The 60,948-nt window shown below is 45.3% G+C and overlaps 2 protein-coding genes and 1 long non-coding RNA gene across 6 annotated transcripts; 2 read left to right on the top strand and 1 right to left on the bottom strand.

The window, feature by feature from the left end:
• Positions 1-9,922: 9,922 nt before the first annotated feature.
• On the bottom strand, positions 9,923-13,489 carry LOC131820475 (uncharacterized). The gene is made up of 3 exons (XR_009349654.1): positions 13,361-13,489; positions 12,210-12,416; positions 9,923-10,515 (listed from the first exon to the last, which is right to left on the bottom strand). It is a non-coding gene; the product is annotated as an uncharacterized LOC131820475 (long non-coding RNA).
• On the top strand, positions 12,593-29,814 carry ADRB3 (adrenoceptor beta 3). 3 transcript variants are annotated; one of them, XR_009349652.1, is made up of 3 exons: positions 12,593-13,953; positions 20,926-21,703; positions 29,724-29,814. XR_009349652.1 is itself a non-coding variant. In XM_059156115.1 (2 exons), the coding sequence occupies exons 1-2, from the start codon at positions 12,754-12,756 to the stop codon at positions 14,702-14,704; spliced, it is 1,230 nt and encodes a 409-aa protein (XP_059012098.1). In that variant the 5' UTR covers positions 12,593-12,753; the 3' UTR covers positions 14,705-15,271. The 3 variants fall into 3 exon arrangements, 1 of the variants encoding a protein (XP_059012098.1); XR_009349653.1 differs by lacking the exon at positions 29,724-29,814 and adding an exon at positions 24,498-25,038; XM_059156115.1 differs by lacking the exons at positions 20,926-21,703; positions 29,724-29,814 and adding an exon at positions 14,675-15,271.
• A 1,943-nt stretch (positions 29,815-31,757) lies between these two features.
• Positions 31,758-36,222, top strand: GOT1L1 (glutamic-oxaloacetic transaminase 1 like 1). Of its 2 annotated transcripts, XM_059156114.1 has the most exons (9): positions 31,765-31,888; positions 32,819-33,000; positions 33,308-33,419; positions 33,666-33,775; positions 33,995-34,087; positions 34,181-34,331; positions 35,006-35,171; positions 35,645-35,787; positions 36,016-36,222. In XM_059156114.1, the coding sequence occupies exons 1-9, from the start codon at positions 31,774-31,776 to the stop codon at positions 36,162-36,164; spliced, it is 1,221 nt and encodes a 406-aa protein (XP_059012097.1). In that variant the 5' UTR covers positions 31,765-31,773; the 3' UTR covers positions 36,165-36,222. The 2 variants fall into 2 exon arrangements, with proteins under 2 accessions (XP_059012096.1, XP_059012097.1); XM_059156113.1 differs by having other exon boundaries at positions 31,758-33,000; positions 33,308-33,775; positions 33,995-34,331.
• Positions 36,223-60,948: the final 24,726 nt, after the last annotated feature.

The raw sequence follows: 60,948 nt of genomic DNA on the forward strand, positions 1-60,948 counted from the left end.
TTTGAAATCAAGAAGTATGAAGCCTCCACTTTGTTCTTTTCAAGTTTGTTTCGCCTCTTTGTAGTTTCTTGAGATGTCATATTAATTTTATTTATTTTATTTTAAATTTTATTTTTATTTAATTTTTTGAGGGGGAGGGGCAGAGAGAGAGGGAAAGAATCTCAAGCAGGATCCATGCTCAGTGCTGAGCCTGACATGGGGCTCAATCTCATGACCCTGAGATCATGACCTGCACCGAAATCAAGAGTTGGATGCTTAACTGACTGAGCCACCCAGTCACCCTTAATATGAAAAAAGCATCATTGGCATTTTTTCCATTGGGTTTTGTTTTTGATTTTGTTTTTTAGTACTCTACACACCCAGTGTGGGGCTCAGACTCAGAACCCCAAGATCAAAATTCACATGCTCTTCCACTGAGCCAGCCACACACCTCTCGATTGGGATTTTGGTATGGATTGCCTTGAATCTGTAGATTGCTTCGGACAGTATTGTCATCTTAGCAACAGTGAGTCTTCCAATCCAGGAGCATTGGATTTTTTCCATTTTTTTAAGGCTTTCCTGATTTCTTTCAGCAATTTTTATAACTTTCAGTGTACAAGTTTTTTGCTTCCTTGGTTAATTTTATTCCAAAATATTTAATTCTTTCTGATGCTATTGTAAATGAAATTATTTTCTCCATTTCATTTTTGGATTGTTCAGGGGTAGTGTATAGAAATACAATGAATTTTTGCATGCTGATTTAGTATTCTACAACTTTGCTGAATTCATATATTAGCACTAACAATTTTTTTTGTGTGGATACTTTAGTGTTTTCTACATGTAAGATCATGTTATTTGTGAATGGAGATAGTTTACCTTTTCACTTAGAATGCCTTTTATTTCTTTTTCTTGCCTAATCGCTCTGGCTAGAACTTCTAGCAATATGTTGAATAGAAATGGTAAAGTGGGCATTCTTATCTTGTTCCTGATCTTAGGGGAAAAGCTTTCAGTCTTTTATCATGTTGAGGAAATTCCTTTCTATCTTTAGTTTATTGAGAGTTCTTATTTTCTAAAAGATTTTTTTTTTTTAATTTGAGATAGAGAGAGAGAGAGAGAGTAGGAATTGGGGGAGGGGCAGAGGGAGAGGGAGAAGTAGGCTCCCCACAGAGCAAGGAGCCTGATGTGGGATTTGATCCCAGGACCCTGAGATGATGACCCGAGCCAAAGGCTGACCCTTAACCAACTGAGCCACCTAGGTGCCCCTGAGGGTTGTTACTATGAAAAAGTTATGGATTTTGTCAACATCAATCTTTTTCTGCATCAGTTGAGATGGCCATGTGTTTTTTTTCCTTCATTCTATTAATGTCATATAGAACATTGATTTCAAATGTTGCATTTCTGTAATAAATCTTACCTATTTATGGTATATCGTCCTCTTAATATGTTGCTAAACTTGGTTTGCTAGTATTTTGTTGAGGAATTTTGCATCTATATTCACAAGGGACATTATTCTCTAGTTTTCTTTTCTTGTAATCTTTATTTAGCTTTGGTATCAGGATAATGCTGGCCTCATAGGATGAGTTAGGAAGTGTTCCCTTCTCTACAAATCTTTGGAAGAATTTGAGAAGCATTAGGATTAATTCTGTTTTAAACCTTTGGTAGAATTCACTAGTGAAGCTGTAAGATTTTGGTTTTTTTCTTTGCTGGGAAGGTTTTTTTTTTTCCCCCCTTTCATTAAGTTTTTACTTAGAGGTAGAGCATTTGACTGCATTAAGTTTTTACTTAAATATCAGGTAGTTGATATGCAGTGTAATATTAGTTTCAGGTGTAGAATTTTTTTTTCAGGTGTAGAATTTAGTGATTCATAACTTCTATAGAAGACCCAGTGCTCATTACAACAAGTGCCCTTCTTAATTCCCGTCACTTATTTAACCCATCCTTCCACCCTGTTGGGAGGTTTTGGTTACTGATTCAGGCTCCTTGTTATAGATCTATCTGAATTTTCTATTTCTTCTTAAGTCAGTTTTGGTAGAGATTTACGTCTCTAGGAATTTGCCCATTTCATCTATATTCCACTTCGTTGGTATATAGTTCATATAATCCTTTATAATCCTTTTTATTTTTGTAAAGTTGGTAGTAATGTCCCTTCTTCCATTTCTGATTTTAGTAACTTAAGTCTTTTCTCTCTCCCTCTCCCTCTCTCTCTCTTTTTTCCCCTTAGTCAAGGTGCCATGCACTTCTATCACATTACATTGGGAGGCATGTAAAATCTGGCTGTCTCTCTTTTGGCAATTAAAATTGATTATTGGGTTTGGGTATTGTCAGTCCAATTGGTCATTATAAAACTCTCCTTCAGCTCTCACCTAATGGTTTTGTCAGCTTTTGACAATCATTACCTACATCCATATTTCATAAGAGAATGCTGAAGTTTCAAAGGAGAACATATTTTAATGAACTCAAATATGCCAAGACAGAATGAAAGATATATTTTCAAAGTCCATTTTTCTGGTTCTGAAACTCAGTGTGGTAGAAAGGAAACACATCCAAGAGTGAAGAACCTGGAGACCAGCCACATGCTGTAAGATCTTAGATAAATCAATTGCCTCTTAAGCTTCAATCTGAAAAAGTAGGGCATTGACCGAAATGACCCGTCAAAGCACCTTACAACTTTGACTCTCCAGAGGTCTATTATTTTAATTTTACATGTAATCATGATTATGACTAGTTAGTCTAGTGTTCAGAATGCTGAACCCTTAGTTCCTCCATCTTATTTTACCCAGACTTTTGTTTTAAGTAGTCTCTGTGCCCAACATGGCACTTGAACTCACCACCCTGAGATCAAGAGATCATGCTCTACCAACTGAGCCAACCAGATGTCCCCCCAAGAATGTTTCTTGATTCACAGTTTCGTTGAAGATTATGGTTCAGGGCACCTGGGTGACTCAGATGATTGGGCATCTGTCTTCGGCTCAGGTCATGATCTCTAGGTCCCGGGATCAGGTCCCACATTGGGCCCCCTGGCTGTCTCAGCGGGGAGTCTGCTTCTCCCTCTCCCTCTCTCTCTCCCCTTGCTTGTGTGCTCTCTCTCTCAAATGAATAAACAAAATCTTAAAAAACAATAAGATTATGGTTCATTCTGCTGCACTTCCATGGTTATGCTTATCATGTGAGACATCACTTCAGAAAAGTGCTCAAAGACAAGAGACCATCCCACCCATTTTATCAAAGTGCTCATTCCCCCAAACACTGCCCACACTTGGGCCATGCAGAAAGAAATTTCTCCCCTTGTTCCTAAGATTGTCAAATATCTTCACATGTTCTACCTAACCCTTGGGCAAACTCTTGTCAGGAAAGCATTTTGTAAAATCATTCATCCCAAAGTATAACTGACCCAGGGACTTTCCCCTTCAGAGTCTTTTCATTTTAATATAAGCTTCAGTAAAAAGTATACGCTTATAATGATGGAATTTTAAGAAGATTTTTTTTCCTTGAAGGAAGGCAACTTTCTATCTTCCTGAAATCATGTTATATCATCCTTAAAACAGGAGGATTGACAATGGTTCTAACAACAATTATTTTCTTTTTTTTAATCAAAAAATTATTTATTTATTTAAATAATCTCCATACCCATCATGAAGCTGGAACGCATGACCTCAAGATCAAGAGGCACACATTCTTCTGAGTCAGACAAGCTCTTCATCCAACAACATTTTTTGACCCATTGTTCTTCCTGGTATGCTACAGTATCTTGGAAGCTGAACCCAGGAAAGATGCCCCTTGGGAACTTCTCCAGAGGGGATTCCTCACCATCCTCTTAGGCTAGAAAGCTACCCTTGGAGGAGGTGATAGTGGATGAAGGGGGCAAGTCAGTCAGGGAAAGAGTGTTCAAGAAAAACTGGTGGGATATCTAGCCTTGGGAATGAGGAAATTTTTCAATAGGAAGGTATTACCTTTTGCCAAGTTCGAAATGAGAGCGGAGAACCAAAATTCAATGAGTGTCATATCTGTAAGTTTGAATGTAAGTAGGAATGAATGGATAAGGGTAAGGCATCCAGGATTGAGGCTAAGAACAGTGAATAAATGTCAGTGGGCCCTTTTCCAATGTGCCTGGTGTATTAACCAAGGCAGGCAAGGCAGCTTAAAGAAACCACACCAATCCAGAATGTTTGCTTATGCCAGTCCTACCATCCGGGATGCCATTTTTCCTTTTCCATGCCTTTCTCTGTCTCAATAAGCTGCTGAACACTCAACTCCAATTCCCATCTTTGTGAAGTTTTTTCCTGACCACCCCCATCTGGAAGCAATTTCTTCTTCCTCAGAATCTGGCTATCACTGATGTCCACTTCCACCCTTCTGTCCTCATCACGTGGCTGTTACTCTCTTGTGTGTAAGTCTCACCTTCCAGAGTGGAATCTGTTTGAAGGGCACTCCCATGTCTGATAGCTCTTGGCATCTCCCAGCACCTAGCCTGGTGCCCAGCAAATGGCTGTGGGCCGTAAGGGCTGACGGACGGATAATCAATGCATTCTTTCTAAGACATCTTCTTCCAAAAAAAGGACTTGCCTGTGGAATTTCCCTGGGACCAATGACAGTGAAATGGGGGGAGCTGGCTAGCCAGTGACTGGTTCCCTCTGAGCAAGCAGGACTGGGGCTGGGTTTAATTTAGCCTGCGCTGCCTTTCATGCTTTAAAAGGACTTTCCCACGACGGACTCGGGACCTGGAGTTCGTGCTGTTAGCACCACTGCGGAGAGATGAGTGGAGAGAGATGCAGCCAAGGGTGCTGGCCTCTGACCTGGTTCCGCTTCTGCGCTCGGCTGGAGCTTCTTGTAGCTGTGTGGTTTGTGGCTTCATTCCCAGCCCGCCAGATGGAGGGTGCCTATGTGCACACTCTGGGCTTTGGTGTGGGGGTGCGGGTTTGCATCTGTGGGTGGTGGACTTCAGCCGGGCGCACTTGGGTCTGCATATGGCTGTGACGACTCTCTTTGGTGTATATCTGAGTATTTGCGTTTCTGTAGATTGCGTGTACGGATCTCTGAGTGTGCATGCCTCTGAAGGTGGGGTGTGCTTATGGGCACGTGCGTGTGTGTGTGTGCCTGTGACACCTGTAGTGAACTGAAGGTAAGCAGCTCTCCAACTGGTTTGCAAGAATAATGGCTCCTTTTTGTCCTCAGACCCTAACCGTGGTGCCACAGGAAACAGATTCCAATTGGTCCATTGGCTCCTCCTCCTCCTTCCTTGAGAGGGGAATGAAGGAATGGAGGGGGCCCGCCATGTCCCTAGCAAGGATCTTTTCCTTCCTAATGCCATTTCTTCTTGGTACTCTGTGGTTCTGAGAGGGCCCTGGGACCTACAGGAGCCCTGGGCTTTGAGTGTCCCTGGCATCATTTGGGATATTTTAATGGGGTACAGATGCCAAAAAGGAAGAACCTTTTAAAAAATCCAGGGCTGTCTTCCACTGCCCCCACCTCCCAGGAGAGAGCAGACATTCTTACCACTGTTTACATTTTTTTCCTCCTTGCCTCTCTGTTAGCCACCCCTTCCAGGACCTTCTCACTTTGGGCATGGAGAAAAACTGTACCCCTATAAACAAAGCCCTCCTTCCTGGTCTGGAGGAGCACAGCCCCACCCTGATGGGAGCAGCTCCGAATCCCACCCTTCCTTTACCCATTCTTCTTCTACACACTTCTTCGCCACTGCATTAACTCCTTCATCTCCTTGGGCGGCCGGGGGGTGGGGGGGGGTGGGGGGGTGGTGTCAGGGGCAATTCAAATTCCAGGAAGCAGAGGAGGTCAATGTTAATGATCTTGCTTCTGGTCTCCAGCCCTCTCTGCACCTCCACTCCCCAACCCTAAACCCCAAACTATTCTCCAGCAGAGAACATGGAACAAGCCGCCAGCCAAGGCCAGAGGCTGGAGATCCAGGACAACTGGCTTTGCTTCCCAGCTTCATTGTGCCATTTCCTTTGCAACCCCAAATAATTTCCTCACTTGGTCCGTATATTGCAGTTTGTAAAAGATACCTGATCACCTGGCCTCCTTTCACTAATATCCCAGCTACCTCTTGGCTAGTATCTTGCAGAAGCCCAGGACTCCTGGGGACAAGCTCAGGCATGTGAGAGTTGACAAGTGTGACCTGGGCTTGAGTGCAGAGGGTTAAATTCTAGCTATCTCACCAGCGGTGGGAAAGGGCCTGTCTGCTCCTGGGCAGCTGGGTAAAATGTACAGCAGGTTCCCTTCTAAGATGTCACCTTGGTATCCCCAAGAGAGGCCCTCCTTTCTTTCTTTTTCTTTTTTCTCTCATGGGATAAAGCCACCCTATCCAAGGCCTATGCCCCAAGCTGCCTACCACAGCACTAGAGGAATAAAGTGAAACCCCATGTCCTTCTTTGGGGCTTGGAGCTTTCTGCCTGAGTAGAAAGGGTCCTAGTCACCTGACTCTCCCTGGGGACTGACTGGCACAAGAGAAAGTATGCAGAGCTGCGACTGAGAGGCCGAGAGACCCAGGCTGCCACACCTCTACCCAAGAGGTACAGCCTGATGAATCAGGATGAATGGAGAGCCTGAGGATGTCTCCTCCTCCTCCTCCTGTTGCCCATTTATCATAAGAGGGGAAGACAGTCCCCTCCTGCCTAGAAGCAAAATGTCTTGCCTTCTCCTGGGATTTAAAAAAGAAAAAAAAAGTGGCCTTTCCCCACCCATGACTTCTTCAAAAACAGGAAACCCTTTCCTCTTTCCCCTGCCACAGCCTTTCGCCTGGCATCTGGATCTTAGCTACCCCCAGACTTAATTTTCCCCTGATGGGTTCGTGCGGCTTGGCTTCCTTACTCTTTCTAGCCCGCATGACTCCTTGTTCCAGGCTCAGCTGGACGGGTCAGATCTTGTGAGGCATTGGTTTCTTTGTCGGAGGAGAAACCACCCTGGTTGTTTTTCTCCCTTTCCTTCCCGGGCACCAGCCACCCTCGCCTCAGGACCTGCTTCCTCGGGGAAAGGATGGGCTGATGTGAGCGAAGCAGCTGGATCACATTCAGTTTGAGTACCAGGCTCTTGAGCCAGACCAGCTCCAGCCTTGTCTGAGCTTTCCTTCCCAGGGAAGAGTAAGGAGGGAGATCACAGATCCAAGAGGTGTGGTGGATCTGGCCTCCTCCAAGCGGAATCTTTCTCTGGATCAAAGAAAGGAGGTGCGGGGCGCCTGGGTGGCTCAGTGGGTTAAGCCGCTGCCTTCGGCTCAGGTCATGATCCCAGGGTCCTGGGATCGAGTCCCGCATCGGGCTCTCTGCTCAGCAGAGAGCCTGCTTCCTCCTCTCTCTCTCTGCCTGTCTCTGCCTACTTGTGATCTCTCTCTCTCTCTGTCAAATAAATAAATAAATAAATCTTAAAAAAAAAAAAAAAAGAAAAAAAAAGAAAGGAGGTGCAAAGAGATCAGCCAAAGCAGTATGCCTGGAAGGCCAGGAGAGAAACTTATCTGTGGGTTGGTGGGTACCCCTCTCATGCTCTCTCCCTCCCACAATGGATTGATTTCTCCCCTACCTCTCTGGAAGATGGTGCCTTACTGAACTCCAAAGAAGTCTTGTCTGGGCTGCAGGTAGGGTGTGTGACCTTTCCCAGCCCCTGGGGAGCAGCTTCTCCTGGAGTCAAGGACCTTAATGATGACTCAGTGGAGCACCTGGGTGGCTCAGTTGGTTAAGTGTCTGCCTTCAGCTCAGGTCACGATCCCAGGGTCCCCGGATCGAGACCCGCATCAGGCTCCCTGCTCAGTGGGGAGTCTGGTTCCCCTCTCCCTCTGCCTCTGTGCATGGTATCTCTTTCTCTCTCTCTCAAATACATAAATAAAATCTTAAAACAAAACAAAACAAAACCAAGAGACTAGAACAAGGATGTCTTTTTCTCCTTCAAGAGTGAAGGAAATATTTCCTGGTCTCTTTTTCCATTGATGGCCAGAAACAAACAGAAAAGACATTGCTAGAAAATCCTCAATGTGCACTCTCTCTCTGCCTGTATAAAGTCTGTCCCAGGGTAGCACTTAGTCACCAGAGGACCTTTTGTGTCCCAAGAATGGAGGCCCTTTCTCTGCCTCCCTTCAAGTTCCTTTCCTTGGGAAATATCAGATGTGTGTAGAATTGGCTATGCTGTGTTACAGAACACAAGGGAAGTCTTAGGTTAGGAGCTTCCTTTCGGTTCCAGAGGCAGGGCAGTGGTCTATTCCGGGGCCCAGCTAAGAGTGGGGCTGGGGAGTTGGGGGGCTGGGGGAGTACTTACGGAGAGGTGCTCTGGAAAAGGATCCAGCTCCTTGGATGCCTGTGCATCTGATAGGAATGCTTTACTGTGGGATCATGGCCAAGACTCAGTTTCCCCTCTGGGCCTTGGCCTTTTAATTCTATACAATGTTGTGTTGGATTTGATCTTTAAGACCCCTTTATCTCTGATTCTATGTCACTACCATCTTATTCCCCTGGACTAGTTGGAGGAGATAGGCAGGGTAAAGAAAGGAAAGAAATTTCCACCATGAACTCATGGTCTCTTTTAACAACTTTAAAGCAAAATGGAGAGATTACAAATCATAGACCAGAACACCTCTGACACATGAACACCTCTAACATCCGTAGTCTTGGAGGAGATATAAGCCTCAGTCGTCTGAACTCCCCACACTTTTTTATACCCTATCACAGACACACACACACACACACACCCAGCTGTGATGTGCATTAAGACTGACCACAAGCGGGGCGCCTCGGTGGCTCAGTGGGTTAAGCCGCTGCCTTCGGCTCAGGTCATGATCTCAGGGTCCTGGGATCAAGTTCCGCATCGGGCTCTCTGCTCAGCAGGGAGCCTGCTTCCCTCTCTCTCTCTCTCTGCCTGCCTCTCCATCTACTTGTGATTTCTCTCTGTCAAATAAATAAATAAAATCTTAAAAAAAAAAAAAAAAGACTGACCACAAGCTACTCAAGCAAGGGAGGGACAGCCACCCCCCTTCCTTACCCCCACAACCCCGTTATCAGAACTTCTACCCATCAGGCAGCCTCTGCCTCTTCCAGTTCTACTGACCATGTATTCTAAATCACAGACCATCACACAACTGCCCTCTTACACTACAGGATTGTTTGCATGCCTGGAACCCCCAACACATCAACAGTCCGGGGGGTCTGCATTTGGCAGCTTCAGAGGCCCCCATTCACTGTCTGCTTCCAAGGGCACAGAACAAAGGTCATCTGGGGCCCAGAGCCAGGGTAAAGCTCTCCCTGGGCAATGTGTGCTTCTGTCCAGAGCTGGATGACCTTTACAGACGAGGCAGCACTAAGTCCCCTGGGGCCAGTCATTTGGACAATCTCCCAGAGCAGCAGGTCACTTGCCTCCACTCTCCATCTGGCCATGGCCAGAGTATACATGGGTACGTTGTCTGGGGAGGGTAATTAGGCAATAAATCTTAAATTGCAAATATATGTACCTTATGCTACAGCAATTCTATCTTTAGGAATGTGTTCTACAAATGCAGTCATACACATGTGAAAGGACACGTTTCAAGTGATTCAGTGCAACATCATCTATGAGTAGAAATTGGAAATGAACTGGATATCCACTAGTGACCATTTGGTTTCATAGGGTATGGTATAACTATGCGATGAAATATTAAAAATGGGACGCTATTGTGTATTGTATGGGAGGATACCTGATATACATTAAGTGGAAATAAGCAAGGTGCAGAAGAGTGGACATAATTTACTACCATCTGTGTAGAAAGGAGAGAGTGAAAACACATATATTCGTATTGACTTGTTTACAACATATTACTGGAAGAGAAAACAAGAGACCAAGGGTGATTACTCATAAGGAAGTTGAAAACCCCTTAAGAAAGGCAACTTTCTTTCTTTCTTTTTTTTTTTTTTAAAGATTTTATTTATTTATTTGACAGAGAGAGAGATCAAAGTCAGGTAGAGAGGCAGGCAGAGAGAGGGGGAAACAGGCTCCCCACTGAGCAGAGAGCCTGATGTGGGGCTCGATCCCAGGACCCTGAGATCACGACCTGAGCTGAAGGTAGAGGCTTAACCCACTGAGCCACCCAGGTGCCCCTGAAGGCGACTTTCTAACATGCATTTTGATGGCTGAATAACATGAATGCATTACCTATTCAAAAGATTGAGTGAAAATAACACAAAAGCCCAGAAAAGAGAGAACAAAGTGGCAAAGGAGGGAGCCCTTCTCCTTGGCAGCCGCTTGGGCAGGGGGAGGCCAGACGAGAAATGGGAGCAGGAACTGGGGGGTGAGCAGAGGGAAGCACACCAGGTGCTTAAGCATTTCTCTGCTTGCTCATAAAAGCCTTCTCCAACAGGGGCCTGGAATTCCTCTGTTCATGCTCTCCTTCGGTTACTGGCCTAATCAGTCCCCCAACTCAAGCATACTCATGTGGCTTGGGAAATCTTGTCTTTTTTGAAAATGTAAACATTTTTAGACCCTTGGTCAGAATATCGAGGTCACCCGCTAAAGCAATGACATCCTTTGAAGTTGCTTGACTTCCTTGCCCACTTATCCAACTCTGATGTCCTGGAAAAAAAAAAATTGCGGAATGACATGTATTTGTTTTAGAGATTATTCTTTAAGAATCTTATGATACCCCTTTGAGATAACTGGCAACACTCTGAGGTGTTGCAAAACCCAACTGGGGACTGATTGCCCTGATGACCTGCAGGAGGCCATAGCCAAGACTCAAGGCCAAGTGGGGCCTGCATCACTTGGGCGGGACTGGGGGGTTGGGGGCTGAGGCTAGGCTCTGGACCTCTACTCATTGGGCAGCTCCATGGATCCAAAGACCTGCTTGGGGTACTGCATGGATGTGGAAGGCATTGGTGTGGAGGCCAAGGACAAACCCTGCTTGTGGGTGAGCTGCTGGGTCCCTGGGAGATAAAACTGGTTCTTTCTCCTCAGGGATAATTTTAGGTCCTCACGTCCCCTCCCAACCCCTGGCTCAGCCTCCCAGAGGGATTGCTTACACCAGTGACTATAGAGTGTTCTTTTGAAATATAGAGCTGTTCAAATGAGACATGTGAGGGTATGGCCCTGAAGGCATTTTCCATGATAATTTTTCCCCTTTTGTCCCATTGTTACAGGCGAGGAAGCAAGACAGCTCCAGGATCAGGTTCTCTGATAGAACTTAATAAAGGTATTAAGTCTTCCTGCCTCTCACCTTGAACCCAGGGGTTTTCTTTGCAGCCTCACCTCCCCACACCTTGCTTGACAGCAACTGGCTTAGAGATTGGGAGAGCTTGGCTGGCAAGAAACAGCCTGAAGTCTGGGGGAGAGAAAGAGTTTTAGGCTTGTAAGGTGAGGGAGGCTCTGATGGGGCTGTTGGAAAAACTTCAAGAGGCCTTAAAATACCAGGCCTGGGGTGCCTGGATGGCTTAGTTAATTAAGCCTCTTAGGTCATGATCCCAGGGTCCTGGGATCAAGCTCTGCATCAGGCTCCCTGTTTAGCAGAAAGCCTGCCTCTTCCTCTCCTCCCTGCTCATGCTCTCTCCCACTATCTCTGTCTCTCTCAAATAAATAAAATCTTAAAACAAAAAACAAAAGCCAAAACACAACAAACCAGGCCTATCCTTCCACACAATAGAAGATGCAACATGTGAATTCCTCAGCTGAACATCGTCTAATTTTTGAAAGTTCATAAATAAAACCTTCAAGGAAGTAGAGTGAATATTTTACTATCGGGAGGGTAGTGATGGAAGATTTGTGGGTGGCTGGGCGGTAGATAGGCTTCGTGCCTCAACCTCACACCCGTCCGTTCACTTTCAACATGTCTTTGAAGAATTTTTAAATGGAAAATTGTAAAGAATTTTGAAATTTAAAAATTTGTAAAGAATTTTAAAATAAGGGACCGTCTAGAAATTGTCTAGGTTGGAAAAGTGTGCAGAAGGGACTATGGGCAATGGGGAAGATGCAGAAATTGAAACTCTCAGCATCCGGGACTGCCTGAAGCCAAATCAAAATTTAAATGAGTAGGCAATGCTAAAGACTCCTGGAAAAATGTCGAATTTCTCCAGTAACTGCAAAGAACAAGAACAGCAAAAAGACAATAGAAAACCGGAGGGGCAGAGAGGGTAAAGGAAATAAGAGAAGAAAAAGGGGCCCAAATCTCATCGGAATTGAGGTCTTGCCCTCTTTTACTTACAATATTTTAGAGAAGGACACTCAAGTGGATGAGATGCTACCGTGGATCATTTTGCTTGCCCTGGGTGGGTTACCTTTTCTTCTAACAAGATAAGGTGGTGGCCGCACTGGTGTGGAGGGAGCGGTCTTCGTCACCCATCAGCCGGTGTCGTTGCTGGATCTTCCCGGGAAACTGGCGCAGAGTTCAGGAAATCAGGGCTGACGGGAGTGCTGCGCTGAGTGAGTGCGGTGGTATGGCAGGAGTGGGCACAACGTGGCAGAGAAGTCCAGGTGTCGGGGCTCTAGACATAGTTAAAGGAAAACTCAGGCACCCATCTGTCTTCCCTCCCCTCCCTCCAATTCCCTTCCTGACGCCCGGCACGCATCGAGACTACTGGCCGCTGCCCCTTTAAGGGCCTCCACTCCTCCCCCCACTACCCCACCCCAAGCGGTGGCATCAAGCGGGTGGGGTGGGGGGGAGGCTGAGCATTCTCGCCCGGTCAACTAGGGAAGATGGCCCAGGCCGAGGAAATCGCTCCCACGCCCTGCTGCTGTCCCCTCCCCTGAGCTGGGGGAAGGGACCCATCTAGAAGGGAGACCCCCTCTCTCTTTCCTTCCCGGCCCACGCACGCCCTGGGAATGTCTCCGTGGTCTCACCAGAACAGCTCTCTGGCCTCGTGGCCTGCTGCCCCCACCCCGACGCCCAATACTGCCAACGCGAGTGGGCTGCCAGGGGTGCCGTGGGCGGTGGCCTTGGCGGGGGCGCTGTTGGCGCTGGAGGTGCTAGTCACCGTGGGAGGCAACTTGCTGGTAATCGTGGCCATCGCCCGGACGCCGAGACTCCAGACCATGACCAACGTGTTCGTGACTTCGCTGGCCACAGCAGACCTGGTGGTGGGACTGCTAGTAGTGCCGCCGGGGGCCACCTTGGCCCTGACCGGCCACTGGCCCCTGGGAGCCACTGGTTGCGAGCTGTGGACCTCAGTGGACGTGCTGTGTGTGACAGCCAGCATCGAAACCCTGTGCGCCCTAGCCGTGGACCGTTACCTGGCAGTGACCAACCCGCTGCGCTACGGTGCTCTGGTCACCAAACGGCGCGCCCGGGCAGCAGTGGTGCTGGTGTGGGTCGTGTCCGCCTCGGTGTCGTTTGCCCCCATCATGAGCAAATGGTGGCGCGTGGGAGCCGACGCCGAGGCACAGCGTTGCCACTCCAATCCCCACTGCTGCGCTTTCGCCTCCAACATACCCTACGCGCTGCTCTCCTCCTCCGTCTCCTTCTACCTCCCGCTTCTGGTGATGCTCTTCGTCTACGCGCGCGTTTTCCTCGTGGCTACGCGCCAACTGCGCCTGCTGCGCCGGGAGCTGGGCCGCTTCCCGCCCGAGGAGTCTCCGCCGACTGCGTCGCGCTTTGTGCCCCCCGCCCCAGCTGGGCCGTACGCTTCGCCCGCAGGGGTGCCCTCTTACGGTCGGCGGCCCGCGCGCCTTCTGCCTCCCCGGGAACACCGGGCCCTGCGCACCTTGGGTCTCATCATGGGTACCTTCACTCTCTGCTGGTTGCCCTTCTTTGTGGCCAACGTGATGCGCGCTCTCGGGGGCCCCTCTCTGGTTCCCAGCCCGGCTTTCCTGGCCCTTAACTGGCTAGGCTATGCCAACTCCGCCTTCAACCCGCTCATCTACTGCCGCAGCCCCGACTTTCGCAGCGCCTTCCGCCGTCTCCTGTGCCGCTGTCGGCGTGAGGAGCACCAGGCTGCCGCCTCCCTGCCTGGCGACCCCTCGGGCGCCCCTGCTGCACTGGCCAGCCCCGCGGAGTCCAGGCAGTGCCCACCGCTCAACGGGACGGTAGGTAACCGAGGCGAGATGGCAGGCGGCTCAAGATAGGAAGCATTCTGTGTCTCCTTTTGGTCATTTCGAGTTTGGCGTTCGGTAGGATGAGGTGGGTTTGGAGAGGTCTCTACAGCGAAAGAAGGGGAGGCATGGAGTAGGGAACCAAAATGGAACCCAGGACCTCTCCCCCCCCCCCCCCCGCATCGGACCCACCCCCACCCCACCCCCGGGCTGAAGCAAAGGAGGGCAGCGGATTGTTTCTCAACCCAGGACCCAACCTGTGTGCCTCAGGAAGTGCGTCTGTCTCCTGAGCCTGCCGGGTCAGCTCTAGATTTTCTAGCTCAGTTGTTTGGCCTCCCAGATTTCTTGCCACCACTTGGGCCGGCTTTGACTTGCAGAGAAGACTAGAGGCCTTCCCAAACTCTCGGTCTCAGCTCTGGTTTCTTTGAAAAGTTTGATAGCTTTTCATAGGAGTGATAGTGAGAAACCACTTGGGTGTGAAGGATAAACGGGAGTGGGGGAACCCGTGAGTGAGTGTCGGTTCTCCCTGGAAGGAGCAGGGCTGAGTTAGGGTTGGGGGTGGGTTTTTTGTGGCTGGGTGGAGCCCAGCCCAGATGCAATTTGTGTGATTACCTACAGATGCTTTCCAGAGTCCCTGACCTTTACTCCTTTCCTCTAGTGCCCCTGTCCCCACCCTGTGACCCTCATCCCAAGATATGTTATCTCCCTTTTCCAGGGCTTCCTGGGGGAATTTCTTAGGTCCTGAGCCATGAGGAGAAAGAACTCTGTTGATCCAGAACTTTTGGAAAGCCTCTGGCCCCTGTTTAGAATGAGCCCTGTGGAGTGCCTCAGCTGGAAATCTGACTTCCAGAAACTGATGACTTGGCCTTGGGATGGGGAGGGGGGGCTTATGGGGGAGGGGAAATCCTTACCAAGCGGGTTTTTGTCAGCCTCTTGTCTCTCTGAGAGTTTTCTAAACCCATCCCTGAACTTCACCACTATCTCAGCAGCTGAAGTGTCCAGCAGCCTGAGCTCAGCTGCCCTTGGAGCTCAAGACTAGCTTTGGAGGCGCACCTGTGACCTTGCCCACTTCCATGCTGTGTGCTTAAGGCAAAGAGAGCACTTCTCCTTCCACTCCTTCTGCTGCCTGGACCTGACAGACCACACAGTGTTCTTCAGGTTCGGGGGCCTACCTAGGCTGGGAGCAGAAAGCTAGAAAAATTCCGGGTATGGGGTTTTGTCCCTGACTCCATCACTAGGGATGTCTAAGCACTAGCTTCCCCACTTTGGTGCCAGAAGGACTTCTTCAGGGTTTTGCGGGGGTGGGGGGGGGGGTTGTTGGAGGGCAAACCATTAGAATGGATCCCTTCTCTTCTTTGGAACATCAAATTAATAAATATTACCAAATGTGGTTCATCTCCTGCCTTCTTTTCTCCATTTCTTTCCCCCATAATCCCCTTACTCCCTTCTTAGAGCTGGCTTGTGGCAGACACAATAAATTAGGACTAACCCCTGTCCCATTCTTCCTAATCGGGGTGAAAGAAAAGATGAAAAGTCTGTTTGGGTGAAAGGGAGTGAGCTTGAGCCTTTGCCACTCCTATATCCCCATCTTTCCAAAATTCATGGAATCTACTTACAAGTGGGGAGCAAAGCCAAGCTGCCCACGGACTTGAGGGCAGTGCTTCTAGGAGGACACAGTTTGCTGTGCTCAGGATCAGGGCACATGGGGTGTATGTCAGCCCCCATGCTATAAGCCAGGGGTGCATTTGTAAGATCCCATTGCCATGGGGAACCAGTTTTGTCTAGTGTTGTGTGTGTGTGTGAGTGTGTGTGTGTGTGTCTGGAGGCACAGAACATTGTTTGTGTTGGGCAAATGTCTTTGGTTATAAATATATTCTGATGTTTCCCATCCTTTCTACAACCTCTCTCTTTCCTGGGCTGCAGAAATCAAAGTTATCCTTTTGAAGTAAAGCTGGAGTTACAAGTTTGAGTCAGTTGATAATTTTCCCCCCTTATTCCAATTCAAGAACTTTATCAGGCAGTTTCCTATGGAAAGAAAATTTCTGTGGAAATCACTGAATCATTTTGTGAGTTCTTATTTAAACTCCATAAGCAGAGAGCATTGTCCCAGCTGATTTACAGGATGGCTAGTAAATCATCAAATGTTTACTGTGTGACAGCGAGGGGCAATGTACCTGCTAGGGTCCGGGGCTCCAGAGTTACAAAGCTTTGATCTGCGCTGAGGATAAGCTCAGTGGATTTCCACATATGGGTGTTCCCTGTGAATTGGACCTGGCCTCTGCAGCTCCTTTTTTCCAGGAGCCCAGGTTTTATATCTTCGGATGTTTGCATACCAAAGATGACTTTCTCCTTCTCAATCCAGAACTGTGTGAGATCTCTGGGGTCTGCGGTGCTGGAGGTTTCTTGGCAAGGCTTTCATTTTTGAATACTTAGTGGAGAAGGAAGTCTTGCTTTGGCCAGGGAGTAAGTACCGGGGCTCATCTCTCCATCTCTGGATATTTTTCCAACATTACCGAGGAAAGTTGTCCAGTCAGTCCTAGGCAGGGAAGAAGGATGATTTGGGGAGTGGGGGGGAGGAGTGGGGCTCTGGTTTATAGAAATGTCCTTGAACCTTATCCAAGAGCTCATACTGCCCGTGTCTTGCTTGACACACACCCATGTGCCAGCTGTCAGGCCCTTTTAGAGTGTTTAGACTTGCACGGGGCTGTGGACTCTGTCTGCAAATTGTCACCAGGGCATCTGACAGATGGGGAGTCAGCCATTCTGGTCATCCTTCCAGCAGCTTGTGGCCAGGTGTCAGGCAGAGGGCGATTTACATCTTGGATGCTGAGCAGGCTGCTTTTGTTAGCACAGGGCCTGAGCACTTGAACTCTGGAAGACAAACAACCATGCTTCGAACCTAGAGAAGTGAAGACTTACAGACCAGTGAGAAGGAAAGAGCCCATGGAACCCCGGCTTTCCCAGAGTCTGTTAACAGGGGTGGGTGTGGGCAGAAATGACTGGGTGAAGGGGGCGGGGCTCAGTGGAGAAGGAATGAGTGACTGGGTTTTCCAGAGGTGACTTACCTTCTGCATCAGGTCATCAGGTGGAACTGCTAAGGAGCAGGCAGAATTAGGGTAAGGAGGAGGTTGAGAACAGGCTTTTCCTAGGACTCTCCCTATGGTAGATTCTTCTGGAGGACGGTGGTAGTTGCAGACTGTGGGTCTCATGGGGCTACCATCCCACACCAGCTTCATTCTTCAGCTCTTAGAGAGTAGGGGCAGCTTCTCCCCTTTCATTCTAGGGGCACAGGTGAAGGCCATGGAAATAGTGCTCCTTTAGGTTTTGATCCTGAAAGCCAATCATCTGCCCCGACCCCCCTCTTACTTCCAGGCTATAGATCTGTATCTGTGTTTGCATGTCTCTCCAGAAGTGGGGGCCTGCATGTCTCTCCAGAAGTGGGGAGGGGTACAGCTGATGCTCTCCCCCACCCCATGCAAAAAGCCCTGGATGTGGTCCACCGCAGGTCAAATTAGTTGAAACATAATAGGCTCCTCAAGTTAGATTAGCAGAAACTCCAGGATGCAATCTAATGATGACATTAAGGAAAATCAAGACGCTTTCCTCAGCGTCCTCATCTATGAAGTAAAGGGAGAAAGGGTGACTTTCTCTCCTCTCTTGCCTTTAGAGGGGGAATGAGTGTGTCTGGGATGGCTGGCTCGCCTAAATCTCCGCGAGGCAGTCGGCAGTCCAAGGAAGAGACAGCTTCGCGGCTTCCGGCTTTGCTCCCCCCGCCCCCACCGGCCCCCGCTGCGGGAATAAGCGGTGCTGGGCGCCCCCTGATGGTGATAGGAGGTACACCAGGTGTGGGTTTGGCCCTGTCGGTCTCCAGAGGGGCCGCAGAAATGCGGTTTCTTTTCTTTCTTTCTTTCTTTTTTTTTTTTTTTAAAGATTTTATTTATTTATTTGACAGAGAGAGAACACAAGTAGACAGAGAGGCAGGCAGAGAGAGAGAGAGAGGGAGGCAGGCTCCCTGCTGATCAGAGAGCCCGATGCGGGACTCGATCCCAGGACCCTGAGATCATGACCTGAGCTGAAGGCAGCGGCTTAACCCACTGAGCCACCCAGGCGCCCCAGAAATGCGGTTTCTTAAGGCCAGGGACTCTCAGAGCTGAGAGAGATCATAGAAATGATTTAGTCCAGGCCTTTGGTAAAGTAGACGAAGAAACTTATCTCTAGAGAGGTGAACTGTAAGTAGCCAAGATGACTTTAGTCAGAGAAAGGCAACACGGGTAGCACAGAGAGCACCAGATTTGAGGCTGGAGAAGCAAGGAAGGGAGAAGGAAATAGCCATGGATTGAGCACCAGTCCGCATGCCGATACTGTAAGAGGGGGTCTGCAAATGTTATGCTGAAGTGATACTAAATAGTAGAGCCTCACAGAAATCACATAGCTTCTAATTCAGTCTACCGGGCTCTAAAGTTCATCCCCCCACCCCACCCCAAACACACACACTGATAATCAGTTATGTGACACTGAGCAGGTTACTTGGCCTCTCTGACATTTTGTTTGCCTGTGAATCAAATAGAGGTTCTGTTACTGTTCTACTCAGCTCACCCAGACGGATTTTGAAGACCAGATGCGAGACCGCATACAGCGTGTGGAAATAGATAGGGTTCCTCTGGTATAAACAGTGTCATCAGAGTAGGGAGCAAGGATTCCTCTCAAGCCTCCTGGTTTTAATCTATGGGTAGTCCTGCTCCCACTGACAGCCTAGATCTTGGACTTGTCTTTGGCCTGGGTGGGTATATCCTGCCTGGTCTTTCTTCTGCAGGTTCATCCCTGCCTCAGACAGATGCCCCTGGTTTCATATCCACGTCACTGCGCATGCACACACACGGCTCTTTTTTCACATTCGGACTCTGGTCTGGCCTCTGCCTGACATGTTAGTCCTGGTTTGGCTTACCCTTCCTTTCCCACACAGCATTTGTGATGAGCTAAATCTTAAGTATGGACGGAAGTTTCGGACACAAGACACTTCCGGATGTCAGGGCTTTGTGGCACATTATAGGAAAGATTATTAGAATGAGGCCCTAATGAACCAGAAAAGAAGATGACCCCTTAGTTTGCTAGGGTTGGTGTAACAAACTCCTTTTCTCATAGTTCTAGAGGCTGGAAGTAAAAAAATCAAGGTGTTCGCAGGATCACACACTCTCTGAAGGCTCTAGAGGAGGACTCCTTCGTTGGCTCTTGTAGCTTCTCATGGTTGCAGGCAATTCTTGGCATTGCTTCTCTTGTAGCTGCATCATTATAACTTTTGTCTCCATCTTCACACGGCCATCACCCCCCTGTGTGTCTGTGTCTGCATTTTCCCTCTTCTTATAAGGACACCAGTCATTGGATTAGGGCCCGACTTAATCAGTATGAGCTCATTTTAACTTGATTATATCAGCAAAGACCCTATTTCCAAATAAGGTCATGTTCACGGGTTCTGAGGGTTAGGACTTCAATGTATCTTTAAGGGGGACGCGGTTCAACCTACAACAGAAGGTATCATGGGGAAGGAGGAATACTATCCTCCTAGCTTTTCTGTGTTCATCTTATTCCTGCTGTTTTATTATTTTTTTAAGTTTTTTTTTTTTAAGATTTTGTTTGTTTATTTGACACACAGAGAGCACAAGTAGGCAGAGAAGCAGGCAGAGAGAGAGGGGGAAACAGGCTACCTGCTGAGCAGAGAGTCCCATGCGGGCCTAGCTTATGGGGGCCTTGATCCCAAGACCCTGAGATCATGACTTAACCCACTGAGCCACTCAGGTGCCCCATTCCTGCTGTTTTAAACCCACATTTTCAAGGTTATGCTTCATCCTGTACTCAGAAGTGCAGTAGGGTTGCTATCTATTCATGGATTTCCACTTCTGGATCTTTCTTTCCTTCTCCCTGGGCCCCAGATTTGAGAAGCCACTGAGCAAGTCAGAACTGTGTTTGTTGTCTCCAATGGACAGAAGTTGCTCTCCATTCTTCCCTCCTTCCTTTAGTGATAGAACCCCTAATTTTAGCTGGGCACATGGTCTTGCTAAGACATTGCAGCTTTCTGGCAGACATAGGTGTGACTATGTGATTAAGTTCTAGCTGATTGAGGTATAGAGCTTCCAGGTCTGCCATTAAAGGGAAAGGGCATATCTTCCACATCCAATCTTCCCCTTTGCACTGGCTGGAATGTAGGTGTGATGGTAGGAACTGAAGCAGCCACCTTAGGTCATGAGATGGCAACTATGTTTTACAGGTGGCAGAAGAACCAGATAGGAGGAGGCGCCTAGGTGTTCAACAGTGTGGAGTCACCATGTCCACCATGGATTGCTTCTGTTTAAGACTCTTACATGAAAGAAAAATAAACTCCTATCTTATTTAAGTGAGAGTTATTTTAGTCTTTTTTTTTTTTTTTTTTAAACAGCAGCCAAATCAAACACACTCATCAATGAAGGGATAATAAAAGGGTATAAATGAATGGGGATCTGCTGACCTTCTGTGATAAATGACAGAAGTGGGTGACAAAGCTGCCTTGCTTTAGTACTTCTTAGGGCATCCCTGATCTCTGGAAATTGGTATCTCTATAGAGTCAGAGTTTATGTGGCACTCGACACTACCAAGTCTGTCTCTTTGATGTTGATTCGCACGGGAACAATTATCAATGAGTGTATTTATTTTCCAAGGCTGCTGCAACAAGTTGCCACTATCTTTGTGGCTTAAAACAACAGGAATTTATTCTCTCATGATTTTGGAAGCCAGAAGTCTGAAAGCGAGGTATCAACAGAACAGGCTCCTTCCGGAGGCTCTGAGGAGGAGTCTGTCCCATGCCCCTTTCCTAGCTTCTGGTGGCTCTGGAAATTTTTAGCATTCCTTGGCTTGGAGACATATCTCACTCCAATCTCTACCTCTGTCCTCACTTTCTTCCTGTGTCCATGTGTGTCTCTTTTCTGTCTCTTATAGGGACACACGTCATTGGATTTGGAGCCTATCCTAATCCAGGATAACATCATCTCAAGACCCTTAATTGTATCTGCAAAGAACATTAATCCAAATAAGACCACATTCTGAGATTTCAGGTTAACATATATTTGGGGACTACCATTTGACCCAATATAGTGAGAGACACTTGTAAATCCTTTAACTGAGAGTTCTGGTCTTGAAGATTAACATCCACTCTAGTCACCCCTCAGAAAGGGCTGTTCTCTCCAGAATCTCTTAGACTTTGTGGGAGGCAGAATTCTGAGAACTCCCAAGGACCCCTGTCCTTGTCTAATTCCCTCTGCTTAAATGTGGGTGGGACCTATAATTTGCTTCTAAGAAATAATAATATGGCAAAGGTGATGGGATATCACTCCTGTGATTAGGTTGTATTACATGGAAGAGGTGAAAGGACTTTAAAGATGTAATTAAGGTCTTTAATCAATTGATTTAGGTTAATTAAAAAGCAGATTATCCTGGGTGGGCCTGACCTAATCAGGCAAGCCCTTTAAAAGAAGGTCAGAGGTCAGAGATGGAAGACATCAGAAAGATACTCTGGCTGTCCTCGAGGAAGCTAGCCATCTGATTTCCACAAGTGCAAGGAAGTGGATCCTGCCAACAATCCCGTGAATTGGAAGAGGACACTGAGCATCAGAGGAGACTGTGGCCCTGGCTGACATCTTCACTATAGCCTGGTGAGACCCTGAACAGAAGATCCAGCTCCCCCATACACAGACTCTTGAGACATGGAAACTGTGAGGTAATAAATATATGTTGTGCTAAGCTGTTAAGTTTGTAGCAATTTATTACACAACAATAGAAAACAAATGCAGATTCACTGCACAATTCTGCCCAAGGCTGTTCTTTCTAATAGTCCTTCTCGGGTGGTGTTTTGTTTTGTTTTTTATTTACTTAAGCAGTCTCTACCTGCAACAAGGAGCTCAAACTCATGACTCTGAGATCAACAGCTGCACACTCCACTGACTGAGCCAGCCAGGTGCCCTTCTCTGGTGGTGTTTTTAAAGGTTTCCCATCAGAAACCAAAATCCAGTGGAACCACAAGCTCGGGAAAGATCCCATGACCAGATATTGTTTACTATTCTTCCAAAGGTCTTTCGGAGACTCTTGCTTGGGTGTCTGAGGAACAGGGTCCTTTAGATTTTGTGTTTGATGAAGGCCTGAGGTAACAACCAGTCATTCTCCGATTCCTTGGCCCACACATACCTTTTTAAGAAAAGGAGGAGCTAAAAGTTCAAAAGCGATTTATTTCTGAGTTGCTAGTGAGGAACCACCCTTTTTTACCACAAAAACACAGCAAACATCGTTTCCAAAATCTCTTCAGCAAGAACCAAGAAATGTTGCTTCCACTGTTGGTATTCCCAGAAGGGAGAAGGGATGGGTCACTCCTTCCCAGGGAAGAGAGAAGTGGGAACAGGAGAGCTTTGCAGCAGCTCCGTGCCACCCACAGTGTCTCTGGTTTCTCACCAGTCACTGGATCACATGAGTGAACCCTTCCTCCCAAGCCTCCCCCGGGCCCAAGTCTGAACCTAATTGATGTTGGAACATTCTCCCAGAACCACAGGGAGGGAGACGGGGGAACTAAGGGAAGACACTTAGGCAGCTGCTTTTCCAATGGAGAAATTCCTACCATTCTTGGGGAAGAAGAAACATATAGAGCTGATGGTGAATTTTACTGCTCCAGCAACCTCAAGATCCTGAACCTAGCTGAGTGATGGCTTCCTCTCATTTTTGAGAGAGGAACTAGTTTTTTTTGTTTTTTTTTAAAGATTTATTTAAGAGCAGGAGTGAGAGAGTGTGCTTGAGCAGGGGAGGGGCAGAGGGTGAGGGAGAGAGAAAATCTCAAGCAGAATCCCCACTGAGTGTGGAGCCCGATGGACAGACTGATGGACGGACAGATGGATAGGATACAAGGCTCGATCCTAGGACCCTGAGATCATGACTTGAGCCGAGATCAAGAGTCAGATGCTTAACTGACTGAGCCACCCAGATGCCCCGGGAAGAACTAGTCCTAAGAACAAACTAGTTCTTACTCCTAATCCACTCTCATGCTCATCTCCTTGGTAGTGTTGCTGGCTAGCTGGTATCAACCTGGTTGGTCTGTCATTGGACTTCTGACCTCATGAAATGAAAAACACATTTAAACTTTGCCTTTGCTGTCCTTTAACATTTTTTGCAAGTTGTTGTATTGAAAAATTCTTTAAAAAGCAAGAGATAGAAAAGTTGCACAAAAATAAGTGGAACTTATTACTGATGCATAAGATGTTGTTTAAATTAAGTGGATATTTTTCAGGATTGCCCTTGCTTGCCAGCATCTCCCTTAATGCTTGGTCTGGTGCCTGGTATTTTTAGGGGGGACATGTGGCAAGTCTACCCATTAGCCACTGCCATAGCTCAGGCCCTCATCCCTTCTTAACCAAATGAACTAAAGTAGTTTCCACTTGGCCTGCCGAGTTCTGGCTACCCTCCATAAGACCCCAGAGAGATTCTTCTAAAATATAAATCTGACAATGTTATTTATTCCATTTCTTAAAATCATTCAATGGCTTTCTAAAGCATTTGGGGTGAGATTTGGAGCCCTCCATACAGAGTGTGGCATTAAATGGATAGTGCCTACCTTCCTTACCTGATTTCTCACCACTCTCCTCCTCCATACACTATTATTCCGACCACACTTAGATTTACTAATGAACTCATTTTCTTCTTTATCTTTGTGTCTTCACACAGACTGTAGCCTCTGTCCTCCATCTAAACACAGATTGTACACTGTTTTCATCCACTCATCCATCCATCTCAGCAGTAATAGTGAGAAGAGTCTCTAGAGATATCACAAGATAAAAAGGATACAGTTTTCCAAGGAGTTGAAGGTAGGGTATAAGAGAAAAAGAAAGATGTCAGGGATGAGACCAAGATTTTTGGCCTGACCACCTGGCAGAATGGACTTGCCATTGACCAAAATGGGGGGTAGGACAAGGGAAGTGAGATATGAAACTATGAGTTAGTTTCTGGACACAATAAATTTGAAAAGTCTATTAATTATTTGTTGGAACATCAATAGGCATGTGGATTTCCAAATCTGTAGGTTAGAAGGAAAGTTGGATCTGGAAATATAAAGTTGACAGATGGATATTTAAGCTCATGGGAGTGAAATGAGCTCACCTGCATGGTGACCATAGACAGAGAAGAGAAAAATTCAGAGTGTATTAAATCAATTTAATACATTCTGAATACACAACCTTAAATTTACACAATGTTGGCTATATGTCAGTTAGATCTCAATAGAGTTGGAAAAAATAAAACAACTTCAGGCATTAAAAAAAAAAAAAAAAAAAAAAAAAGAATACTGAGGATCAAGCCCTGGAGCATTCTAACATTTAGTGGTCAGAAATAGAAGGGACCAGAAAAGGCAACTGAGGAGCAGCAGCAGAGGGGTGAAAGCAGAAGCCACAGTAAGTAGCATCCTGGATGCTGTGGGAAGAAAGTGTTTCAAGGAGTAAGAGGCCTGTTGTGTCATATGCTGCTGACATTTCAAATAGGAGGACCAAGAATGCACCATTGTCACGTTGGACCTCGATGAGAGCTGCTTTGATGGCGTGGAGGTGATGGAGTGGGCGCAAGAGAACTTGGGAAATGAAGAAGTGGAGATAGAAAATATAAAACAGTCTCTCCATAGCTGCTGTTCTGAAGAGGATCAGAGAAATGTGGTGGGTGGATGATCTCCTTGTCATCTTAATTAATCTGGGTACCTATTTCCCAGAATTCTTGTTAGATTCTGGGTTAGAGTTGACCAAAAGAGGAGAAACCTGCCAAAGATGTGAGAGGCAGAAGAGAAATGGCCCCCACTTAATACCGCAGGGACTACAGAGTGAGAACAGAAAGCACACGTGTTAGGGGAGGCTGCTTGTCTTCAGACTCTCCTCCGTGCCAGGCCCAGAGCAGGTGCTCTGCTTCCAGAGTGCGGGCTCTGCCGACTGTGGGATGCCACACCACTGGGGACTTGGCTGCACACCCGCAGATGTGGAGCTGTGCAGAAGCCCTATTTTCCCATAGACCCCTCCACGCATCACCCCTTCTGAGTCCCAATTCTGCAAATGATGTGTCTGGCTTCTCAGATTTCCCTGGAGGCTCTGATTTGTCCACCAGGGGAGTTTCAGACAGCCTGACAAAGGATTTTTCTTTCAATCTCCAAGTCCCTTCCCGGGACCTTCCTTTCCCTGGGTCCTCTTGCAATTGTGTGAGGTCTAATTCCCACAATACCCACATCGCTCATAGCAGTTCTGCTTCTCTGGTTGAACCCTGACTGACTCATGGGGTCACAGCTGGAGAGGGGAGGGGAGGTCACCAGAGCGGTGTTTGTTTTTAAGATGGGGGTTCCGCTGCCTGTTTGTACGCCCGAGAGAATGTTCTAGGGAAGAGGGGTGATTGGCGATGGAGGAGAGGAAGGACAAGTGCAGGACAGTGTAGCCAGGACCCAGGCAACAAAGGCAGAGGGTGGACTGAGATGGGGCCCAGAAGAGGGGGGCTCAAGCACCCTACTAAGAGACAAGAGAGTAGGTGGGTACTTAGGTCAGTAGATGGGCAGCTGTGATGGGCGCCCATGAAACCCTCTTCTGACAGCTTTTCCTGTCTCTGTGAAACAAGTACCCTCAGTAGTGTGGGAGGAAGTATGGGGGTGTTGGAGAAGAGAGGGAAAGGGGTGATAAAATTGTGAAAATTTATCTTTTTTGGATGCCCAGCCTGTGTACCTCTTTCCAGAAGAAAGTCTTCCTTTTCGGACTCTCGTAGGAAGGCAGCGCCCACCTGCCCTAACTGAGGGGGTCATGACCTGACCCGCTCTCCTCCCACCCCTTAGCTAGAGCTTTGGGGGCGGGGCGCGGGATCACGTGAGTGGGCTCAGCCAATCAGACGCGGACTTCCTGGTCCGTGGGCCTTCGGAGATGCGAGTTGCGATGGAAGGACCGTGGAGGGTCCGGATCCACCGCAGTAGCTGTGGCCGCGAAGACCCATGTCTGGGACCTGCAGTGGCAGCCGGCCTTCGGGTGGCCAAGCAGAGGACTGTGAAGGTGGGGTCAGTCACTGCGTCCTCTGATGTTCAGCGGTAGGATCCCCACCTGCTTCCTTTCGTGGTCTGATGGCAGCGGTGGGTCCTGCTCCCAAATCTCCAGCCTCCCTATCGCTGACGCGAGCTACCATGGATCTTTTCTATAAATTCCTCTTATACGGCGAACCAGCTAGAGCCCGTTTCTGTGGCTTGCCACCAAGTACCTTAACGGATACTGACCGGAATCAGAGACTTGAGCCAACGAACGGACATTCTTCTTTTCCGATTTCTCTTCACAGGCAGTTGACGTCATTTTGGGGTTTCCTCCGTGGCGGGCCCAGTAGCTTCTGAGAGCTTTAGGATCCTTTGCATACAGCTCTCTGACTAGAGAGTAATGGACAGCTCTTCTCTGCCAGCTCCAGCAGGACTCCAAGAGCCCAGGCTTGAGCCACGTGCCTCCTCTCCCAGGAAGCGCTGTCACTCAGGATTCGAGGACCAAAGCTGCGGAGAGGCTTGGGGCCTGCTACCAGAAAGAGTAGGAAAGGGGTTTCTGGGTGGACTTAGAGAAAAATCACTATCTTCCACCTTTTGGAAGCTCATCAGCCCATATTTTTCTCCAAACATGTAATTTTAAGAATGGTCAAAACTAACAGAATGCAGTGTTTCTGCATGCAAGTAAAAACTTGCTCTCTCCTCCCAAAAGGAACAACCCAAACTCACATCCAATATCCGGCTCTGAGTTAGGATCTCTGGGTGAGGTGAATTATCTTCATCTGAAAGCGGCTACCCATAATACTGCAGCTTATGGACTGAAGCGGAATCTAACTATTCCCTAATATATTCAGTGTTCAGTGCTGGAAGGGAAAAGGCTATGAAGGCCATCTAGAGAAGCAGGGAAGGGGAGCAACATACAGTGATCACTGGTCCAGAGCACATACCACGTTTATGTGGACAGGGACAGAAGGAGCAACCATTTGTTTGATCCATGTTCCTAGCAATGGAATGAACTCTTTGGATCAGTTATAAGGACACCCCTCTCTCCCAGCTCTTTATGATTTTTCTTTACCCTTTGTCCTCCTTGACTGAGCCTGAGGGGTCTATGGGAAAATTTCCCCATGAGGACTACTCCACTTTAGCAGCCAACTTCTGTGACCATGGTTACTAGAACCTGAAGATTGGGGTCTTGCAATTTCCTGTGGGAGGAGGGAGCCCTTTAAAAACTAGTCTGTTCAAATGTTAGTTTGAACTTCCCAAATACTCTGTGTTATAAACTCTAGACTCAAAACTTCCTTGGATATTGATATGGTGGTTTCTGTCTCTTGGTAGCCTGAGGGGCATGCTCTTTTCCATAATAAACCTCACACAATTCTATATTATTTGTTGATCCCCATTTAAAAATGCATAGGGGCTCCTAGGTGGCACAGTCAGTTAAACATTGGACTCTTGGTTTGGGCTCAGGTTGTGATCTCATGAGGTTGAGGCCCATGTCAGGCTCATGCACACACTCGCTCTCTCTCAAAATAAATAAATAAATCTTAAATAAAATGCATACACTGAGGTGGAGAGAGTTTAAACCACTTACCTAAGGGTATGTAAGTGTTAAGGGGGAAAGCTGAGATGGAAAGCCAGATCTGCCTAGCTCTTCTGTCTGCTCTACTATGAGGCTCTAGTTGACAGTCGGGGGGCAGGGTTGGCGGGTCTTATGTCTGAGTGCTGTGGCCAAGAGGGAAGGTAGATAAGAGCTGAAGGAACTATTCCAGGGACTCTCAGGGTTACAGACATGGACTGACTGCTCTGGTAGGTGAGAGTTTATGGCTTTGAAAGCTTTAGGAGAATGGGTCCTTGGCATTCACACTGGTGTCCTGTAGTTGTCAGAGTGGTCACTGGTCCCTGTGGCAATAGGGAAATGCTGGACCCAAGTGATGTCCTATGAAATAGATGTGGGCGAGGGGTTGACTGCACTGGGTGAATGTGAAAGAACGTTCCCCAAAGTCACACAGAGCACCCTGAGAATGGTCAGGAACAATTGGGGAAGATTAAGATCAGCTAGTGGTCCATACTGTGTAGGAAAAGGCAGGTTATTCTAATTCATTGAGCCATGTCTGTACCTGGGCTGCTGAGAGAAGTGAACATGGGGCCATAAACACTCCACTCCAGTTATCAGCTCCCAGACAGAGCCTCTGGCACGAGCCAGCCAACTCCTCCAGGGTGACCGCCCTCCTGCGGTCACACTCCATAGCCTTGGGGTCATCCAGAGAGCACCTTTCCTGCATCCCATGGCTGCTGAGACAGCAACGGGGACCCTAGAAGTTTAACGGATTTAGAAGTACAAGGACAACACATATAAAAATAGGCATTAAAACAGGTGGTTTTTTAAGACTTCAGAATGGATGATGCAGTGAACCCTTGCTGACCGCTTTCCTAGTCTCTCTTCCCCGCCCATTCCCGTTTTTAAGAACACTAGAGATTTCTTTTAAGGAAACCTTCTGTCCCCTCTCTCTTGTGTGGTCTGGGAGGGATCCACCACAGCCCCAGCTCTAGGCGGTTGGTTTAAACCCACTAGAGTATCCCATCCTCCCCCACGATCAGGTCAGAGATGGGCCAGTGACTCACTGCAGCCAAGAGAAGGGAAAAAGGAGACTGAGGGCTTCCGGGAAGGAAACGGCCTCGTTCGTCCAGGGACCTAAGAGAAGAGGTGCTCTCCCTTCCTCTGGATTGTAAGGATATAATGTCTGGAAAGGCTGAGGCCATTTTTAAAAACATAAACACAGTATTTGAATGGGAGATCTATGTGTTTGGTTTAACATTTCCCAAGTACAAAATGGCGTACAATGAAAAGCAGGTTAGTCTTTCTCCCTGTCCTTATCCATCAACCACCCATTTCTACTCTCCAGAGGCAGTCACAGTTACCTGCTTCTGGTATGTATCCTTCCAGAGATTTTCCATGCATATACATGCAAATGTATTTTTTATTCTCCCCACACCCTCTCCCCAAATGTTCCTCCACTTTGCTCTCTATTCTGTACCTCCCTGGTTTTTACTTAAGGTAGTATCTTGGAGATTTTTCCACAAAGGTACACAGAGGGCTACTTTTAAAAACATTTTTTTTAATTTTTAAAATTTCTTTTCAGTGTACCAGAATGAATTGTTTATGCATCACACCCAGCGCCCCATGCAATACATGCCCTCCATAATACCCACCACCAGGCTCACCCAACTTCCCATCCCCCACCCCTTCAAAACCCTCAGATTGTTTTTCAGAGTCCATAGTCTCTCATGGTTCATCTCCCCCTCCAATTTCCCTCAACTCCTTTCTCCTCTCCATCCCCCCATGTCAGAGGACTACTTTTAACAGCTGCATAAAATTCTATTATATGGATGTTCCATTATTTTTTTTAAAAGATTTTATTTATTTATTGGACACACAGAGAGATCACAAGTAGGCAGAGAGGTAGACAGAGAGAGAGAGGGAAGCAGGCTCCTCGCTGAGCAGAGAGCCTGATGTGGGGCTTGATCTCAGGACCCTGAGACCATGACCTAGGCCAAAGGCAGAGGCTTAACCCACTGAGCCACCCAGGCACCGCTATGGATGTCCCATTATTAATTCAAACATGTCTTTAGTAATTGGCATTATTTCTTTACAAATAGAACTGTTCTGTAAACTTCTTTCAAATGTGTATCATATTGTACTTGCTACATTCACTTTTGCTCCTGTGCCCAGAGTTGGCTGGAGAACCAAACTGAAGCATCTAGAAGAGCAGAGTCAAGGAAATCACAGGGAATGAAGCCGGAGCCCTGGCGACACACTGACACTTCGAACTGAACTGTGATGGAAGTCGGATATATGGTGGGCTGCCCAGTTACAGAGCAAATAAGTGATCTCTCTTGCTCAGGCTAGTTTGGGTTGGTTTTTTTTATTACTTGCAACGGAAACAGTTCTGTTTGGCACACATGTTAGAATTCTCACAACTGAAATGTGAAGTGAAAAATGTGTGATGACAATGACATGTACATTTTGATTTCAATTGTCTTAAAATATAAACATCACAGAAGAGAAACTGGAAGAGGGTAACACCAAAATGTTAAGTGTGGTTGTAGATTGTTTGTAGCACATTGATGTTCTTCATTATAGTTGTTTCTTTTTAAAAATATTTTATTTATTGGGCGCCTGGGTGGCTCAGTGGGTTGAGCCGCTGCCTTCGGCTCAGGTCGTGATCTCGGGGTCCTGGGATCAAGTCCGGCGTTGGGCTCTCTGCTCAGCAGGGAGCCTGCTTCCCCCTCTCTCTCTCTGCCTGCCTCTCCATCTACTTGTGATTTCTCTCTGTCAAATAAACAAATAAAATCTTTAAAAAATATATTTTATTTATTTATTTGACAGAGAGAGAGAATACAAGCAGGGGGGAACAGGCAGAGGGAGAGAGAGAAGCAGGCTCCCCACGGAGCAGGGAGCCTGACGCTGGGCTCAATCCCAGGACCCTGGGATCATAATCTGAGACAAAGGCAGACAACCGACTGAGCCACCCAGGCACCTCTTCATTATAGTTTCTTGAGGTTTTAAAATTTTCTACAATAATAGGGATGATTTTCATAATCATTTGTCACAAGGCAGGTTCCCTGGAGGAACAGCCTGAGATAGGAATTTGGGGTTCATGATTTGCAGAGGGAGCACACTGTAGGAGGAGAATGTAAGGAAGTAGCATTGTGAAGGGGAAACGGGCTTTTCAAAGATGTGGTTCCAAGTCAAGTCTAGCCTTGAGCTGATTTAGGGGGTGGGCGGTGGAGTGCAAATTGAGCCAAGAGATACCCCAAGACAAGAGGCCTGGCCTTTTGCATGCCTGGGTTAGAGAGTCATTGGCTGCCCCCCGTTGGTGAGGGCGTAAACTGCAGGTGGTTTTTGGGTGAGCAACTCCCTGTCAGCGGAGGGCTACTCTCCAGAGAACTGGATTTGGAAGAGGAGCCTTATCTGCCAGCAGGGCAGGTAAAGGATATCTGCGTGAGACACCAACAGTGTCTACAACAATCACTTACAAAGTTATTTTTAAGAAATAAAAGAAGAAAGCAAATCGTAAGACTGATCCTACAGAGGCCGGCTCTTCGCGCCCTTGGTTTCTGCCATCTACGCTTGCTGCTGGGCCACCCATGAAATGGTTAACCAATGTAGAAGTCTTGGCTCTAGATCTGAGAGAAAATAAGAATGGGCTACGGAATTGCAGATTATCCTGTTTCTAAACATAGAGTCTTTATTTAAAATAACTATGGAAGGAAACAGTGCTTTCTTTCTATTCCTTTTAAAATCCGGGATCCTTAGCAAAACAAGAGTAGAAGCTTTTTAAATGTATCGCTCAACTTGGATTATTGCTGGGTCTGAGGTTTTCACTTCTGCACCTGGCTTCCGGGCAGCCTGCTTTGCCCTGTCTTCCAAGGGCTGCCTTGCTACTTTGGTCTGGGCAACAGGGGGGCCAGAGAAGGCAGTGAGTTAGAGAGAGGTGCTTGGGAATTCCAGGTCCTCCCCTCTCCTCTCCCATCTCTGTGCGCTCTCTCAGGGAATGGTCCTCAACTGCCGTGGAATATTCCCATAGACTTTGGGGACCGCCACCATGGGGACTGGGAATTGTAGCATTCTGTTGCTCTGGTGACCAGTTGTCCAGAGCTTCCGCATTGGATCTGCCAGGGTCCTGGAAAGAGGCAGGTCTGGCTGGGCCAGGCTCGGAGGAAGGCTTTGGAGCAGGAGCCCAGAACAGCCTAGGCTTGGCTGTACTTGTGTTTTAGTGATGACTACCCTTTCGGTGTTCATGGATGTGCCCCTAGCCCAGAAGCTAGAAGGCAGCTTGTTAAAGACCTACAAGCAAGACAGTTGTCCTAACAAGATTTTCCTGGCCTTTAGAGGTAGATACCTTGTGGTTTGGGAGTGTTATAAGACTTAGTACTCATATCCTGATTGCCTCTAGGAGGACAGTCTGCCCCTGCTGCAGAGGAACCTGGAGATGGTCACGCCTCTGCAAGTGGAGAGCTCTGTTCTTGTTAACAGAATTGCCCTGTGAGAAAAGTACAAAAAAATGCTCTGGGTCATTCTGTGCCCTTTGCCCTTAGCTGGGGGCTTCCAGGGGTTTGGTAAGAGCTACGTCTTCTCCTCCAGCTCCATGTTTCGGGGTCTGCATGGGCACTATATTTTCTTTAGTCTCTTCCTTCTCCCCACCCCTCCCCTTTTCTGTTCCTGAACTAAGAAGGGTACCCCAAAATGACTCTTCTGAAATGCAGCCAGCCCTTGCCACTGTGAAAGTTGGGGTTACCTTTGTTTAGTCTCATGGGTCTAGAACTCCCATGTGGTATGTCATATTTGCCCTTTAAAATGGCACAGACTGGGCGCCTGGGTGGCTCAGTGGGTTAAAGCCTCTGCCTTCGGCTCAGGTCATGGTTCCAGGGTCCTGGGATCGAGCCCCGCATCGGGCTCTCTGCTCAGCAGGGAGCCTGCTTCCTCCTCTCTCTCTGCCTGCCTCTCTGCCTGCTTGTGATCTCTGTCTGTCAAATAAATAAAATCTTTTAAAAAAAATAAAAATAAAATGGCACAGACTTTAAAAAAAAAAAAAGGCATGGCTTTAGCTGTCTACTTTAAAAAGACAAAAATTAGACATTCACTCCCAGCACCTTGTTTTTATAAAGGGGAAGGAAAAAAAAAGAAAGTTGTCTTTTCCTAGACAACTTTCCAAAGCCCCAATAAAGCCAGGACCGATGAGTTGTTTGTGGGCTGTCTGCAGAGCCCAGACTCAGAGGCCCTGAGGTCGGCCGTCCAGAGCACCCCTGTGGCTTCCCTCACAGTCTGCCAGACCAGCAAAGGCCAGCCCTGGGTGTCTTCTGTGGTGCCCAAGATACGCCTGCAGATCGCCCAGGATCCATCTCTGAACTACGAGTACCTACCAGTGAACGGCATGAGGTCATTCACTGAGGCGGCCTTGAAACTCCTCTTCGGAAAGCACAACCAAGTCATTGTGGAGAACAGGGTGAGAAGAAGGGCCCTTTGCTTACTTATCCAGACACAGGGAGTGGAGCTCTGGGGTTACACAGTCCTTAACCAGAAAGGGGTGTCTTGGAGGGCTCCCGGGCATTGACAGAGGGGGCCCTGAGACTCAGAGTCCGGAGACTATGTCAGTGGAGGACGGAGTCAGGATCCAAACCTGAAGCCACCATTCTTTGCATCACTCTGCTGATGTCCAAGCTCTTTCCAGAAAGGAATCACCTGGGTCTGAGGCAGGACTTCATCATTATTACTCTTTGAAAGAGTTATTTTTGTTTATTTTCTGCTGGCAGGTAGGGGGTGTGCACATTGTTGGTGACAATGGTGCCTTCCAACTTGGGGCCCAGTTCCTCAAAATCTGGCGTAAAGATTCTCAGATAGTTTACATTATTTCTTCTAAAAAAGGTGAGTTATTATGCAAAATGGGGATGACAGAAGATCCTTCCCTCCTGTTCCCGAGTCCCACCCCATTTGCCATCTTCACGGTTGCCCTTCTCACTCTCTGTCATGAGCAAGATGGCGGACAAGCCAAGTGTGCTTGTCCTTTTCCTGTTATCGTCCCACCTTCTGCCAGTGACCCTCAGACCCATTCCCTGACACGTCTGCCTCCATTTCCTCAGTACCAGCTGGAGGGGGGCTGTGTTCCCACAGAACCCTATGGACTCGTCTTCCAGGACATGGGCTTTACAGTTCGTGAATACTCCTTCTGGGACTCCAAGCAGCTGTGCATGGATGCCAATGTGCTCCTCAATGTGGCAGAGGTAGAGAGGCCCCACTCAGAAACTTCTCCTCAGACCTGATTACAATTTTATTTGCCTTTTGTCCCCGCTGACCCCGTTGTCATGAAAGGCCTTTCCTAGGCTTGAATTTGCCTGGCCCTTTAGTAGGAACCAACATGGAGGACGACTCCTCCTCCACATGCCCTGATGCCACTCCCACTTGGTAGAGGAAGTGCCTGATGAGACGGTGTCTACCTGCAGCAGGCCCCGCATGACTGTATCTTTGTGATTGGGAACATTTGTGACTGCAACTTGACACAAAGTCAGTGGGCAATGTTGATGGCTAACTTGAAGGTGAGCCCAACATCTGCCCAACTTCCTTCCCTCATGCCGTCTATCATCTCCTCCATCAACCTCATCCTTTTCCCATTCTCCTTTCTCCTACAGAACAAGCGGATATTCCTATTTTTTGACATTTCCAATCAAGGTTTATCCACCGGGGACCTGGAAAAAGATACTGGATTCTTACAGTACTTTGTGTCTCAAGGCTTTGAGTTCTTCTGCAGCCAGTCTCTGTCCAAGAATTTTGGCATCTATGGTATGGAATGGGCAGAAAGGAAAGGGAAGGCCTCATGCTGAAGTGGTCACTTAGCCATGGCACAAATGATGTGCTTGGTAACTCCTATCCTCTGGAGAAAGCCAAGGACTCCAGAGAGAGCACCATGGAGGCAGAAGGGAAGAGCATTGAGCTACAAGTCAGGCTTTGTGGTATCATCTCGGCTCAATTCCTAAAACTGGCTACTAAAACTGATTCTAGTTCTTTTTTTACATTTTATTTATTTATTTTGTTTTTTTAGAGAATGGGGAGAGGGAGAGAAAGAGAAACTCAAAGGGCTTGATCTCATGACCCTGAGATCATGACCTGAACTGAAATCAAGAGTCAGACATTTAACTGACTGAGCCACCTACATGCCCCAAGACTGACTCCAGTTAAATCATTTTGCCCCTTTGGGCCTCTGTTTTCTCACCTATAAGATGAGGGGGGGGGGCTTAGTGATCTTTCAAGTGCTTTCCATCTTTGAGGCTCTTACTTATATCTACTTTTTCTGGAAGAAGAGCCTCTGGCCACTTCCTGGGGTCTGGATACAGGCTTGGCTGGGAAGGGTGGGGGGCAGTGGTCCAACCCTCTCTTCTGCAAGGTTGGATGTAAAGTCACAAGAGAAGGCTTTGGTAACAGAGGACACTGAGGGGCTGTCTGTCCCAATGCTGCAGATGAAGGAGTAGGGATCCTGGTCGTGGTGGCACTCAACAACGAGCTCCTGCTCTGCGTCCTCTCCCAACTGATGAAACTCACTCAGGCCCTGTGGCTAAACCCTCCTACAACTGGTGCTCGCATTATCACCTCCATCCTCTGTAACCCTGCTCTTCAGGAAGAATGGTAAGGGTAAAGTATAGGGCGGGAAAGGATGGCAGAGCCTCTAGACGTATGTACAGACTTGCCCATTCACAAGATTCTTCCTGCTTAGTTGCCTCTTTGACTCCATTCATTTACCAACATTTGCTGAGGACTCATTGTGTATCAGCAGCAGGGGCTGTGCCCAAAGCTGCCTTACCTTGGGGGAGTGGGCCATGGGATGTTCTTCTCAGACACAGTCCAATGAATTATTTGAACTCTTCCAGGTTGGAGGAGATTAGGCAGCCTCAATCAAGGACTTGCAACTCTGGCAAAATCTGCCTATGAGCCTGCTTGGCTTGCTTAAATTAATATGGGCTGAAACTCCCGGGCTCCACTGGGACGCCCTCAGGCACTGTGCTTGGGGCTTTGGAAGGCAAGAAGAGTACAATGGCAGTGAGGAGGCTGACAGCAGGGAAACCTCATACTTTAATTTCCTGCTGTCTTTTCTTTGTCAGGAAGCAGAGTCTGAAAGGGCTTGTAGAGAACATCATGCTGATCAAGGAAAAGGTGAAGGAGAAGCTCCGACTCCTGGGAACACCTGGCTCCTGGGATCACATCACAGACCAGAATGGGTCCCATAGCTATCTTGGACTCAATAGTAAGTGTCTAGGAGAGGGTAGCTCCCTCTTTTCTGACCTTGGGAGTGTTTGAGCATTAAATGTCACTGACTGGGTGACCAGTTCCTAGCTTCAGAGTTTGATTGGAGGGAAGATGAGTTGCTTTAAAGACCCTTCTGGATCCCTAGAAATGCTGACACTTCCTATCCCCTGTCATGCCCCCTGGGTTAGAGGGGAGTTAGTATCTCAGACCCTGGGATTATCATCAGTCCAACAGGTGGAATACCTGATCAAGAAAAAGCATATCTACCTCCCCAAGAACAGTCGGATCAACTTCACCTGTATCAATGCCCACAACATAGATTATATCACTCAGAGCATCAACGAGGCTGTCCTCTCCACCAAGGGCTTGGACTAATGTCTTCAGAAAATTGATGAGCCCTGGTTGGAATAAAAAGCTTTAGTCTTCGCAAAAATTCTGTGCTGATTATTCATTGCTGCAGTTCATTTCTCTCTTCCCACCTATTTATGAAGCATTGGTCTGGCCTCAGCAAAGAGAGGTTAAAAAGGCCCAGAGAAGAAGGGAACGTCTATCTTCAATGATCATCTCATATTTATTGAACACTATATTAAGGTCCTGATCAGTTGCCTTAGTTTGTTTGGGCTGCTATACCAAAATACCAACCATTTAGTGTCTGGTGAAGGCCCTCCTCCTGGTTCATAAACAGCATTTTCTTATTTTTTTTTGAAGATTTTGTTTATTTATTTGACAGACAGAGACCACAAGTAGGCTGAGAGGCAGGCAGAGAGAGAGGAGGAAGCAGGCCTCCTGCCAAGCAGAGACCCTGGGATCATGACTTGAGCCGAAGGCAGAGGCTTAACCCACTGAGCCACCGAGGTGCCCTGATAAACAGCGTCTTCTAACTAGAACATCACATGGTGGAAGAAGCAGGGGGTCTCCCTAGGGCTGCTTTCATAAGGGCACTAATACCATTCATGAGGTCTCTGCCTCCATGATCTAACCACATCCAAACACTATCACATTGGAGATTAGGGTTCAACATATGACTTTTGAGAGAACACAAACATTTAGATCATAGCATCTGGGTGTCAAAGGGAAGGCAAAAAACCAGGTACAATCCAGTGCTTTTTCTCCAGAAGCTTATAGTTTGAGAGATGAGCCTTAGTCCTATGAAAGTTAAGCAACATTTCAAGGTTGAATATAATAAAAAGCCATATAGATTATATGAACAGTAAATATGTCAAGAATTTAGAGAAGAATAGCCTTAATGTGGGCCAGAACAGTTGGGAAAGATCTCACAAGGAACAACAAACTGGTTTGGGTATTGATGGATGGCTAGGAGTAGTGATAATAGGTAGAAGGGAGCTAGAAGTGTATCCCAGGCAGAGAGCAACCTGAGCAAGGGTCAATGGCATGATTGTAGAATCTGATTATTTATTGGGCATCTGCTAATATATAATCAAGCCACCAAGATACTAAAAGGTATGACAGTTGTTGTTCTTATGGTGCCCTCCACCCTAACTAGGGAGACTCAACTTACATGGTAAAAATGTAGTTAAGAATAAAAGGTAACATGGGACACCTGGGTGGCTCAGTGGTTTAAGCACCTGCCTTTGGCTCAGGTCATGATCTCAGAGTCCTGGTAGGGAGCCCCATGTTGGGCTCCCTGCTTCATAGAGAGTCTGCTTCTCCCTCTCCCTCCCCCCAGAACTCCTGCTTGCTCGCTTGCTCGCTCTCTCTCTCTGATTCCATCTCTCTCTCAAATAAATAAATAAACAAAATCTTAAAAAATAAGAAGTGATGTGTAATATGTGTTAGATGAGTATGAGTAAATGGTTAACTCAGCAGGTCTTGCTCAAACTCTGTACAACTGAAAAGTCTTTGGGACCAGCCCTTGACTGGTTCCTGGGAAAGGAACTCTGAGCCCTTGGAGTATCCTGCTTGATAGAAGAGGCTTTATATGCCAAAGATCTTGAGACATGTTTGACCTCTGGGGGCCAGAGACTGAGTGGTTAAGGTCAGTTACATGGGCACTGCATACCTATATGATTGACCCCCAATAAAACTTTGGATCCCAGAGTTTTGGTATCCCTGATTGGCAACACTTTATACTCATATCACACATTGGTGCTGAATGGGACTCTGTCTGTGCTGGGTTTAGCACAAGGATTTGGGCAAATACAATGCAAGCTTTCTTGTATTCCATGAAGACTGTTCTTACAGGGCATGCAGAAGTGATCAGCTTCATGGGGTTGGGCTCAGATCCCAAAGCCTGGGGTCTGGCAAGACTAGTGGATTCCTGCCTGGAAGGTAAATAGTGGCTTTCCCATAGATTGTGATTCTTAGGCTAGGAGGCGGGGCCTCTGTCTACAGGTCTCATAATCGAGGAGGATTGCAAGCAAGTTCATGGAGCAAGTGGAGCGAGCTTACAGATGGATTTATCTTGAGTCCCTGTGTTTCCTCACCAATCGATGAAGATAGAATTTATTCATCCAGGTTTTCTCAATCTCTAGAACTCTTGCTTTTGGAACCCAAGCTACTGATCTGTGGACAATCCAAGCAGGTTCACTGAGAGTCAGGTGTGGGTATTTTGGCCCTGGTCCTAGTGGAGATCCCACTGACAGCCAGTATCAACAGTTAGACATGTGTTGATTCCAGCCTCCAACCTTCAAGCCATCCCAGCTGACTGAATGAAGCAGAGATAGAGATGAACCGTCCTGCTGAGCCCTTCCCTTATTACCAATCTAAGAGCAAATGAAATGTTGTTATTGCTAAGAAATGACATTTTGGAGTGATTTATTACACAAATATAGCTATGTGGAACAAATATTTTGTCTTTTAATTCTGTCTTTATAGTTTCTTCTTCCATGTTTTTTTCCCCCCTAATATTGTGATTTTTTAAAATTGAAGAACTGGGTCTTTTGTCCTGTGGGGTTTTCCACAGACTGAGTTTTGCTGATTCCATCCCATTACTATAATTTAACCATTCCTCTGTCTCCCTGTATTTCTTGAAAATAAGAATTTAAGATGAGAGGCTTGATCAGATTCAGGTTATTATTATTCCTTATCTTAGTAAGGTCACATCATTGATGGTGGTGGTATGTTTCATCAATAAACACATGATACTAGTTGTTTTTCTGTGATGTTAGTAGTTATTGATGATCATTGCCCAGCTCCATTAATTCATTAGTATTGCAGAATGGTGATATTCTCAGTCTAACATTATTTGTTCATTTTTTAGCTAGAATATGTTTACAAATAGGAATTTCCTCTCACTATGATTTGATGAACCTGAGCTGCATTTTATATAGGAAAGGCAGAATTAATGCTTCTGTCCCACTGTTTACCAGTGTTTAAATCAATGAGTTACTGTACTAGCATTCTCTAAAGGTGATTGGTGAGGTATTTTAAAAAGTGTTTTGACTGTATGGGCTTAAGCCTATTTTATGTGTTTGATTCCACTACAAACATTACCCTTATTGATATTAAACTGTCCCATCTTTGACCTGTAGGAGCCAATTCAAATTAGTTTCTGAGATGTTTTGATACAACCCTAGTACTCTGATAGCTTCTCTGCTTTCTGGCATGACAAGATGTTCCAGGAAATTTTTGAACATCTTCTGCCCCAGATCTGGCATTAGTCATTTCTCAAAGGAGCTGTAATCACTTTAGCAGAAAAAAGTATTTATAAAACCACAATCTGGGCTCTTGAAGTGTTCGTTGCTGCTGGACTGACTGGTCATCACTTCCAAGCCTTTCAGTAACATAAAATACATCGAGTGCTTACCGATAACTCCAACCACAATTCATAAATTCATTGTTTTTACTGACCCCATTAATTTTGTATCTTCTTACAATCTTCTTTCTCTCATGCCCCAAATCCCAGCTTTTGACAACACCAATGTGATTACTTATTTGCTTTAACTGACACTATTAACACAGTAGCTTCTCAAACATAATTTCAATACCAGTACTGATATGATTACTAAAAACAGCTAAAAATATTTTTTTTTGGCAGAGGTTTTGTCCTTGGGCTACATCCCACTGGGGATATTCATCCAAATTACTTGTTTTAAAGACACTTAGAATAGTTCCTCTGAGTGGTTATATCACCAGTCCAATCTACAGTTGAATTCATTTATTTTATTTCACTGTTGCTCTTAGAGAATAATTTTTACTTTTCTTTTTTGATTATGTAAAATACTTACATGGGTCCAAAATCATATCTACACAACAAGGTATATTCAAAAAAGTCTGTTTGTTTTTTACTATACCCTCTATGCTACTCCCTTCTCCTTCATAGATAACTTTTGTGAAAGTTTAAAAAAATTTATTTATTTATTTGATAGAGATCACAAATAGGCAGAGAGGCAGGCAGAGAGAGAAGAGGAAGCAGGCTCCCTGCTGAGCAGAGAGCCTGATTCGGGGCTCGATCCCAGGACCCCGGGATCATGGCCTGAGCTGAAGGCAGAGACTTAACCCACTGAGCCACCCAGGTGCCCCAACTTTTATAAAAGTTTTATGGTTTATTCTTCCATTTAGTTTAAAATGGTAATCAAGTATCTATGTGTGTGTGTGTAAGAATTTCTAACTTTTCTTAGGCAGTAGTCTACCAAGCATATAAGTAGTATTTAATTGGTTGATCTCAAATTTAATGCTTCAGCCTCAAGTATCTACATTTACCCTATCCACATCTTATTTATTTATTTATTTATTTGACAGAGAGAGAAAGAGAGAGAGAGAGAGAGAGAGTAAGAGCAACAATACAAGCAGGGGCAGTGGGAGAGGGAGCCTGATGCAGGGGGTGGGTGTGCGGGCCTGATGGTGGGGCCAATCCCAGGACCCCAGGATCATGACCAGAGTGGAAGGCAGATGCTTAACAACTGAGCCACCCAGGTGCCCCCCCCCCTTTTTTTTAAGAGAGAGAAACAGAGAGGGCATGTGAGAATGGTAAGGGGAAGGACAGAGGAAGAGGGAAAGAGTGAATCTCAAGCAGGCTCCATGCTCAGGATAGAGCCCAACATGGGGCTCAATCTCATAACCCTGAGATCGTGACCTGAGCTGAAATCAAGAGTTGGATGCTTCACTGACTAAGCCAGTGTGCCCCTTAAATTTCTTAAATTATCTTATATTTCCTTAAACTGTCCAGAATGAAATATATCATCACCTAAAATTGCTTCTGGCTCTTAAATTCTACAAGACTAGGTCAAGCATTTACCAGGCTGGCTTCTCTAGAAAGCAGACTTTGGGAATTAGGAAACTTTTGCTCTAAGATATTTCTGTATCATTTCAGTCATCATCTACAGTAAATTTTGAGCCTCCTTTATGTTTTGTATGAGGAATGTTTTTAGCTCATTGGGATACAGAGAGGTATAGGACATTATAAGTTGAGTTGTTTAAACATCATTAAAAAACAGAAATTCTGGCCAATAGTATTTGCTTTTGGTCCCAAAATAAACACACACACACACACACACACACACACACACACACACACACACCCCTTGTTGATTTGCAACATTTATGACATGAAGAAAAGGACTGCATACCTTGAGGTGGCTGGCTGTCTCAGTCTGCAGAAGATGTGACTCTTCATCTCAGGGTTGTGAGTTGGAGTCCCATGTTGGGTGTAGAGATTACTTAAAAATAAAATCTTTTTTGGGACGCCTGGGTGGCTCAGTTGATTAAGCGCCTGCCTTTGGCTCAGGTCATGATCCCAGCGTCCTGGGATCCAGTCCCACATTGGGCTCCTTGCTTGGCGGGGAGCCTGCTTCTCCCTCTGCCTCTGCCTGCCACTCTGTCTGCCTGTGCTTGCTTGCTCTCTCTCCCTCTGACAAATAAATAAATAAAATCTTTAAAAAAAATCTTTTTAAAAAAATTATTTATTTTAGAAAGACAGAACAAGTAGGGAAAGAGGCAGAGGGAATCTTGAAGTGGACTCCCAGCTGACTGTGGAGCCAGACGTGTGACTCCATCCCATGACCCATGAGACCATAACCTGAGCCGAAACCAAGAGTTAAACACTTAGCCAACTGAGTCACCCATGCACTCCCAGTTAAAACTAAAATCTTGAAAAAAATACATTGATGGGAAATAGACATAAACAAGCAGCTTATCAAAGGATTTAGGACATTAGCAAGCAATTTCCTAAAAAGGAAACTTTCAACCTGAAAAGATTATTACTGATCATTAATTGAAGAATGCAAACAAACTAAAATAATTGACAAGAGTGTAAAGAAAGATTCAACAGAGCATAAAACAGTTAATCTCGTCAGCATTTCTGAGGGCAGAAAATGAGATATATAGTCTGTGACACTGCATTGGAATTGAAAAATCAGGAATCAGGGCGCCTGGGTGGCTCAGTGGGTTAAGCCGCTGCCTTCGGCTCAGGTCATGATCTTGGGGTCCTGGGATCGAGTCCTGCATCGGGCTCTCTACTCAGCAGGGAGCTTGCTTCCCTTCCTCTCTCTCTGCCTGCCTCTCTGTCTACTTGTGATCTCTCTCTGTCAAATAAATAAATAAAATCTTTAAAAAAAAAGAAAAAAGAAAAATCAGGAATCAATACCCATTTCTCTCCTCTTTAAGAGTGGGAAGTATTAATTGTAGTAAGACTGTCTGCTTTTGTGGAATGTCCATTGAGGAAGGTTATATGGTTTTCTCCAGCAAAATTCAGTTACTTACATGCAGGCTTGGAGTAAGAGGGTAACCAAGTGTGATCAGGACGGGGAATCCTTTTAGTAAAGAGTGTGACAGAGGAGAAAAAGGAAAGGGGGAAGGAATGTTGACATGAGGGGAGGAAGTGAAGTGATGTCAATGAGAATAGTGCTGTAAGGACCTCCGAAAATTCTCTCTTCCATAAAAGCAATGAGAAACTGGCAAAAATTATCAGAAGGAACCTTTTCATAATTCTGGAAATTAATCAACCCAGACAGGTTTTTTTGCAGCAACCCAGCAACCCTGTATAACACTGGGTTATACACTGGGTTATAAAGAGCAAACTCTTTATAAAAGCCATGAGCTTTGTGGAATTTTAACTTGTCTTGTTCCCATCCCCTGTCTCTACTCTGCGTAGTGTTAAAAACCAACAGTGAAAAACATGGTGAACACCAGCAAGTTGGAGCTCCTCCAAAGCCTTGTTCCCAGTTAGCATGCAGCTGTTGGCATTCCTCTAGTGCTTCTTGCACAAGAAATTGCACCTAAGTTATGTTCAAATTATTCCCTAACATATCAAATTGTGTTGGAACAAATTCAAGTTTTCAAAACAAGCATTATAGCAGAACTGCTGTCCCACCACCCTTTTTTTAAAAAAAATAGATACTGGAGTGCCTGGGTGGCTCAGTGGGTTAAGCCTCAGCCTTCAGTTCAGGTCATGATCTCAGGGTCCTGGAATCGAGCCCCACTTTGAGCTCTCTGATCAGCGGGGAGCTTCCTTCCGTACACCGGACACCTGCTTCTCTACCTACTTTCGATCTATATATATATATATATACACATACATGTATATATATATATATATATAAAATAAAAAATAGACATTGAAGAGCTGATTCTAAAACTCTTATGGAATCAAAACTGACTGGGAAGTCATCAGAGAGGGAGAAAAACCAGGGGACTCAACTCTAGGAAACAAACTGAGGGTTGTTGCAGGGGAGATGGGGGGATGGGGTAACTGGGTGATGGGCATAAAGGAAGACATGTGATGTGATGAGCACCAGGTGTTATACTAAATGGATAAACTAAGGAACACTACATCTGAAACTAATGATGTACTATAAATTGGCTAACGGATTTTGATTTTTTAAATGGAAAAAAAAAAAGTTTTGGAATCAGAGAAATATAGAATGTAACGGCCGGCGGGTGGGAAGTTAGACAAGATTTCCATAATGGTGCATTTTCCGGTGGGAAAATTAACATGGGAAGGAATAGGTTTCCACTTTTTGTTCTTATTGGTCTCTTTTCCTTTGTAACCCAGTGTAGGACACTGGAAATATGGGTACTTAGTTTGAGTCAATTGTCTGTAAATGCATCTGGTTCTTCCAATGAATTCAGACTGTAACAATGACCATTGCTGCCCTAGCTAAAGGACGTCCACCGCTCATCCGGAGCTGTACTGTTCTAAGCACTTCTCGCCCAGCATCTCCTGTGCTGCTGAGCATCGGTAACCTGCCCAACTCGGGCCACACAGCTAGTAACGGGTTGCAGGGATCCACGCACATAGTACCTTGACCTCTGCTAAGGGTGCTGCCTTCCCCCGCAGGCTGCTCCCATCACTCCTTCACTCTCGCCCTCCCCCCGCCCCAGAGCTCTTGCATCTAACTCCGAGGAGGTAATAAGCCCGCAGAACAGAGTCCACAGGGACACTGCTCCGGGGAGCCTCCAGGCTTAGCGCCCCCAGAGCCAGCGGTAACCTGCGCCCTACGGAGAATGAGGAGCTGCACAACTGCGTCCCCTTGGAGCAGATAAAATCCTCTGCGCGGGAGGAAAACCTAGCGCTCAGAGGGACTGGTAAGGACCTGGAGATAACGGAACAGGTAAGAAGGACGGAATGATCGACAGCCTTTCTTCTAACGTGGAAAGCGCGGCGAAGGGACGCGCGGCGCCACCAGCGGCTGGAGCCCCTGGAGGGTGGGCATGGCTGCCGAGTAGCCAGGGTTCGCCGCGGAGAATCGAGGCGGTGTCTGCACACACACTGCGACTCCGCTTTTTCTCGTGGCGGCCAACGTGGACCACGCTAGCCCGGGCTGCTGCTCGCATCTGTGCGTACATGCACAGCGCCCCAGGGGACGTACTTCGAAGTGCAGTCAGTCATCTGCGCCCGTCGCTGAGCCCCGACCTGCCGCCGGGGAGCTGTATCTTCAAGGTAATCCGCCTCTGAAGGTACCTGGCAACTCCGAGGTTCTCCCCGTAGGGGCGCTGAGATTCCAGAAGGTTCCGTGGCATCCCAAGGACGTGCGCCCTCGTGTTTATTCATGGGTGCTGGTGCCCGAGCCCAGCAGTTAGTGGGTGCGCGCGCTGAGCTTTACCCAGCATTTCTTGGGCTGCCTTCTCCCGTTTTCCGTCGGCCGTGGGTCTCAGCAAGACCTCGTACGTAGTCAAAGCAAAGGAGGTGGGGCAGGTAGGCCTGCCCTGGTCAACAGATGGCTGCGGACGCACAGGAGGAAAGCCCCGCGCGAGCGCTTTTTCCAGCCTGGGACCCCGCTCTCCACTCTCTGTAAGCAGTGATGGCCCCAGCCTCGGGGCCCAAATCCCCTGTGTGTGTGTGTGTGTGTGTCTGTGTGTTGGCTGCGGTGACCGACCACTCGCTTCAGGATGACCCCGAGAAAAGCCGTGGATGGGGTTCTGGCGCGGAGCAAGGGCACGGCCTCCAGGGCCACCAGGACCGCACGGACCGCGGGGATGAAGGCGTGACTGGGGGCCGCGCTTCGGCCCTGGGTGCTGGGGCCGACAACCAGCCTGCGGGGTGGCCGGGAGCCCAGGGATGGGAGGAAGGCGTTTTCCACCCAGGCACTTGCTTGGAGCCCCGGGCTAGCCAAAGCTGGGGCTCCCGTTTCCGGACAAGGACTGGAGGGCGAACCGCGGAGGAAGCCCCACAGCGGACCGTTGGAAGGCTGGGTGTTAGGGGTGTGCGTGGAGGACGGACTTGAGCGCCCCCAGCAGGCCTTCGCCTTTGCTCGAGGTTTCCATCCTGTCCTGGCTCTGGGGTGGTCCTGGGCAGCCGAATCCGCGTACTCTCCTACCCTTCTCCTTGGACCCGGAATAGGGACCGTCCCTCTGTGATGCAAGATTTAAGCGCTTCTCTCGCTTGTTCACCACACTGCAGCCACACCGAGCTTCTTTCAGTTCTTGGAGCAGGTCTTCCTGTCTCAGGCCCTTTGTCCACACTCTCTTTTATGCCAGTAACACTTTTTCTCTGCTTTTGGCAGAATCAGCTCTTTCTCGTCGTGTAGGTCTCACTTCTCAGCTGAAATGTCTCCCCCTCAGAAAAGCTGTTATGTAACCCTCCTACGAAGTAAGGTCTCCACTCCCCACGAACATACTTATTTCCTCTTTCTTGTTTCCCTTTTATACCTGTTTGTGCATACTTTGCGTGTCTTTCATTTTATTCTCCGACTTTGACAATTTAATGTAACATAAAGCAGGGAACATTTTTGCCTTTTCAAGCCTGCGACGGGCACATAACAGGTTCTGAATTTTTTTTTGTGATCGCACTTTTATTAATGAATTGGCTCCTTGCTCCATAGAATACTAGAGCCGGAAAAATGCCTCTTGGGACGGGGCAGCCTCCCCAGCTCTGCAGAAACCTGCTCTTCCGCGGCAGCTGCAGTCTGTCAATATGTAAGTTTGGCTCCCAGGTCCAGTCTTCATTTCCTTAGAGACCTAGGTCAGCTACTTCTGTAAGGCAGTGTTCCTGGGACATCATACAGGGTCCAGCACTCAGGAGCTCAATAAATATGGGACCCTGGGTCTGGGTGGGCCACCCACCACCCTCTTGGCTTTTCACCATTCACCCTTTGAAGCAAATTCGGCATATCACCCTATTTCTTCAAAACTCATCTTACACCACGAAGCTGAAGCTGTCATGGGGACAGAGAAGTGAATTTACCCTATAGAAAACTTTTTTTTAGGGGGGTGCCTTGAAATGCCAAGATATAATTGAGTAGCATTTTCTTACAATCAAAACATCGTTGATCCACCTAGAATCCTTTTCATCTTTTTGTGTTTAAGTTCACAGACCTTTATGTCTTTTTAAAATTAGTTTTGAATTTTTCTTTTCTTTTCTTTTTGAAGATTTTATTTATTTATTTGACAGAGAGGTAGAGAGAGAGCACAAGGACCCTGGAATCATGACCTGAGCCGAAGGCAGCCGCTTAACCAAGTGAGCCACCCAGGCGCCCCAGTTTTGAAGTTTTAAATCCGATATAGTTAACATACAACATTTTGTTAGTTTCATGTGTACAATATAGTGACTGAACACTTCTGTACGGCACCCCGTGTTCATCATGGTAAGTGCACTCTTAATCCCCTTCACCTCTTTCCTGCTCTCCATTCCCTATCCCCCACTCACCTCCCCTCTGGTAACCAGCAGTGTGTTCTCTATAGCTCAGAGTGTGTTTCTTGGTTTCTCTCTCTCTCTCTCTCTCTTTTTTTCCTTCCCTGAATTGCTCACTTATTTTGTTTCTTAACTTCCACCTAGGAGTGAAATCAAAGGGTGTTTTTCTTCTCCGGCTTATTTCACTTAGCATCACATTATTCACTTAGCTATTTTATTCCTTTTATGGCTGAATAGTATTCATTGTGTATCTATACGTACTGCCTCTTGTTTACCCAGTCATCTATTCATGGGCACTTGGGTTGCTTCCTTAATTTGGCTATTTTTGATAATGCTGCTATAAACATAGGGGTGCAGGTATCTCTTTGAATTAGTGTTTGTATTTTTTCGGTAAATACCCAGTAGTATGATTACTAGATCATAGAGTAGTTCTATTTTTAAATTTTGGAAGAAACTCCATACTGTTTTCCGCAGTGACTGCATCAGTTTTCTGTCCCACCAACAGTGCATGAGGGTTGTTTTCTCCCCATCCTCACCAACACTTGCTGTTTCTTGTTTTTTTTTTTTTATTTTGGCCATTCTGACAGGTGGGAGGTGATAGCTCAAGAAGTTTTGATTTGCATTTCTCTAATGATGAGTGACGTTGAGCATCATTTCATGTGTCTGTTAGCCATCTGGATGCCTTCTTTGGAGACATGCCTGTTCATGGACTTCTGTCCTTTTCTTAATTGAATTATTTATTTTGGGTGTTGATTTCTGTAAGCTCTTTTAATATTTTTGATACTAACCCTTTGTCAGAGATGTCATTTGCAAATATTGTCTCTCGTTCTGTAGGTTGCCTTTTAGTTTTGTTGATTGTTCCCTTTGCTGTGCAGAAACTTTTTATTGTGGTGTAGTCCCAGTAATTTATTTTGGCTTTAATTTTCTTGCTCTAGAAAAATGTTGCTAAAGCTGATGTCAGAGACATTACTGACTGTGCTTTCTTATAGGATTTTTATGGTTTTGTGTCTCACATTCAGGTCTTTAATATATTTTGAGTTTATTTTTGTTCATGGTGAAAAAAAGTGGTCCAGTTTCACTCTTCCTCATGCAGCTGTCCAGTTTCCCCAACACTGTTTGTTGAAGAGATTGTCTTTTTCCCATTGGATATTCTTTCCTGTTTTGTTGAAAATTAATTGGCCATATAATTGTGGGTTTGTTTCTGGGTTTCTATACTGTCCCAGTGATCTAGGTGTCTGTTTTTGTGCCAATACAATATTGTTTTGATTCCTACAGCTTTGTAATATAACTTGAAATCCAAAATTGTGGTACCTCCGGTTTTGTTTTTCTTTTTCAAGATTGCTTTAGCTAGTTGGAGTCTTTCATTGTTCCATACAAATGTTAGGATTATTTGTTCTAGTTCTGTGAAAAATGTTGTTGATGTTTTGATAGGGATTAAATTAAATCTGTAGGTTGTTTTGGGTAGTATGGACATTTTAACAATACTTGTTCTTCCAATCCATGAGCATGGGATGTCTTTCCATTTCTGTGTGTCAGCCTCAGTTTCTTTCATTGGTGTGTTTTATAGATTTCTGATTACAGGTCTTTCACCTCTTTGGTTAAGTTTCTTCCTAGATATTTTATTATATTGGGTGCAGTTGTAAATGGAATTGTTTTCTTAATTTCCCTTCCTGCTGCATTATTATTGTTGTATAGAAATGTAATAGATGTACTAAAGGCAACCAAAATATCCATGAACAAGTGAATGGACAAATTGTGCTATTATCTACAATTAATGCAATAATACCATGAGGAGAAAAGGAACCACTGATACATGAATCAACATGGATGAATTTCAATATTATGTTAAGTGAAAGAAATCAGACAAAGAGAATTCAACCTAAATTACTTATTTTACTAATCTAGCATCACAACAGCGGTTTCCTGGGATGGAGAACAGGGAAGGAGGAGTAGGAGGGAAGAATTAGAAAGAAAAACTTTTTAGGAGTGACAGATAAGGGCATTGTATTGATTGTACTGGTGATTTCCTGAGTGTTTATACATGTCAACACCTACCAAATTGCATACTTTAAATATATGTAATTTCTTATATTTTGATTATTTTTCAATAGATCTTTGTTTTAAAAGCTTGTCTGTGCACAATTAGATTTTCTTTCATACTGTGAGATACATTTTTAAATGTTTTTAAGAGTGTATTCTGAATCCGCTTTGATGACCCAGAGCATTTTCAAAAGTGGTAGAAGCCACCTTCACAGACACCCAGTGATGTGCTCTGAAAGGGACAGGTTCTGTGGGGTCAGAAAATGTTAAGTAGAGTCCTTTTAAGATCTATTTCTGGCCCCAAGGGACTAGGAAAATGTGTAGCCATAGCTGCTAGAAGGAGAGTCAACTAATGCAGTACCAGTGTTTTTCCAGCTGTGCCTCTCATCTCTGAAAGTGTCCCCAGCTAAAGTGATAATGGGACTAGTATTGCCATCTTTTCTGTCTTTGGAGCATTCCAGAATCACATTCTTCTGCTTCACTTGCAAAGTGAAGGAGCTGCTTGCCCTGATTCTAACTACTGTTCAAAGGAAGAACATGAAACCTTTATGTCCAAATCTCTTCCTGTGATATTGCACTTGACATATAACTATATGGTGATTTTTAATGCAATTTTTTGTTTGAAGTTTATATTTATGAGTTTATAATTGTGACAATAATTGTATATCTAGTTCCTATTGAGTTATCTTAAATGGTTTTTACATATTATCTCATTTTAACCTTAAAACAGTTCTGTAGGTGGTATTGTGTTATTATTGCTCCATATTACAGATAAGAAAAACATAAGGATTAAAAGGTTATTTGCCCAAGGTAATACTGTGCTATTTTTGGAACACGGATTTAAACTCAAACCCAGCTCACTACAAAGCCAATGATTCAACATACTTTTCTACTGTGTCTCATTTAATGACTTATTAATTTAATCCTTTTCTACAAAAAAATTGAGATATCTTATTGTAAAAATAATATAAACTAGTAAGTTTTTCATTTGAAGTCATACCCCAGAGGAAATATGTGTATGTTTCTTCCCATGGTTTGTGAAGGTTGGGGATACCTCTTATTTATTTATTTTTTTTAAATCACGCATGATTTATTTTTTGCCTTTTTGCCAAATTACCAATTCTAGTAGTTTCCTGATGAAATCTTGAGGGTTTTTAATATATAGTATCATGTCATCTGCAAATAGTGAGAATTTAACTTCTTCCTTAGCAGTTTGGATGCCTTTTATTTCTTTATGTTGTCTGGAGTGGTGGACCTTAGGTACTATGTTGGCTTCAAGTAATGAGAATGGACATCCTTGTCTTGTTCCTGACCTTGGGAGAAAAGCTCTCAGTTTTTCCCATTGAGTATGATGTTTGCTCTGGGTTTTTCATAGATAGCCTTTATTATGTTGTGGTATTTTCTTTCTAGACCTACCTTGTTGAGGATTTTTATCATGAATGGATGTTGTATTTGGACAAATGGTTTTACTAGGTCTATAAAAATGATCATATGGTTTTTATCCTTTCTTTTATTGATGTGATGTATCACACTGATTGATTTGCAAATATTAAACTACCTTGGGATTCTGGGGAGCAAATCCCACCGATCATGGTGTATGATTTTTTAAAAATTGTATTGTTGAATTCCACTTGCTAGTATTTTGTTGAGGATTTTTGAGTCTATGATCATCAGAAATACTGGCCTCTTTTTTGAGGTGTGTGGTGTCTCTATCTGCTTTTGGTAGCCCATATGGAAAACTTATTAAATTCCCTATTAGACTTCCCTGTTGATCCCTGAAAAGTCCCCAGCTGGTTACTAGCTGGTTCCTTTTCCTCCCTTCCTCTATCCTTTTTACACGTCACAAATTTCTTAATGATCTTGAGCAGCTTAGTTCAGACACCAAGCTTATATTCTCTGTTCAGCAGAGTCCCGCCTTTAGAAGGCAGTTTAGAAAGTACCTCTTGGGGCACCTGGGTGGCTCAGTTGTTAAGCATCTGCCTTTGGCTCAGCTGATGATCCCAGGGTTGTGGGATAGAGACCCACATCAGGCTCCCTGCTCAGTGAGAAGCCTGCTTCTCCCTCTCCCACTCCCCCTGCTTGTGTTCACTCTCTCTGGGTCTCTCTTTGTCAAATAAGTAAATAAATTAAACTCTTAAAAAACAGAAAAGAAAATAAAAAGTACCTTTTGTTGTTGGAGCACCTGGGGGTGTACCTAGGGGTTCCATCTCCCTCTACAAATACCCGAGCAACTTATTTAGTATTTCCCCAATGAAAATGGATTTCCATGGAGGCTGTGTTGAGGAGGTTGGCTGTATTCTGCACTTAAGAGAAATGAGCTTTTCTCCATTTTATTACAATTAAAAAAAAAAACAAACCCAAGGGATAGCCTTGTGATCAGGAGGATGTGCTTAGAAGTGAGGCAAACCTGGGTCCAAATTTGTGCTTTGACCTTGGAAAACTGACCTATTAAGCTCGGTTTTCTCCTCTGTAAAATTAGGATTAAAATACCCACTTATATGGGTTGTGGTGAGGATGAATAAGGTCATGTCTGTTAAGAGCGTAATAAGTGCTCAGTAAGAGTTATTATCAGCAGAAATCTTCCAGAAGTTCCTATAGGCACTAAAGTCACTAGGTGAGAACTCAAGGAGCCACCCAAGGCCATGTGAGGCATGAAAGGCCTCTGTTTAGCCTCCTTACTTCTCTGGCTTCCCAGAAACATCTGCAGATTATAACCTTCCCCTTGTGATTCCACTTTAATCTTTCTTGCGAGTACTCTGCTGCAACTTTCCTTTTGGGATGTCCTTGCCACTCTTTGATGTCCTTACTTACTCAGCCCACACTGGCCCATACAAGGCAAGGGTACTGTTGGTCATCATGTGGTTCACAGCCATTGATTGTTCAAGGAAGGAGCTGGATAAAATGAAAGCTCCAGACGCTAATCTCCTCGGATGGTGGTCGGTGGGTGGCTCCTAGCTTTTTCTGGCCTTTCCTAGCTTTCGTCTTTGGGAATCTGAGGAAAGGTAGAGAATGTCTCCCTAAATATACATATCTATATGTTCCTGGCAGGCACATACAATCTGTGCACAATACTCAGGGAAGCCCAAGGATCCAGCGCCCCCTAGGGGACTAATTCTCTAGCTCCTTCCTGGGCCCAGTCTCTCAGAGGGGCTGCAGCAGAAAAATGAACAAACCTCAACTCTTTTCTCTTGTCCTGCATTCTCTTTGTCAGGAGGTGTCAAAACAAGGAACTGAAACTGCTTTAAGAGGGGAGAAGGAAAAACGAAATAAACCAGCGTTTAAAGACAGCAGGTGGGAAATTGAGAGATGGCTAAGCTAATGGAGTGTATTTTGTGAGCTCCATGAGGATTCGAGAGATCAATTTTTTTTTAAAGATTTTTTTATTTATTTGAGAGACAGAGACCACAAGTAGGCAGAGAGGCAGGCAGAGAGAGAAAGGAGGAAGCAGGCCCGCTGCTGAGCAGGGAACCCAATGCGGGGCTCGATCCCAAGACCCTGGGATCATGACCTGAGCCGAAGGCAGAGGCCTTAATCCACTGAGCCACCCAGGTGCTGCTCAAGAGATCAACTTTTTAAATATATGGCAATGAAGAAGAACTTGAGTTAGAAGAGGGGCAAGAGGGCTGGGAGTGGGGGGAGAATGGTGTGGAAAATGGTACCAGGGTCAAGATGAAGAGTTGTGAACACTGAATTACTTGCCCCTACTGAACTGCACATTTGAAAATGTAAATTTCAGGGGCGCCTGGGTGGCTCAGTTGGTGAAGCACCTGCCTTTGGCTCAGGTCATGATTCCAGGGTCCTGGGATCGAGCCCCACATCAGGCTCCCTTCTCAGCAGGGAGCCTGCTTCTTCCTCTCCCTCCTCCCTCATAATCTCTCTCTCACTCTGTCAAAAAAAAAAATCTTTTAAGGAAAAGAAAATGTAAATTTTGTTAGGTGTGCTTGACCATGATTTTACAAAAATTACTGGGGGCGCCTGGGTGGCTCAGTGGGTTAAAGCCTTGGCTTTCAGCTCAGGTCATGATCCCATGGTCCTGGGATCCCTGGGATGGTGCCCCCTGTCAGGCTCTCTGCTCAGCAGGGAGCCTGCTTCCCCTCCCCCCCCCTCTCTGCCCGCCTCTCTGCTTACTTGTGATTTCTGTCTGTCAAATAAATAAATAAAATCTTTTAAACAAAATTACTGGGCAGGGTGTACCCTGTGAGAACATTTAAGGGTCTACCGCCCTACCCGACCCTAAGCAGTTAACCACCCCTTCCCAACAGGAAGTGCTGAAGCCAGGGAAAGATCTTGGGTCCAGGGCCTGCTTTATCAATGGTTAAGTGGGTGTCAGAGGGATGGTTGAGGTGGTGCTGGTGGTAGAATTAGCAGAAAGCTGTGGGAAATTGGTGGGTTTTGACAAGGGGCGGACTGGTGTGGAGGAGGGAGGCAGGGGCCGTAGAGAAGAGGGCATACAGCAGGCCTGCAGAAGTGTCCTGCCTTCCCTCTGCTTTTCTAGGAGTCTTACAGGCCCTGTGAGGGAGAAACGCGTTCCACCCCAAGTGTTTGTCTGCTAAGGCTCACACCCAGTGCGGCCCTTGCCTGATTTCTGACTTAGGAAACAGCAGGTGGTGCTGTTGAATAAACTTGGGAGCCCGAGAAGCGGAAACCTGAACCTTGAACTGGAGAAGTCAGGCGTCTCTATCCTGGTAAGTCTGTCCTTTCCTGGGGCCGCAGCAGAGGAGGGTGTGGGAGATGGGAATCTCCCTTTTCAAGCTCTTCAGGGCTCCTCAGCTGGCCCGGGAAGGAGGGAGGGCTGAGATCTGTCCTTTAGTGTGGTTCCCACCTGTGCTGGTATCCCAAATGTCTTTGGAATGCGGCTCAGGTGAAATCCTGGGTGGTGGCCACCAGCAGTTTGGGAGGGGTAAAGAAATTCTGAGGCATTCTTCCACACCCCTCCATCAGCAGGGCTGACTCACCCTGGACCCAGCTTAAGGTAGCTTCCATGGCTTTGCCTGCTCCTCCAGCTCCTGGAACTTCCCCCCTCCCCATTCTTCAGAAAGCTCAGGCTGCTCCGAGGAGTCTGGGACTCTGCTGTAAAACAGACCAAACCCTTGGGAAACCTCTCCTTAATTGTAGTTTTAAATGGGGGGCTCGTATCCAGTGAGCGCAGGTTCCAGAAAGCATCCATGGGGACTAGTTGGGGAACCGGGTGCTTTGTGTTGGGTTAGGGCACTGGATGAGGTAGGAGGTCTCCTTCTATCCAGTGAATCTGGATTTGATTGTGTCGCTGGGCTTTGTCCCCAACAATGACAGGATTCTGGGGAATGCAAACACAACACTGGTTTGACAGCTTCAGCAAGTTTTTAAAAAGCCCAACATGCCAAAACCCAGTGTGCCTTTGCAACTCCACGCTTGCCTGTTTCACTCTCCACGCGTTCATGTCCCGATTCTTGTTTTTCTCTGCCTCACCTTTCTCAGGGTGTTCTAATTTATGCTGTTTGACTTCACTTACGTGATTTTGTAAACAATCTTAAATCCTTCTGGAGACAGGGCAGGGTACAAATAAACAGAAAGAAAAGCCCTGACTCCGAAAGGTCAGATGTTTTGATATTGGCTAAACCTTGTGCAAATGTAAGAAAATGACTACACCCCTTAGTGACCATAGCATCCAGAATCTTCCACAACTCACAGTAGAGAAAAGATCTGTCTCCTCGTGGAAAGAGTCGACAGGACCGCAGACTTGACCTTAGACTCCTGGCATTCCCTGTGCCTCCCCCTGCGCAGCTTGCTAGGGTTGCTGCTGTTACCCACCAGCTTTAGTGTGGGGTGAGGGCTGGGAATGCTGTGCCCCTTTAACCATTTGTTACTGTGAACTCATGACCTTTCCCTCATGCTCCCTGCAGAACTCTAAACTCATAGACCCAAACGTTTGAAACGACTTCAAAAAAGACCATTAGATGAGCAAAACATGAGTAGAAAATAACATGAAACTCGGTCATCTAAGTGGTAGCTCCTGGTATTTTATTTTCCGTTACGCACCACGGGGTGACTTCAACATTCATATGAAAGCTGACCAGGCTGGTGGTCTTATTTATTTATTTATTTATTTATTTATTTATTTATTTATTGGAGAGAGAGAGAGAGAGAGCATGAGCAATGGGGAGGGGTAGAGGAAGGGAGAAGCAAATTCCCTGCCCAGCAGGGAACACGATGCAGGGCTCCGTCCCAAGACCCTGAGATCATGACCTGAGCAGAAGGCAGACACTTAACAACGGAGGCCCTCCCCTTTTTAAAAAAGATTTTATTTATATATTTGAGAGATAGGAGGGAGAGCACTGAGGGAGAATGAGAGGGAGAAGTAGGCTCTCTATGGAGCAGGGAGCCCTATGTGGGGCTTGATCCCAGGACCCTGAGATGATGACCTGAGCCGAAGGCAGAGGCTTAATCAACTGAGCCACTCAGGTGCCCCCAGTTGTCATATTCTTACACTAGGTACAAACCGAAACAATTGTCAAAGTGCAAGACCTCGTGTTCCCCTTCCTCAACAGGGTGGTCCTGCTAGCACCCCTTCCTAGAGCAACTTCCAAACCACATGATGCTTTCTAACTCCAGCACCAACGTTGGCTTTCAGTTTTAAGTCACACATTCTACCTCCCCGCCCCTGCCCCCAGCCCTCCTGCAATCTTAGAAGATGAATGTAGCCATACTCAATACTTAGAAGAATTTACTGCTTTTTTCAAGGTATTTCAATCAAAGGTTTGCAGTCGGAGGCATCGAAGTGTTGAAAAGCCATTTTTTACTATCAAAATTGGATTTCAAAGGATCTTGGAGATGTAAGAGACCATAGAGACCATTTATCGCCATTTGTGCACAGTATTCGGGCTGGAAGTGATTAAATTACTTGCTGATGGTCCCAGAGCTGAAGAACGTAAACTGAGATTTATGCCCGTTGATACCCAGACCACTCCTTTTCTCACTGCACTACCCAGATTGGCCTCTTGTACATCTGAATAGAAGTACAATTGTGACTGGGACTTTCTTTAACAGAAGTAGATATATATAGATGCAAACACATACACACACACACACGCACATATTCTGGAATATGTGTATATATGTTACTTTAATTCCTAATTTTTTTACTTTGAATGTTCACATATAAATATTTTTATAAATAAATAAAGAAATGTTTATATATATAAACATGCAAGGTAATAGAATCAAGAATTAAAGTAACAAAGGAATGATTATTTGTGCTGTGTGCACAATTTTAGCTATTGTGATGAGTGTGTTCAGGTATGCACAGATGCAAATCTGGACTCCTAATAAATAGAATGAATGAATGAATCTGAGGGAGAAAAAAGTTTTCATTTTATCCATTGAATATAGAACTCGAGGGCAAACGATGAAATTTCGACAAGGTCCTATCCCCCAGAAGTTCGTGATGAGTAGGCATAGGTTTAAATAATTCTAATATAATATAAAGCATTGATATAATATAAACTAATATAAATATAATATATATTGTATATTATATATAATACATAATATAATATAAAATTTGATCATTATTGTCACAATTTAGGAAGTTTAGGATCACTAAAGAAAAAAAATAGTAACACAAACAGGAAAACTTATCAGAAGTATAAGCAAATTACCTATGTATAGGTATGACACAGGTATATATACATGGGTATAGATGTGTAGCAACTGACCATTCATATAATGTGATTTTTCAGTGTATTGTAAGTATCCAGTAAGCAACGATGGTGTCATTTGAGATGAATTCTTGCACAACTTCTACTCAGCTTTATACGCACAGAGACCCTTCCTTCATGGCGTGTTTCTTATCTCTCAGTTTGGTTCTAGGCCCAATGGAGAAAATACATTTATATTTCCAGGTCAGACCTCTCCTCTGAGTTCCAGATTCAAATTTCCAACAGTCTATTTGCCATCCTCTGGGGTGTCTCAAAAGGACCCAAAGCTATACGTGTCCAAAATAGCCCCAATCCTTCTTCCAGGATTCCCTATCTCAGTCGATGGCATCATTGTCCATGCAGTTATGCAAGCCAGAAACCTGGAGCCAAAACATCACTTCCCTGAGGGCAGCGACCTGGCCTGTCTTGTTTTCTGCTGTGTCTTTGTGACCCAGAACAGTGCATGGCCCAGAAAGGGTACTAAGTATGTCCTGTGGAATTACTGTCTGCAGTCTCTGGATTGCATTCATTTTCCTCCATCTCTACCATTCCTGTTCAGTCCAGGCTGCCATAACCTCTCACTGGCACTACTGCAATAGCCTGACTAGTCTTCAGCCAAGCTCAGCCCTATTTCTATATACCTTCCACTGCAGCCAGTGATCTTTTCAGACCAAATCTGAACCTGAGAGAAGTGCTCTTGCCGTGGCCTCTGAGGTCATACACGGTCTGTATCCTATCACTCTTGTAGCCTCGTCTCCTATCATGATCACCTTGGCTCTTTAGATTCCAGCCAGGTAGGCTTTTTTACAATGCCTCTAATCACTTGCTCTGTCTTGCCACGGGGCCTTTGCACACACTTTCTCTGCTTAGACCATTCTTCTCCTCTTTACCCACTTAATTTCTACTCATCTTCCTGATGTTACTCTCAGAGCTTGGAGTACTAGTTCCTGTAGGTCCAGATGTCAGATGTATTTGACAGAAAAGTCATGGTCAAAATAACTTGAAAAATACTGAAAAGAGATAGCTCTGTAGCACTTGTCATGGTTTAATTTTTGTATTTGTTTGTATAATTGTTTTCTACATAAAATTTATCACGACTTGTAAGATGTTTTTGTCTGTCTTCCTTTATGAAGTCAAGGATCTAGTCAAGGACCATTAAAACATAAGTCATCCTTCCTTTCTTCATGTGTTTTTGGAAAGTACCACTGAATATATTTTCCTGTATTCTTCTTTTCTTCCTATTAGATATAAATCCTCAGAAGATTCCTAATGTTTGATAAAAATATCCCAGGTTTTTATCATTTCAGTGAAGTCCTCCTTAGTTCATGAATGCCTTAGGGGATTGTTTAAGTGTAGTTTAGCGGGGGACAGGGTATGGACCTTTAGAAGATACTACCTTTTCTTCCTCAATTTCTTTCATGAGTACTTTATAGTTTTCTGAGTATAGATTCTTAGCTTCTTTGGTTAGGTTTATTCCTAGGTATCTTATGGTTTGGGGTGCAATTGTAAATGGGATTGACTCCTTAATTTCTCTTTCTTCTGTCTTGTTGTTGGTGTAGAGAAATGCAACTGATTTCTGTGCATTGATTTTATATCCTGACACTTTACTGAATTCCTATACAAGTTCTAGCAGTTTTGCAGTGGAGTCTTTTGGGTTTTCCACATATAGTATCATATCATCTGTGAAGAGTGATAGTTTGACTTCTTCTTTGCCGATTTGGATGCCTTTAATTTCCTTTTGTTGTCTGATTGCTGAGGCTAGGACCTCTAGTACTATGTTGAATAGCAGTGATGATAATGGACATCCCTGCCGTGTTCCTGACCTTAGTGGAAAAGCTTTCAGTTTTTCTCCATTGAGAATGATATTTGCGGTGGGTTTTTCATAGATGGCTTTGATAATATTGAGGTATGTGCCCTCTATCCCTACACTTTGAAGAGTTTTTATCAGGAAGGGATGCCGTACTTTGTCAAATGATTTTTCAGCATCTATTGAGAGTATCATATGGTTCTTGTTCTTTCTTTTATTGATGTGTTGTATCACACTGATTGACCTTTTCTTGTGATATCAGAATTCAATAAAATCAAGCAAAGAAGGGCTTATCCAGGTTATCTTCTCCAATGTATGTATTTTCTTTTCTTGAAAGTTCCTGAAATGGGTAAGCTGATGGGATCTTATATATTAAGATGGTTAGAATCATTCCGGCAGGCTAGGTGTTTCAAACAGACCCTGAAATATAGGAACTTATTACATGATAAGGAAGGATTATAGATCCAATTAGGGAAAGGTCAGTTTATTCAACAAATTATCTTTTAATATGTAGTTAATAGTTCATGGGAAAAAGTAAAATTTATCTTTAATCTACGTCATGTACCAATATAAATTCTAGAAGGGTTAACATGCGAAATAGTAAAAACTCAAGCCAAAAATGGCCATGTGAAAATGTAAGTGAATATTTATCTCATATCCAGAGGGAGGAAGACATTCTCAGCTTAAAGGCAATGGAAAACATTATTCCCACCGCCCCAAAAGAAAATGTTTGACCACGTAAAAATGGAAAATTATTGACCAAGTTAAAAGGTAAACAATAAAATGGAGGAAAAATAAATTATCAGAAGCTATACAAAGGGTCAATGTTTGTATTACCTTAGGATGTTTATAATTTAGTAAACAAGTGCTAAGACCCCAGTGAAGAAATTGAACAATGGATACGAACAGACACTTCATATGTAAAATATAAAGATTGACACATGAAAAAATTCAGTCTTTCTAGATATCAAAGAAATGCAAATTATACATTTTATAATTGCATAAATGCACAAATAACTCTTTTAATCTATCAAATTAACAGAAATAAAAAGTGTATAATACTCAGTATTGGAGAGGGATGGGGGAAATCACTTTTCCAATACATTGCTGGGGGAGGGGGAGTGATATTTGTCATTATGAATAATGAATATTAAAAATATACACAGCTTTTGACCTATTTCCCAGAATATATCATCAGCAAATATGTTAAGGAAACAAATCTAAGTATGGGCAGTGTTTCATGCACACTTTCATGAGAAGTATTAGTTGTTTAATAAAAGGAGATAGTTAAAAAACTAGTATACATTCACATGATGAAATTAAATAAGTTAGAAATTAAGTATATGAAATATTCCAATAAAATGAGAAAAATAGGATACAAAAGTGTGTGTACAGTATAACTCAACTGCATGTAAAGACAAGTGTGTCTAGAAAAACGTTGGTTTTTTTGGCAGGGGGGGTGCCTGGGTGGCGCAGTCAGTTAGGTGTCTGCCTTAGGCTGAGGGCATGGTCCTGAAGTCCCAGGATTGAGCCCCCCATCAGGCTTCTTGCTCAATGGGGAGCCTGCTTCTCCCTCTCCCCCTTCCCCCTACTCACGCCCTTTCTCTCAAATAAATGAAATCTTAAAAAAAAAAGAAACTAAAAACTTTTGTAAAAAACAAACAAAGAAACATGTTTTTCTGTTCCTATTTTTCCAAGACAGGATATAAATTTTTGTTTTGTTTTGTTTTATGTTTTTCTACTTGTCTTTGCTTTCCAGATTTCCTAGGAACCAATCCTTGCTCCTTTCCCATGTGAGCACAGAGATAATGTCATAAAAACAGATCAAGTGCTGACACATGCTTGACTTGGATGAATCTTGAAAACCTGAGACTAAGTGAAAGAAGCCAGACCCAAAAGGCCACAGGCTGTATGATCCCACTTATAGGAAATGTCCAGAAAAGGCAAGTCCATAGAGACAGAAAGCAGGTTAGTTGTCACGAGGGGCTGGGGAGGAGGAATTGGAACTGAAGGCTCAGAGGCATGGGGTTTCTTTCTTGGGTGATGGAATATTCTGGAACTAAAAGGTGGTGATGGTTGTGCAATATAGTGACAATCTTAAAAAACCCTGCACAGCACACTTAAGTGGTGAATTTCATGTTATATGAATAATAATATCTCAAATAAGTACATAAATAAATAAAGGGGGGCGCCTGCGTGGCTCAGTGAGTTAAGCCTCTGCCTTCGGCTCAGGTCATGATCCCAGGGTCCTGGGATTGAGCCTCACATTGGGCTCTCTGCTCAGCAGAAAACCTGCTTCCTCCTCTCTCTCTGCCTGCCTCTCTGCCTACTTGTGATCTCTCTCTGTCAGATAAATAAATTTAAATAAATAAATAAATAAATAAAGGCTTGTTATTACCAAAAAAAAAAAAAAACTGAAGTGAATGAAGGTTTTAGGTTAAGAATTTAATATGGTCCATTTTCAAAGGAGTCATCTCTTTGCATTCTCAAGGGAGCCCTCTTTTTCCTATTCGGCCCCCAGGACCTCACTGGCTGGTGTATGTCAGAGAAGAGAGGGAAAATGAAGGAGAAGAACTGAACATTGATTTTATTTTTGAGTAATCTCTA

The sequence above is a fragment of the Mustela lutreola genome, chromosome 18 (genome assembly GCF_030435805.1).
Source record: "Mustela lutreola isolate mMusLut2 chromosome 18, mMusLut2.pri, whole genome shotgun sequence".
NCBI lineage: Eukaryota > Metazoa > Chordata > Mammalia > Carnivora > Mustelidae > Mustela > Mustela lutreola.

Coding starts and splice junctions, on each gene's coding strand:
- ADRB3 (XM_059156115.1), top strand. CDS start 12,754: ATGTCTCCGTGGTCTCACCAGAACAGCTCTCTGGCCTCGTGGCCTGCT. Junction 13,954..14,674: donor GCCCACCGCTCAACGGGACG/GTAGGTAACCGA, acceptor TCCCTTTTCCAG/GGCTTCCTGGGGGAATTTCT.
- GOT1L1 (XM_059156113.1), top strand. CDS start 32,929: ATGAGGTCATTCACTGAGGCGGCCTTGAAACTCCTCTTCGGAAAGCAC. Junction 33,001..33,307: donor AAGTCATTGTGGAGAACAGG/GTGAGAAGAAGG, acceptor TTCTGCTGGCAG/GTAGGGGGTGTGCACATTGT. Junction 35,788..36,015: donor TAGCTATCTTGGACTCAATA/GTAAGTGTCTAG, acceptor GATTATCATCAG/TCCAACAGGTGGAATACCTG.